The sequence below is a fragment of the Plutella xylostella genome, chromosome 14, assembly GCF_932276165.1.
Source record: "Plutella xylostella chromosome 14, ilPluXylo3.1, whole genome shotgun sequence".
NCBI classification, from domain to species: domain Eukaryota; kingdom Metazoa; phylum Arthropoda; class Insecta; order Lepidoptera; family Plutellidae; genus Plutella; species Plutella xylostella.
In genome coordinates, this window is record NC_063994.1 from 1079348 (window position 1) to 1137225 (window position 57878).

The 57878-nt window shown below is 37.8% G+C and overlaps 3 protein-coding genes across 3 annotated transcripts; 2 read left to right on the forward strand and 1 right to left on the reverse strand.

Annotated features, from left to right (window-relative positions):
• Positions 1–2072: 2072 nt before the first annotated feature.
• Positions 2073–3763, reverse strand: LOC125489476. Its single transcript, XM_048625435.1, has 2 exons — positions 3078–3763; positions 2073–2933 (listed from the first exon to the last, which is right to left on the reverse strand). Exons 1-2 carry the CDS (start codon positions 3511–3513, stop codon positions 2302–2304), a joined length of 1068 nt encoding a protein of 355 aa, XP_048481392.1. The 5' UTR covers positions 3514–3763; the 3' UTR covers positions 2073–2301.
• Positions 3764–20087: 16324 nt separating this feature from the next.
• LOC119693376 lies at positions 20088–25905 on the forward strand. Its single transcript, XM_048625436.1, has 2 exons — positions 20088–21855; positions 24791–25905. Exons 1-2 carry the CDS (start codon positions 20878–20880, stop codon positions 25016–25018), a joined length of 1206 nt encoding a protein of 401 aa, XP_048481393.1. The 5' UTR covers positions 20088–20877; the 3' UTR covers positions 25019–25905.
• Positions 25906–31444: 5539 nt separating this feature from the next.
• LOC119690837 lies at positions 31445–33027 on the forward strand. Its single transcript, XM_038106807.2, has 2 exons — positions 31445–32512; positions 32887–33027. Exons 1-2 carry the CDS (start codon positions 31559–31561, stop codon positions 32890–32892), a joined length of 960 nt encoding a protein of 319 aa, XP_037962735.2. The 5' UTR covers positions 31445–31558; the 3' UTR covers positions 32893–33027.
• The last annotated feature ends 24851 nt before the right edge of the window (positions 33028–57878 follow it).

A 57878-nucleotide genomic window follows, 5' to 3' on the forward strand; every position in this document is an offset into this window, starting at 1 on the left:
AATTTTTTTAGCTTCATTAGTACTCATATCCATCATATTAACATTAAAATCACCTAGTAGGACCACTTGATCATGATTAGAAAAAGAAGTTACTGATTCTGTTAAGGCATCAATAAATACATCTAGATTTATCCACGACGGTCTATAAGCCGTACCTATAGCTATACGGTATCCTTTAACTCGCGTTGAAATCCAGTATTGTTCTACATTAACTGAAGGGTGATTTAGGTAACGCACATTAATATTATTCTTAATATAAAAACCAACACCGCCCCCGCGAGAGCGCCCCATGTGTGCGGGGCGGGGTGCATGGCGTAGCCTGTAGCCCGGCACTGAGGGCGCGCACGCCCCCTGTCCCTGGCCCAGCCACGTCTCATTTATAGCAACTATATCTGCCTGAAAACGATCCATTGCGAAAATAAAGTCATCATGTCCTGTATTTAAAGAACCTGCATTAAATAGACCTAATTTTAAGAATTTGTTATTATTCATGGAAAAGAGATCAGGGTGGCATACCTACCCACTTACTAAAGTGTATGCATAATAAACCAGTGCAAATGACAAATAAATAAAACAGATTTGTTTTCAAACTGAAAATGCCCAGTATATACTATGAAAAGGACAAAACCATCATCACAGCACCTGTGCCACACATATGTGGCTGAAAAAGAATCAGTCTCCTGTTCCACTTCAACACTCAACCTGTCTGAATTTAAATTGAGCAAGCAACATCCTAACTGGTACATAGTACACCTCCAGTATGTATATAACACAAAGACAACCACAAAACAATAGTTACATAGTTTCAACTCATTGCTAAGGTATATCAGAAAATATTGAGGATTATTTAGTCTATGATTATAGGCACCCACAAGTACACAGAGGAATATCACATAATAAAAATAATTATGTAGGTACAATACACAGATGTAAAACAGCCCAATGCTCCTGCATGGAAATAGTGTGGGCATGTTAATTAATTCAAGAACAGCATCACATACGTAGATAGTAGGTACATATCTAGATACAAAAAGGTTCAACAATGCAAGACTAAATATAATATTAATATTTATGTATATTGATATAAGTAGGTGAAATAGCACTAAGCAAACAAAACCTGTAGGTATTATAGTTTATGTTATATAAATACTAGTCTCAGTAACAAATACACAGTCATTACCACACAGACAGACAGAACTAAAAAAAACATTATGCAGGCATGAATATAGGTACAGTAGTACATATTTATGAGCTATCACAATAATATAATGCAAGATACTAGTGTACTTTGAAAACATTAATGTAACAAATAATATTAATTTCCAGCAAATGAATAAGTAGCACTGATTGATTGATGTGAACAATGCCACATATATTTAATACAGAATCATAAAAAAGCAACCGTTGTTTAATTATTCATATTTCCAGTAGACTACTATATAGCATAGCATTAGACATGTAAGATACAAGAAGATATTAGCTGTCGACAATGCTACAGATGTTTAATACAGAAACATAGACAGCAAGGGTTGTTTCATTAATACTATTTTCAAACATCAGACTAGTTACATAACAATAATACCAGTTAGATAACAGTTTAAAGTGTTTTGATATTAACATGAGGTACAACCAAAAGTTAGGAACATTATAATGATAGGATTCTACATGTAAAAACTGGAATGCCACTAAAATATGTAGAATGCACAGGTTAGAAAGGACAAAACTGCAGTTTGAAAGCAGTGTCGGTATGTTATTCAATTCAAAAACAGCTTGATATAAAATAACAGCGCCTATGATCAAGTATGAACACACAAATTCCAATGCAGAATGGACACTAAGTAGGTAAATGACACATTGAAGAAAAAACAAATATATTAGATAGCTCAGGTTGAAGATTTAGGCAAATTGACACCAAAAACACGCTCTAGATCAGCTTCAGAACAGATCAGGAAGGCTAGACTATTTTCAAACATCAGACTAGTTACATAACAATAATAACAGTTAGATAACATTTTAAAGTGTTTTGATATTAACATAAGGTACAACCAAAAGTTAAAAGGAACATCATAATGATAGGATTCTACATGTAAAAACTGGAATGCCACTAAACTATGTAGAATGCACAGGTTAGAAAGGACAAAACTGCAGTTTGAAAGCAGTGTCGGTATGTTATTCAATTCAAAATCAGCTTGATATAAAATAACAGAGCCTATGATCAAGTATGAACACACAAATTCCAATGCAGAATGGACACTAAGTAGGTAAATGACACATTGAATAAAAACAAATATATTAAATAGCTCAGGTAGAAGATTTAGGCAAATTAACACCAAAAATATGCTCTAGATCAGCTTCAGAACGGATCAGGAAGGCTGGGGAGACATCAGTTTGCCTTGCATATATTCTGCCATCCCTCGTCCAAGCATGCTTCCAATTTTTTTGCTGTCGACTCACTCTGACCTTTCCAAATAGAATTCTGTTGAATTTTGTGAGACGCTCGTTCAGGTAAAATGGCTTGGGGTCATGAGCTGCCAAGCCAAGGTCTGTTGTGGTTGCCCCTCGCCGCACCCTAGCACACTTGATCAGCTCATCACGGGTAGCACGCCGAGCCAAACGGATTACCAGGGGGCGGGGCCGCGATGTGGGTCCACTGCTGCTTATGCTGACAATGCGCCTTGGTCCCATGCGCATGGCAGACACAATGTCCCTTTCCTCAAGAATAGTTCCCAGCTTTTTCGCAACAGCCATCACTATATGAAGTGGGGACTCACCATCAAGCTCCGGAATCCCAGAGATCTCAATATCTGTAAGCAGAGCTGATTGTTCCCGCTCATTGAGGTCCGAGCGAAGTTCTGCAATAGATTCCTGCAGCTGTGCAATCGTTCCATCTTGTTCCGAGCCAGGCCCAGCAGCAGCATTGTGGTTTGCATTGGCTGCGGAGAGATCAGATCGTAATTGTTGGTTCTCTAGCTCCACAGTAAGGAGACGTTTGTTGAGGGAAATTATGTCATCGCAGGCCTGCTGCAGGCGGGTGGAGAGGGTGTCACTTATGTTAGTAAGATTAGATTCAAACTTACTTATCATGGCCTCAAGTTTGCCTTCCAGAATGCACTTCAGACTATCTATTTTGGTGCCAAGTTTGTATTCCAGCTTCTTGTCCATCAGTTCAGCAAACTTATCGTACGTGATACTGTCGGAATCTCCAGAGCCTGTGCGATGAGTTGCAGCATTTTCAGTAGCTGGCTCTATTTCCTCACATGACATATCCATATCGGGCGCACCTGCACTGGCTGCATCAGGTAGGCGGCGGATCGGGGTGCTGTCGCCTCGCCGTCTAGTATTTATCTTGCCGTTACATTCAGGACATTGCCATAGACGACGCAGATTTTGTAGGTTAGCCTGATAGTAGGAGACCGAAATATTCACGCATTGGAAGTTGTAGCACTTATTACACGCGGTGCATCGTAATAACTCACGGTCACCTATTGGTTTTTCGCATGCCGGGCAAATCATTTTGTTTTGGTAAAAAGGTAATGATGGCCGACAGCCCACGCGCACCAAATTTGTTTAGAATGCAAAACCAAAATTTTTGAAGTCACTTGGAGTGCTGGACTATTTAATTATAAGAAAGATGTTCACTTTTATGTTTTAGACTATACACAACGTATTGAAAATTGATAATTCAGTCTAAATTTATGAAATTTTGCTCAGGAGTTTCAAAAACCAAACTAGCAGGCACCAGTGTTGCCAGAGGAAAAAAAAAAAAAAAAAAAAAAAAAAAAATTTAACATTTAGTTCATCAGCAACAGTTGATCGGGGAATAACTGGAAGAGTCTGACGAAAATCACCTGACAACAGAATCATGGCCCCACCAAAAATATTTTGGTTGTCACGAAGATGTTTCAACGTTCTGTCCAGTGCCTCCAGTGACCTCTTATGGGCCATTGTGCATTCATCCCAAACAATCAATTTGCATACCCGTAGGATCTTGTCCATTGCGCTATTTTTAGCGATGTTGCAAATTGGTGTTTCGGTGATTTGCATGTTTAGTGGTAATTTCAAGGCAGAATGTGCAGTTCGCCCGCCTTCTAGCAGAGTCGCAGCTATTCCAGATGAAGCCAACACTAGAGCAACATCATTTCGCGATCTGATCCTCGCCAAAAGCAATGAAATAAAAACGTTTTTCCGGTTCCTCCGGGAGCATCAAGGAAGTAAATTCCACCAGATCCACTGTTCACAGCTTCTATCAAAGTGTCGTACGCAATTCTTTGTTGATTTAATTGTGGAACATTTGTACGAACTGTTTCGGCCAATGCTTCAATGTCGTACTGATGTTCTCTTTGCAACTCGTGGTTTAATGCATCGTACATATGACGATTGGGTGCTGTCATTCCCAAACACGACAATACTTAATTTGCCATCAATAAACACATACAGTTTCCCAAAATTGATAATGCGCATAGAAATCTTCGTCATTGTTCGGCAACGGTCGTATATCCGAGCGTTAGAAAACTATATGTATTTAGAGTGGTTAAGTGCATTTTCTTCATGCAATTTTAGTAGAATTATGTATTTGGTGCTAAAAGAGATAATGATTTATCAGTAACGAAATTTGATTCGATAATTCATAATATTGTCATAATATAAAAATTTACTTCGAAAATGGTACAGTACTTTTCAAGTGTCTTACTGAAGCTGATGTAAAGATGGATGAAATAAGGTTTGAATAACACAATGTTTATATTATAAGAAGAAATGGATTTCTCACCCAGGTATACATTAAAAATTTAAAATCTCAATTCAAAAGTATTTACAGCACTGATCATTTCACATTAATATTACAATTTTTTTATTTTATTTTTTATTTTAGTTTATTGCATGGAAAACCAACAGCTTTATACTAATAACAAGTTAATCTTATTTAAACATAAAAAGACGAAAAGCTAATTATAGGTTTTCGCATATGGAGACGATATAACAATAACAACACATACTCACCTAATAATAAATTCTACTTAGATTATACTTATGCTACTTATTTATTTGGTATCTATTACGTACTAAAGTTAGTTATATTTGATACGTTCGAGTCTGTCGATATAAATACAGTCCAACTATAAAGTCGTGAAAACGGAAGTGGATCCTAACTAATTGTTTAAGATCGTATTTAATCGATCTTTCATATTTATTAAAGGACAAATCCGTAAAAAATCCATAATCAATCGGTATTTTATTTTTAAAATGTATGTAAAAGTAACTAAATAACTGATGATCATAAAAAGTCTTAGCAAAATCGCACTCTTTGATGTCAGGACTTTATAGTTTCACTGTATCATACTGGGGATTCCAGATCTGGGAAGCATACTCAAGGTGGCTTCGGACATAGGCGCAGTATAATATTTTAACTGTCTTCATGCATTTGAACGGGCGAGAAGAACGTATTAAGAAACCGAGGGCCTTAGAAGCTTTTGCGATTATGCTATCGATATGTGAATCAAAAAGAAGCTTACTATCATGCACTACACCAAGGTCTCTAATTTCTGATACGCTTGTAAGGCTCTGATTCTGAAGCATGTACGTACTCATATGTTTGTTGCGTTTTCGAGTGAATGAGATGTGAAAACATTTATCTACATTGATGTCGAGTTTATTATTGAGGCAGTACACACTAAGTCGATCTACACTCGCGAGCAACCAAATCGACTCAAGCCTTGACGGCGCAAACATACATTAATACAAGTAAAATTATGAATAGAAATAATAAAAATGATATGTCATTTAAAAGCTTAAGATGTCAGCTTTAATTTGATATCATTATTATTGAAATCCATTCATCATTTTTGAAATAAATGATGTCTGAACGCAATTGTAGGAAAAACGGGAATTTAGGAAAAAAGGGTATGGGTATCGTATTATACAAATTAAACAAAAAATGTTAAGATAAAAATTTATTTATTTAAATCAATACTTTGTATTGCCCCCTCTTGCCCTAATTACAGCCTGCAGCCTGTTTCTCATAGACCTTATCAACTTTTTGACAGTTTCCTGAGGAATGCCGTCCCACTCCTCTAATAAAGCTGTCTTCAGCTCGTCCACGCTTGCAGGGACTGGATTCCTGGCCCGAACTCTTCTTTTGAGCTCGTCCCATAAGTGTTCGATGGGATTCAGGTCAGGACTGAGCGCAGGCCAGTCCATCGTGCGCAATTCCTTCTCTCTCAGAAACTGCCGACTGACTCGTGCCGTGTGGCAGCGGGCATTGTCGTGCATTAGCACGAAGTCTTCACCGACAAATTCTGCATAGGGCACAACATGACCGAGTAGAATGTCGGTGATGTACCGATCAGCTGTTAACCCGCCTCCTCGGCCGCCTCCAGGCACGAAAACAAGTGCGGTTTTTCCCTCTAGAGAAATACCAGCCCACATCATGCAGGAACCGCCGCCATATGCTACTGTTTCAGCGAAACAACATTGGGCAAATCGTTCCCCCGGACGCCGGTAGACCCGGCCTCTCCTGTCACTGCCATGCAGACACACTCTGCACTCATCAGTAAACAGGACCGACCGCCATTGCGCAATGCTCCAATCGAGATGCTCTCGAGCAAACTGAAGACGCGCTTGTCGGTGGCCTGCAGTCAATTTGGGGCCTGATGCAGGTCTTTTTGGTGTCAAGTTGGCTTCCTTCAAGCGTCTTCTCACTGTCCACTCGCTGACAGCCACTTGTCGTACACGTCTCAGTTCTTGCTGCACATCAACGCCCGTAAGGTGTCGATTGCGCAGCGAGGTTGAGACAATGAAGCGGTCGTCTCTCTCTGAAGTGCAGCGGTGGCGGCCCGTTCTTGGTCTTCGATTGAAGGCACCAGTCTCTTGGAACCGTCTGTATACTCGGGATACAGCAGACTGGCTCAAGTGGAGCTGGGCAGCGACTGCTCGCTGACTTAACCCTTGTTGCAGCACGGCAACAACTTGAGCAGCTTCTTCTGGTGTGGTATCCATGGGTTTGCGAAAACAAGGAATACAATGCAACGAGATGTGTACCGGTCAACTTGCAACAAGCGACTGATAAGGTACACCGGATGTGGAAAGGTTTTATAGCGGGATCAGGTAGCGCAAGGCGTGGATTCCTAATGAGGTAATTAACACTGACGGGCAATTAAAATGCGTCATTAAATCTGCGCTTAGTTTTTTTTTATGGTATTGATCTTAATTGAAAGCCTAATTCTTCAGCTTTCGAATGACATATCACTTTTATATTTACCATTTATCGTTTTAGGAAAATCAATGTATATGTGCGCCGTGAAGGCTTGAGTCGATTTGGTTGCTCGCGAGTGTAGATCATCCTGCAGGAGTTCCTCATCAATTGAGTTATTTACAGCTTTGAAAATTTTCATGTCATCAGCAAACATTATATATTCGGAATTACGAAAGCAATCATTGATGTCATTTATAAATATAATAAATAGAAGGGGCCCCAGAAGAGATCCTTGCGGAACACCAGATGCCAGAAGCCATTTAAAACAACTGCTTGAGATCTTCCCGTGACATAAGATTGGAACCAGGAGAGCAATGCACCGGTAACACCTATTCTACTCAACTTTTCCACTAATAAACTATGATCTATACGATCAAATGCTTTACTATAGTCAGTGTAAATAACATCTACCTGACTACCACCATCCATTTTCTCGGTGACAAAGTCATTGAATAACGCAAGATTAGAGACAGTAGATCGCCCTTTTAAGAACCCGTGTTGCATGGGGCTGAAAGAAGATTTAATGCAACTATATAATTGGGTATAGACTAGTCGCTCAAGTACCTTAGCCAGAAGACAGAGCTTAGATATTGGCCTGTAATTGTCAATCTTATGTTTACTGCCCTTTTTATGTATAGGAGATATAAAAGCACGTTTCCAATTTACAGGCATAGTACCTTCAGATAATATCTTCTTGAAAATTAAGGACACAGGAATGGATAGTTCAGCAGCACAGGGCACTATAAACATAGCAGGTAACGTGTCAGGGCCGGCAGATTTATTTTGAAAATCTCAAGTGATTTATCTCTTAAACCAATTCTTTCAAGTTTATTCAGCAGGAGTTTGACAGAGACCGTGTCAAATGCTTTGGCTAAGTCAAGGAAAATTCCTATGCATTTTTCACCACTATCTAATCCCCCGGCAATATAGTTAGTAAGATCTTGTACTGCGTCAGAAGTAGATTTTCCTGTACGGAAACCATATTGGTTTTCAGATATTATTTTATTTTTGTCAAGAAAATCCACAAGTCGCATTTTTAACAGTTTCTCTAGAATCTTTGATAAAGCCGGGAGGATAGAGATGGGTCTGTAATTATCAACACGGTTTCCGTCTCCTCCCTTATGTATAGGATGAACCACTGATAGTTTAAGCGCATCTGGGAAAATGGCGACATCTAGGCATTGGTTGAAAATATATGTAAGCGGAGGAATGATTATGCACTTATTTTGCTTTAAAATTTTGTTTGGAATACAATCCCAGCCCATGGTGCATTCATTCTTTAGACTTATTATAATCTTCTCTATTTCCAACGGATCGGTGTTTAACAAGACAAAAGAATTTAATTTTTGTTCACCTGCTTGAGCAGTGTTTTTATTTTTGTGACGTTCGGTGTTAATAATTCGATCTGCCAGCTTTTTACCAATATTTGAAAAGTGATTATTTACATTTTCAATTGATTTTTGTACAGTTTTCTCGATAGATAGTAGTTCTTCATTTTTATTTTTAGATTTTTTTGTTGATGTTATTTCTTTTATAATTTCCCAAGTTTTTTTATTATTGTTTTTGGCTTCATTAAGTTGTTGTTTCTCATAATCTCTTCTAATTTTTTTAAGTAATTTACTGATATAATTTCGATATCTTATATATGTAATTTTTAAAGTCTCATTTGTAGAATCTTGTTTTGCTTTACGATGAAGGTTATCTCTGTTTCTTAAGCATCTTAGTAAACCCGGAGTAACCCAAGGTTTAATAATATTTTTACGACTTGGTATTTTATAGATCGATGTATTATTTTTTATGGTATTTTGTACTGTGTTTATAAAATTATTGATGGCAATATTTGGATCTGATTCTGTGTATATGTCACTGAAAGTAAGGCTTTTTAAATCATTTGTAATTTTTTCATAATTGATCTTTGTTTGGGTTTTTAACATCTTATTTTTTGTGTCACAACCAGAGTACAAACATAGAAGGACTGCTTTATGATCGGTTATAGTCGATTGTATTACTATTGTTAGGCATTGTTTTCTTGTTTTCATAAGAAAATGATCCAGGCATGCTTCGCTTTTATCTCTCGTAACATAGTTGTGTCCAGGTTGTAGCCCAAGATAAGCAGTTAATTCCAGATAACGTTCAGCATCATGTGATAACTGCTTTTCTGTGTTTATATCGATGTTTATATCGCCTGCTACAATAATATTTTTGTAAGAGGATAATTCATGAATACATTTTTCAAGCGAGGCCAAAAAAGTGTCAATTTTTTTAAAACATGGTGATCTATAAACGGCAATTATAGCAGTTTCTTTACCAAGAGTAAGTAGCAGACAATTTCCACCCTTAAATGGCGGTTCCTCAAATTTAAAATTCAGATCATCTCTTGTATATATTACTAATCCATCGTTTTGATTATACAAGGTTTTACTATAGCTGTGGTTATAGCCATTTATTAAAGGTATTATTTTGTTTACTGAAAGCCAACATTCCGTTAGTATTATGACATCACAATCGACTTTTAGATCTTGCATAAATACAAAGAAATTTTCTATATTGCGCCCTATGCTCCGAATATTTTGCGTTAGTACTTTGAGGCTTTGTTTAGATGGGCTTATACGTTTGTGGCAAAGTTGCGTAGCAGCCTTACAAGATTCATATATGAAATCTTTATCTAGATTATTTGAAATATTAAGTGTATTATCGAATTTTAAGTTTGAGATTATCATGCATTGTAAAGGTCCAGTTTATTATATACATTTTTTTATGAGAACTCATTCTACAAAATATATTGGCTAATCTATTTTTCCTGTAGGAGGTGAAAGAATTTGATGAATTTTTTTTGATTAAGGTATATCTGTTTTTCTGTTGGTTAGGTGTAACAAGTAAAACTAATAGCAAACATAAAGAAATAATACTATTAACTATTATTAAACTAACATGCAATTTTTTTGGGACAGGCAGTCATGCAGCATTCTTCAGCTTATCCAGATCAGCTTCACTTGAAATGCGAGTGCAAGGCTTATTTTCAGTTTTGCGAACGTAAATTTGTCCTCGAGACGTCCAGCAGTAGGTATATTTATGTTCTTTCGCAAATTCTCTGGCAAGATAAAATAGTCTCTGCGACTTTGGCGTTAAGGTTTCCGATACAAATATAGGTTTCTTAGGCCCCTTCATTTTAAGTATATCTGTGTTTAATTTAGCATCCGTCTGTCCTCATCCAACCAACGTCCGTTTCAAACCAGAGGCAGCGACCGAACACATCTTACCTTCCCTTACACCTATACAACATTGCAGCTCGGTTCCAAACCTTACAGATCAGAAGGAAGTGAGTATTTCGATGCGTGCGTCGCGGGAAAAGAGAAAGCATGATGGGGAAGATACAAATAGTGATTTCAGGGATTTTACAAATGCCATACGTGGGATGTTTTCTTCTTTCACTCATGGTATAGAATCACGCCTTAAATCAATGCAAGACGCAATCTTAGCCATCAAGACACAAAATATTGAGATAACAAAAAGCGTAGATTTTATGGCTGAAAAGCAAGATGAGATAATGAAACGAATTGAAAGACTGGAGAAAGAAAAAAAGGAAGATAAGAGATATATAAATATTCTTGAAGATAAGGTCGAAAGCCTCGAGCAAAAAACTCGAGCTTCTTGCCTGGAGATCCGTAACATTCCAAAAATAAAAGATGTAAATAAAAATGAAACGAAGGATGATTTACTAGGTATAATTAAAACCATATCAACTGTTGTAAACATAAAATTGGATGAAAATGAGGTTAAGGATGTTTTCAGAACAGGTAACCACAAAGAGGCAACGACACCAATAATTGTAGAGTTTTGCTCTGTGATGAAAAAGGACAAACTACTACTGGCAATTAAAAAATTCAACAGAGAAAGCTCAAAGGATGCTAAATTAAACACAGATATACTTAAAATGAAGGGGCCTAAGAAACCTATATTTGTATCGGAAACCTTAACGCCAAAGTCGCAGAGACTATTTTATCTTGCCAGAGAATTTGCGAAAGAACATAAATATACCTACTGCTGGACGTCTCGAGGACAAATTTACGTTCGCAAAACTGAAAATAAGCCTTGCACTCGCATTTCAAGTGAAGCTGATCTGGATAAGCTGAAGAATGCTGCATGACTGCCTGTCCCAAAAAAATTGCATGTTAGTTTAATAATAGTTAATAGTATTATTTCTTTATGTTTGCTATTAGTTTTACTTGTTACACCTAACCAACAGAAAAACAGATATACCTTAATCAAAAAAAATTCATCAAATTCTTTCACCTCCTACAGGAAAAATAGATTAGCCAATATATTTTGTAGAATGAGTTCTCATAAAAAAATGTATATAATAAACTGGACCTTTACAATGCATGATAATCTCAAACTTAAAATTCGATAATACACTTAATATTTCAAATAATCTAGATAAAGATTTCATATATGAATCTTGTAAGGCTGCTACGCAACTTTGCCACAAACGTATAAGCCCATCTAAACAAAGCCTCAAAGTACTAACGCAAAATATTCGGAGCATAGGGCGCAATATAGAAAATTTCTTTGTATTTATGCAAGATCTAAAAGTCGATTGTGATGTCATAATACTAACGGAATGTTGGCTTTCAGTAAACAAAATAATACCTTTAATAAATGGCTATAACCACAGCTATAGTAAAACCTTGTATAATCAAAACGATGGATTAGTAATATATACAAGAGATGATCTGAATTTTAAATTTGAGGAACCGCCATTTAAGGGTGGAAATTGTCTGCTACTTACTCTTGGTAAAGAAACTGCTATAATTGCCGTTTATAGATCACCATGTTTTAAAAAAATTGACACTTTTTTGGCCTCGCTTGAAAAATGTATTCATGAATTATCCTCTTACAAAAATATTATTGTAGCAGGCGATATAAACATCGATATAAACACAGAAAAGCAGTTATCACATGATGCTGAACGTTATCTGGAATTAACTGCTTATCTTGGGCTACAACCTGGACACAACTATGTTACGAGAGATAAAAGCGAAGCATGCCTGGATCATTTTCTTATGAAAACAAGAAAACAATGCCTAACAATAGTAATACAATCGACTATAACCGATCATAAAGCAGTCCTTCTATGTTTGTACTCTGGTTGTGACACAAAAAATAAGATGTTAAAAACCCAAACAAAGATCAATTATGAAAAAATTACAAATGATTTAAAAAGCCTTACTTTCAGTGACATATACACAGAATCAGATCCAAATATTGCCATCAATAATTTTATAAACACAGTACAAAATACCATAAAAAATAATACATCGATCTATAAAATACCAAGTCGTAAAAATATTATTAAACCTTGGGTTACTCCGGGTTTACTAAGATGCTTAAGAAACAGAGATAACCTTCATCGTAAAGCAAAACAAGATTCTACAAATGAGACTTTAAAAATTACATATATAAGATATCGAAATTATATCAGTAAATTACTTAAAAAAATTAGAAGAGATTATGAGAAACAACAACTTAATGAAGCCAAAAACAATAATAAAAAAACTTGGGAAATTATAAAAGAAATAACATCAACAAAAAAATCTAAAAATAAAAATGAAGAACTACTATCTATCGAGAAAACTGTACAAAAATCAATTGAAAATGTAAATAATCACTTTTCAAATATTGGTAAAAAGCTGGCAGATCGAATTATTAACACCGAACGTCACAAAAATAAAAACACTGCTCAAGCAGGTGAACAAAAATTAAATTCTTTTGTCTTGTTAAACACCGATCCGTTGGAAATAGAGAAGATTATAATAAGTCTAAAGAATGAATGCACCATGGGCTGGGATTGTATTCCAAACAAAATTTTAAAGCAAAATAAGTGCATAATCATTCCTCCGCTTACATATATTTTCAACCAATGCCTAGATGTCGCCATTTTCCCAGATGCGCTTAAACTATCAGTGGTTCATCCTATACATAAGGGAGGAGACGGAAACCGTGTTGATAATTACAGACCCATCTCTATCCTCCCGGCTTTATCAAAGATTCTAGAGAAACTGTTAAAAATGCGACTTGTGGATTTTCTTGACAAAAATAAAATAATATCTGAAAACCAATATGGTTTCCGTACAGGAAAATCTACTTCTGACGCAGTACAAGATCTTACTAACTATATTGCCGGGGGATTAGATAGTGGTGAAAAATGCATAGGAATTTTCCTTGACTTAGCCAAAGCATTTGACACGGTCTCTGTCAAACTCCTGCTGAATAAACTTGAAAGAATTGGTTTAAGAGATAAATCACTTGAGATTTTCAAAAGTTATCTTGAGGGTAGGAGGCAGTGTGTCAAAATAGGTAACTACACGAGTAAAATTGCATATATTGATTATGGGGTGCCTCAAGGCAGCATTCTTGGTCCTATACTTTTTATAATCTATATGAATGACTTGTGCGGCCTCAACTTACCCCAAGCCAAAATTTTTGCCTACGCCGATAACACTGCTCTTATTTTCAGGAGTAGGGATTGGGATAGAGTGTATGCACTGGCGCAGTCTGGTTTCGATGTGGTAAATGAGTGGCTAACAGACAATATCCTAACTCTAAACTCGGCAAAAACGAAGTATATCACTTTTGCAATACGCAATTCTTCTTTACCCCATGAGAATAATAATAAATTAATTTACCATGAATGCCCAAATACAACACCGACAAACTGTACTTGTACACCTTTAGAAAATGTTACTGAAATTAAATATCTAGGTGTTATCCTTTACAGGAACCTCAATTTTCACAAACACATACAAAACTTAAGCTGTAAAGTACGGAGGTTAATTTTTGTTTTCAAAATTTTAAGACACGTTGCTGATTCAACCCTTTTAAAACAAATTTATCTAGCTCTTTGTGAATCTCTGCTTAGGTATTGTATTTCTAGTTGGGGAGGTGCAAACAAAACGGCATTTTTAACCTTAGAACGAGCACAAAGGGCCGTATTAAAAGTATGCACATTTAAACCATTTTATTATCCTACGTCGAAATTATATAATTATTGCGAGGTGTTAACAGTCAGACAAATATTCATTCTTACCGTAATTCTGTCTCAGCATAGAACACTATTTTATAATAAAGATTTTATTGAAAATAAACGTAGAAATGACAAAGTATGCACGACCGTTTTAACCCGTACTAAATTTATGCAAAACTTTTTTATCTTTTTAGGACCTTATCTATACAATAAATCAAATAAAATTTTAGGAATTTACTCAAAAACTCATCTGGAATGTAAAAAACTATTGAGAAATTGGCTACTGTCGCTAAATTATGAGAAGACTGAAACCCTCTTAACTATTGTTAAATGAACAAAATGAGAACTTTGATAGTTTAATTTAAAAAAATGTATTATTATAACACAGGTATTATTTTTAAAATGTATAAAAATAACCTTAGTCCATAATGAATTATAGTACTTAATTTATTATAGTTTTAAATTCTAAATTTGCATTATATATACTCTAGTATTCTTACACAAATAATCTTATATAACAATGTACATAAATATAAGCGTATTTATATTCGTACAATTTTTTAGGGAAGAGCATCTACTCATCCTAAGCTACAGGTTTTCCACCTATTTAGGGAGTAGAGACTTGACCCTTGTTCTACTATATAATTGTATAACAAGAATGTAAGAATGTGTTTTTTGAAATAAAGATTATGATTTATGATTTATTAAAGACTAAAAGTTTTATTCAGAATTTATAGGTATATTTCTTAACCGTTGCATTTCTGCTAAGGCTCGTTTATCATGGGGTTTACTTAATAATTAAGAGGGTTCCAAATCTGACACAGCTATTCCTTCTAAAGTCTTGACTCTGCTGAGAGCGACGAGAGCGACGTATACTTGACCCTTAGCTAAGTTCTTTTTCCCCAAATCGAACGAAGCCATTAGTGTCTTTCAATCTATCAGCTATTGTCGCATCATCAAACTTTATAAGAACAGCGTCCGGCATTTCACCTTCTTCTTCTCTTAATTATTGTAAATATTTGTACGCCCATAGGGCTGAATTTGATGGATCCAGCTATGTATATAACACCTTTTCATGTACCCAAATTCTGGAACAAATAAATGATTTTACTTTACTTTTACTTCCAATTGATCTCTGCGCAACGCGGGCCATTTAAACCCTTTCACAACGCCCATAGCTCCGTTCACGCGTCCATCCGAAACTGCGATATTTCGCCTTAACATAATGCGAGACTCGACAGCTAATAATATCTTCTGCAAAAGACCACCACAATTATTAACGTCGCTGGGAATAACATTGCCTGGGGGTTTTCTGCCGTAGGTAGGTGCTTCACGTGATTCATCAATCGCTTGTATCCTGTACATCCGGTTTGATACTGCATTGACAGCGGACATTTTATTATTGTACTCGTCAACTTGTTTAACGGTGGGATAGATACGAACCACTGCACCATCAGCAAAGTCCTCTGTTAACGGGATCCTTCGTCGTTCACACAATATCTCTAATTCTGCAGTAGTTAGCCCTCCAAACCGTAAATGATTAAGAAGGTCTATAAAATCCTGGTCATTCCGCTGTCGCATATTTATCGTCAATTCACAGAAAGAAAATTGGTGCCATAAGTTGAGTTCTGCGGAACACCAAGCAGGTTGGATGAAGCACCAATTTCCTTTCAAAGGTGGCAGCTGCATTATATCACCAAATAGCAGTATGTTCAACCCTCCAAATAAGAGATCATTGTTTTTAAACTCTTGTAGTCTTCTGTGTATCAAGCGTAGGTTCTCATACGAGACCATAGAGATTTCGTCGATGATTAACCAATTAATGTGGCGCCACTTTCTTCTTTCTTGTTCGAATTTATGACCAGTCATCCGAGTATGGATGAATGGTCATAAATTCGAATTATATATATAATATTTCAAGGTTTGTCTCAAGATTTTTTTACGAACATACATAATATTTTCATAAATATATTGACATGGAACGGTTAGTATACCTATTTCCTTAAACCGGTCTCTTAATGAAACTCTAGACCCTAATACGTTTATGGCTCGAATCGCACGTTTTTGCAGAATAAATTTTTTATTTATATCAGCCGCTCGTCCCCACAATAGAATTCCGTAAGACATAACACTATGAAAATAACTAAAATACACAAGCCTGGCTGTAGCTACATCTGTTAACTGTCTAATGGTTCTAACCGCATAAGCCGCAGAACTCAATCTGCCGGCTATCCTCTCAATATGGGGTCCCCATTGCAACTTTGAGTCAATTGAAATACCCAGGAATACAGTTTCATTTACTAACTCTAGCTTATTGTTATTTAATAATAATAATAATAATAATAAAAAAACGTTTATTCCGTGCCATCGCACACACACAGAAAAAAAAAAGAAAACATAATTAAAAACAGTAATAAATGAACACAAAGACATTATGACTAAACAAAAGAAATAAATGAGAGGTTATGTGTGCGTTGTCTGGCACCGAAACGGACGGCGGCTCAGCTAAGGCGGTAGAAGATAATATATTACCTACTACCGCGCTGATTTTCAGCCGCTTCCCTTTATGATGCCACTGACGTAGTATTGTATAGTTATGTATAAATAGGTAGTTATGGCAAGTGCACGGCCGGCAGCTGTGAACCAAGGTCACCCGGGGTACTTCACACGCATAAGCGGTTCGTGTTTTCAGCGGCCCCGAGTGCCTCACGCGGCTGTAAAAGGCTTTCAGTGCCTACGCTGCCGCCGTGCTGCGCCCACACTGTGCCATAAACTGTAAATAAATATATGATTGTGATTTGTCAAATTTGTCTCTACTGAAATAGGAATTGATCTATTTAAGTCTGAACAGTATTTATTCCAACTATCTGTTCTCTCTAACTTAATAATTAGTTTTTACAGTTAATAAATACAAAACATAACTAAAACTAACAGGCAAAATAAAAATAACTAAGCTTACATACCTGCTAAGTCAATAAACCGCCCCGAGACATAACCGACGAAAATGTGCCCATGATGCTAGCGGCATTACCTCGCTGCACAGCCAGGGAGATCCTCTGCATCAGGTATGCCCCGGAGCGGTTGTCATAGCCCCGACTCCTCAAGCGACGACCGATCGCCCTAACAAAGTCCCTTCCCTGTTCACCCCAGACCCCCGCCGTCTCCAACGCCAACGGGACAAAGATGTAGGTAGCCATCAACTGCCCATACTTAATGCACTTCTGCCTTGCAGCTGCCTCTGCAGCGGAACCAGCGGTTACTGCAGTTAGGCCTACTCGTGTCTCTACTTGTCTTACATTAGGCAGTGAATTTAATACATTTCGTTTTCTTGGAATTAAGAGCTAAATTATTTACAGTAAACCAATTAGCAACTATGGAAAGAGTACTGTTTGCATTTTCAAAATTATCTTCTTGTCGCTTCAACTTAAATATAAGTGAAGTATCATCAGCAAACAGTACTATCTCGCATAATTTATCTACCAAAAACGGCAAATCGTTAACATATACAAGAAACAAGAATGGTCCTAAAATCGAGCCTTGGGGAACACCCATACTGACAGGACAGCCAGCTGAACGCACTCCATTTATATCGACTAATTGAGTTCTGTTTGTCAAGTATGATTCCAATAATGTAAGAGCTTTGCCATTTAGCCCATAATATTTGAGTTTCATAAGTAGAGTGGCATGATCCACACAATCAAATGCTTTCGATAGATCGCAAAATAACACCTACAGCATCAGAACGCTCCTCCCAAGCACTAAATATGTGCTTGACCAACTCGACACCAGAGTCAGTTGTAGATCGACCTTTGGTGAAACCGAACTGTTGGTTATGAAGAAGGCCGTGAATGCTAAAGTGCGAAAGCATTTGATGCAGCATAATTTTTTCAAATATTTTACTCAATACTGGCAAAACTGATACAGGCCTAAAATTATTGGGATCACACGTCTCTCCAGATTTAAAAAGCGGAATTAGTTTACTAAGTTTCATCAAATCGGGGAATACACCGACCTCAATGCATCTGTTAAAGAGATTAGCCAAGTGGGGCGCTAGGATATCAGTAACATGACTAATAACTTAAACGGACATGCCCCATAAATCTTATGCCATTTTTAAATTTAGTTCTTTATAGTTGTTAATGAGCCGTTTTCCTTGACAGCTGTCAGTTGAGCTTTTGGGTAAGCCGATAGATGGCGTGAAAACGCAGTGTACCAACTGTCAAAAATTACATAGAGAGCAAAGAGTACTAAACTCAGAATAAGAACTCACTAGTTGTGATTAAATGTCGGGTGGTAGCGCGAGCCATCCTTCCGAGGCTCAGACTGCATGTGGCTTGGGATGGTGCTAAGTATTCTGTGAATAGTTCTACCCGCGCCGTCACGTAGTGTTCTTTTCTCTATGCGCGCCGTTTGAACGGGTGCTGCGTGCGAGAACTGATTTTCTATTTTTATTTATTGTATGATCCTAAATAAGATCCCAAAGAAATACTTACAAGACAAGATGAGAATGTGTGCCGTCGCAACTTGTAAAAATAAAGGACATCATAAATTTCCAAATGATGAAAGCCAGGCGCAACAATGGATTAAGGCGACTCGGATAATGATGATGATTCATAGTCCTTAGGCATTATTACAGTATAGCAGTCACTATCACAAGAGTCACTATCTCACAAGAGTCACTATCTCAAAAGAGTCACTATCTCAAGTGCACTAACTCTACAGTATCAAGGGAGGAGGAGCAGATAGCTCAACTACAACTCAATTAATACAGGAGAAACACAAGGAAACTGAGAAAACTTGAAAAGAACGGCTGTACGCACAATCGCACTGAACGCTGAAGCAACAGTGACATCGACATCATAGAGAAAATAATACTACAATTCTACCTACCTACGTCACTTTCACATTTCGTTAGCCTCACAGAATAACATATTGTGATCTGAGTGTGTTCTGAGGGTTTGAAAGTTGGTACAACCCCAGACAACGCCATCTATTTCTCCAAAAAGGAACTTTTTTTTTTTTAACAAACGCCTCATTATGGTCTGTGTATTTATACAATGAAATTGAAAGTTGAGATCGCAAGGCGGTGCATTTCCTCTTAGCAAACGTTCAGCTTTTACAATTAACATCTACTTATTTCTTAGTGAACACGTTTTCAAATTCTTGAGACAAACCTTGAAATATTATATATAAAATATGTTAATTGTAAATTAAGTCTTAATGATTGGGCAACATCGGGAAAAAAGGTCTTAGTTGTTCTACCGTGTCTGGCCTAGGATAGTCTGTAATCGCCTTTACCTTGTCTGGTAAGGGAGTTATGCCATTTTCCGATACTTCGTAGCCTAAAAAATAAATTTTATTCTGACCGAAAACACATTTACTCACATTGATCGTTATACTTAGCTCCTTGAATCTTTTACACAGCATCCTCACGTGTTCTTTATGTTCTAACTCATTTTTCGAGGCAATTAGAATATCATGTATGTAGCAAAATAGTGCTGACTCACCTTTTCCGTCGATGTTTTCAATACGCTCGAGACCTCTTTAAGTACGTGATACGTCATATACCTTTGAAATGTTTGGCTGGCATTCCGAAGTCCGAAGGTCATGCGGGGAAATTCGTATAAGCCAAAAGGAGTACGAATACCTGTTTTCTCGATATCCTCTGGTGAGACAGGGACATTATGATATGCCCGATTTAAATCTAGCCGGGAGTACCACTTCCGGTTTGTTAGCATATATGTAAAATCCTGTAAACGTGAAATCGGGTATGTATCCGGTTTGGTTATCGCGTTGAGTGCTCTATAATTGACGGTCTGTCAACTCGTGAACATGTTGACAGCGCCATCTATGGGATTGTCTCCGTATTGGCTGCAATCATAGATGACTATGATCATGAATATGTTACAAGAATGCATGATCTTGGATCGATTACCGATTGGTTAAGTTCACAGGTCCTCCAATAGAGGGCGTTATAATTAGTTTTATGAAAATGTATCTTATAGTTAGTGGGTAATTAACTAGCGGTAATTCACTTTCCAATTATACGCCATACAAGAAGCACACTGTATTTCTCTGCTCCATCTTACCTGCTCACCTAACCTCAACCTCCGGCCACGAGTTTACATTTGGTGACCCCGAGGTGACCCCTGACTACTGGAGAAGATTACGCAATCCTACGGAGTGCAAGCTGGGCGAAGGCCTAGCGACCGCGGCGGAGAAAAAGCGAGAAAAGGCGAGCGGTGAACATAACGAGGGCTACATTTCACCACGTGGTGGTGAACATACCAGGTTCCAGAACCCAGACCAGAGGAATCAGGTGCTGCAACCGACAAGATTCGATTGGGAAGTCACGCATACCTACGACGGCGGGGCGGCCGAGATCGCCACGAGACCACACGAGGTCAAGGTCCAAGAAGGTCGAGAAGAGAAGAAGGGCTGAAAGCATAGAATATCCTATCATCAAGTAAGTGGCTGGCAACTAGTACCTATCAAGTTAGTTAAAAGTTTGAAATTCCTTAAACTTAATTTACTTGTCTAAAATTATAACCTCTAAACTGTACACGTATACCTACCTTCCTACTATATCCAAATTTAATTTAATATGGCTTCATCTGATAGTGATTCTTCAGTTATTTGTGATATAAAGTTAAAAACTCTAATTAAAAAACGAGGAGTAGTGAAGGGAAAATTAACTTTGTTCAAAAAGTATTTATCGAAACTCACATCTGCATCGCTAACTGCTGATCAGTTAATCGATTTAGAGCTACGTACAACTAGAATAATAAATGTTTTCATGGAATTCGAAATTATTCAAGATAAAATTGAGACTCTGAGCGAGGAGCTCAAGGATCATTTGGAGGAGAGAGAGACGTTTGAGAACACTTATTTTGAATGTGTGTCCTTAAGCAAGGGTTATTTAGCGCAGGTGGCTAGTCCAGGCGCCTCCACATCACCTGAGGGTCAAGTTCGCGAGGTTACCGAGCCACGTGAGCATGATTCCATTAAATATCCTGATATTAAATTGCCGACATATAATGGTCAGGTTACAGACTGGATTGAATTTCGAGACACATTTGACGCACTTGTCAATCAAACCAGTCTAAAACCAATCCAAAAATTTAAATACCTTAAGGGTTGTTTAACTGATAGCGCGCTGGAAGTAGTCAGTTCATTGGAGTTCGCCGAGGAAAGCCACGCCCTAGCATGGCAACTACTTTGCGAAAGGTATAATAATCCCAAGACCCTTGTGTATAGTCATTTGAGAGCTCTGTTTAATATCGATCCTGTTCCAAATACAGCCACCGCCCTTAGATCACTAAATGATAATATTTCTAAACATTTACGCATTCTCAGATCAGTAAAGGTACCTACCAACGATTGGGATCTATTAATAATATTTTTCCTCACTTCCAAACTCGATAGGATATTGCAAACCAAGTGGGAGGAAAAAATGAATTCCCGTGAATTGCCTAACTTACAGGACTTCAAGTCGTTCCTGCGAAGTCAAGCTGATCTGAGGGAGGCCGTGAGTCAAACCGAACCAGCTACCCGCGGACTCCCGGCGGCGCGAGAGGCTATGGTAACTACGTGCCCTCCGTCCCATACCAACAGTAAGGTAATACCTAAACATACCTACCGTAGACAATGTCCGAACTGCTAAGAAACTCATTACATAAACCAATGTCCAAAGTTGTTGGCTCTGAATGCAGCGTCACGCATACGCATAGTAAAAAGGCTAGGTATCTGTCTGAATTGCCTAGCATCTAACCATATTGTACCTAACTGCCGCGCGAGCAACTGCAGAATATGCCAAGGTAAGCACCATACGCTTTTACACATTACCCATACCGACTCCAATGAGTCGAACCAACGACAGTCAACGTTCCACAACTCTTCAGGGCCGACGGCAGCGGCGTCTGTACCACAGGAACCCCATTCGATCAACTTGATTACTAATAATCAACAGTTGAACTCTAATCAAGGTACGCGTGTGGACGGTACACCGCCAATAACACAAAATAAGGGTGTAATTCTGTCCACGGCCCGCGCTATCGGGCTCGTACTCATTGAACTCCACCAACATGCCTCATCAGGTAGTATGTAACTTCGTTCAAATTGCTCAAAATCAAGCACTTCAGACCTTCTGGAACTCAGACAACTGCCATTCCACACCAGCGATAACAGACAAGGAGTATCTACAATGCGAGAAGGTATTTAATCAACACTACAGAACGCCCGATGGTAATTTTGTAGTGTCTATTCCATTCAAGGAAATCAAATTCCCCCAACATTTTGAAAACTGTGAGTAATAGTAATACTGACACACCCACACACACATCCACACCCACCTCACTCGCACACGATACACATAAGGTGTTAGGGCTAGCATGGTGTAGTGGTAGTGACAATTTAATGTACCAATTAAAAATCGAACAAGTATCGAGACCTTTAACCAAACGTAAGATACTATCCCTAGCCTCAGCTATTTTTGACCCCCTAGGGCTATTAAATCCAACCTTAGTAATTGCGAAATTAGTTATAAAAAAATTATGGGACAATAAATTCCAATGGGATCAGTGTTTACCAACCGATATTACAAATGAATGGGAAAACTTTTATCAAAGATTGTTTACGTTGAATTCCCTACGTAGGCCGAGACACACGCTTATCAGTGGTTACGTAACGCTGGAATTGCACGGATTCTCGGATAGCTCATTAACGGCATACGGGTGCGCTATTTATATACGATCAATAAATGTGCACGGGCAAATATTTACGCAATTACTGTGCTCTAAATCAAGGGTGGCGCGGAAAGAAACAATACCTAAACTCGAGCTCAGAGCTATGCTGCTACTCGCACAGCTTTATGAGAGGGTTAACTATGCCTTAAAATTTAACTTTACCAAAATTTATTTATGGTGTGATTCAAATGTAGCTTTGGCCTGGGCAAAATCACAGCAACCAAATAATCTTGATTGTTTTGTAAAAAATCGAGTCATCGCAATCCAAAGTTTAACCAATATCGATAATTGGCACTGGGTTTCGTCGAATGATAACAGTGCCGATCTTTTAACGAGGGGCGTTCAGGCTGACAAGTTGACCGACTGTGCCCTCTGGTGGGAAGGACCTTCGTGGTTAGGAAAACATAATGACGAGTGGCCTTCCGGTTGTACCACCACGCGACTACCAGAAATTGAGATAACCGAAATTAATTGTAACATTGTTACGAATATTCAACCAAATCTATTCATGGACGAATTATTCAACAGATGGTCGGACGTAAACAAACTTACTAATTGCGTCGCAGTAATTTATAGATTCACCAATAATTGTTTAAAGCGAAATAAAAAAAGGTACGGTCCACTCTCAGTGCAGGAATTAGACTTCGCACTAAATAAATTAATTGAAATTTCACAAATTGAAATGTTTCCATCCGAATATAAATTACTTGAAAATAAAAAACCATTATTAAAATCATCAAACTTATTGTCATTAAATCCTTTTATGGAAAACAAGCTGATAAGAGTAGGCGGTCGTTTGGGGTTGTCGGCTTACGACCACGATAAAAAGCACCCTATTATCCTACCACACAAACATGTACTAACCAAACTCATCATGAGCGACCTTCATGTGAGACTGCTGCATGCCGGACCCCAGCTGTTGCTGTCGTCGGCTCGGGAACGTTTTTGGCCGATAAATGGTAAGACCCTAGCTAATAAAATTGTCGAAAAATGTGTAACCTGCTTCAGAGCCAACCCAAGGACACAGGTTCCCATTATGGGTGATCTGCCACCAACGCGGGTTACCCCCGCTCTCCCCTTTGTGTTCACGATGTTGGATTACGGAGGTCCTTACACGGTCAGGGACAGGAGGGGACGTGGGTACAAAACCTATAAATGTTATATAGCCATATTCACTTGTATGACTACGAAGGCGGTCCATATTGAATTAATTTCAGGATTGCAGACAACTGCATTTCTATCGGCATTTCGTAGGTATATTGGCAGACGAGGCAAGCCTAAAGTACTGATAACCGATAATGCAACAACCTTCCATGGTTCCAATAATGAATTAACAGAGCTTTACGATTTTTGAATGCCCATACCAATGACCTGAAAACTTCCTGTGCGCAGGAAAGAATTCAATGGAAATTCCTTCCACCCTATGCTCCCCATATGGGAGGACTCCACGAGTCAGCCATTAGACGATGCAAATTTCATCTAAAGCGAGTACTAGGACAAGCATTGTTAACCTATGAGGAATTTTATACCATTCTTGTACAAGTTGAAGGAATTTTAAACTCTAAACCGTTATGTCCTATTCCGAATTCTAATACTGACGAAATTACTTGCCTCACGCCAGCCCATTTCTTGATTGGTAGGGCGGCTAACTCACTGCCCGACTACGATTACAAGGATGTACCTATAAATCGACTGACCTTGTACCAACAATTACAGCAGCTGCAACAGAACTTCTGGACTTCTTGGTCCAGGGAATACATTGGACTGTTACAGGAACGCACAAGATGGCGAAGTTCCAAGGGCCCAGCTCTTCTCGAAGGAACCGTGGTGCTGGTGCGGGAGGAGCGTCTGCCGCCCTGCCAGTGGAGGCTGGGGCGCATCGTCAGCTGTTGCCAAGGTCGAGACGGCGTCGCGCGAGTAGCCGAGATCCAGACAGCTAGAGGAATCATCAAGCGATCCTTCAATAATATATGCCCGCTACCGATCGAAGCTATAAACTAGATTTAGATTTAGATTAGCTAGTTATTATAATATTCTAGATAAACTATTCCGTAACTATACCTACCTAATTAAGTTAAGCGTGTATCTATATATAATGTTACATTAGTGCCTATTGGTATTAAAAATTACTCCTTGTTGCCTTTTATTGACCTTAACTTTAAAATTTGTAACAAAGTATTTGGTACCTCTACTTACTTCATTTCAATTAACTTAGTTCTTTCTTACTTACTTACCTTTCTTAAATACCTATCTAGTAATTCAATCTATCTTACCCTTACATAAATATTCTAACGAATAAGGTGCCAAATATTTTGCGCTTATGAATATCTCAAAAATGATCTCATAATTTCAACAAAATGTTTGATACTTCATTTCATTTAACTTCATTAGTTCATTTCATTTAACTTCATTCCGAAATACCTAGTAACTAAATCTATCTTGCTCGGATATTTGAAGGAATTAGGTATCAAACATAGCGTTATGTCTCTTTCAATCTAAACATTCTTAATAACCTACCTCCCTAAATTAAAATGATAGCAATGTGATTGAAAGAGGTATAACAGTAATGCACTGTGCCTGACGGGGACAACGCATTCGCAGGTAGCAACTGCGGTGGCGTTGTTTTTGCTTGCCCGGGAGCATGTCAACTCGTGAACATGTTGACAGCGCCATCTATGGGATTGTCTCCGTATTGGCTGCAATCATAGATGACTATGATCATGAATATGTTACAAGAATGCATGATCTTGGATCGATTACCGATTGGTTAAGTTCACAGGTCCTCCAATAGAGGGCGTTATAATTAGTTTTATGAAAATGTATCTTATAGTTAGTGGGTAATTAACTAGCGGTAATTCACTTTCCAATTATACGCCATACAAGAAGCACACTGTATTTCTCTGCTCCATCTTACCTGCTCACCTAACCTCAACCTCCGGCCACGAGTTTACACGGTCGTATCTGTCCGTCTTTTTTTGGAACAACGTGCAGTGGGCTTGCCCATTCGCCTTGCACTGGTCTACAAATACCTAGTTCCTGCATCTTTTAAAATTCATCTTTAACTTTCACGTAACGGTCCGGCGGTAGCGGCCTAGGACGCGCGCTTACCGGTGGTCCGTTTGTGATTATATGGTGGAACACAGAATGTTCCGTCGTTTCCATAAACATCATTGGTTTCGTTATTTCTGAGAACTCTTCTAAAATATCGTGATACGGATTATTATTTTGTATGCTCTTAATAGATGACTCATCGTACGTTATGATGGTCCCATCCGCACGCAAGTTCGTAACACTATCGATAAGTTTTCTATTATATAAATCTATAACTAACTTATAATAACCTATAAAGTCTGCGCCTAGAATTGCTTGCTTCACATGACATATAATAAAGGTCCATTTTAACGATCGCCTTAATCCTAGGTTTAACTCTAGAGTTCTGATTCCATAAGTTTGTATCTCGGTATTGTTGGCGGCAAAAAGTTTTATAATGCTGACTATACTTTCACAACTAAAATGGCTTACCGGTAACACTGAAACATTTGCACCTGTATCTACCAGGAAGCGGGTCCTGGTCCAGCACAGACGGACAAAATTCAACAGGAAAACTAACAAAATTAGCCCAATTTAAAGGTAAAAAGTGTGATTGTTTTCAGTCCTGTTAACTTTAGTATGGAAATCCCTGCTCAGTTTTCTCCGCTTTCTCTGGTTGTTTTGGCCATATCTTGGTGATACCTTAATCGATTTGGTATTGAATCATCTTGTTTGAAAGCTTATTAGTTGACCATGTTTTTAAGCTGAAGTGCACAAAAAAATGTCATATGAAAATCTTTTTTAATTTAATTTATTTGTTTTTGCGTTTTGAATATTTTTTCAAAATGTTTAACCATTTTGAGGCTTTATGTCTAATTTAAGTCGAATAATGCACATTTGATTATTTTAATTAGTTTATTAAGGTGTTACGTCTTATGCAAAACAACCAAAAAAAAATATTGAAATGTGGCTAGTTTTTTTTATTTTCGGTTTTAAGCATAAAATTTTGGCAAAAAATTAAAAAAACCTTAAATATTAAATATCTTAGAAATGGTTAAGTTTAGGATAATGTATTATTGGGTTCAATCGACTGGAAATGCCTTCCTCTATCACCTCCTGAAAGGATCCGGTCTACTCACCAATAACCCTGTATTTAAGTATAGCAGGAATTTCATGTTAATGCAGTTAAGAAGACGTTCTACTCATCTTTTTTTTTTAAAGCCTATTTGATTTCCCACTGCTGGGCAAAGGCCTCCCGTTTTTCCTTCCACACCCTTCGGTCTTGTGCAACCTATCATCTAGTAGTTGTAATTTTATAATTTATTTTTCTCCGTTCTTCTTCTCTTTTAATTATTATGAATAAACTCATATATTTATTTAGGTTCTAAATAAGGAAAATGTAGAACGGTGAGGTGTTAAAAGTGGTCAATCAGGATCTTGTAACTTGTTTGATGTAAGAAAGATGTGTACTGATAAAATATTAAGGAAATGTTCAAACAAACAAAGGAATTTTATTAAAATTTATATACTCACGAGAGATTTGCAAATGAAGTCCTATTTTCTTCCATGCTGCCTGGGATATATCACTAGGTTTTTCTGCTAATATAGGAAATGTCGGTATGGTTGTTATTACTTAAGTTATAATATATTCTTCAGATAGAGATCTTTTCTTGGAAATTAAAAACGAAGGAACTTATTTATGACCTAAATCTTTCTATAAATAGTACTACTTCTATAATCAAATTGATACAAGACGGTTTTCTTTAAAGGGAGAGTGGCTTGTATTTTGCAAGGCGGTTCCGTTGGTAGAAGATGGTAGTGAAATACTTTACTAGGTATACTAAATAATGTTTATGAATGTAATTAACCACCACTGCGCCATATACTTCTAGCTTCAGCTCCAATGATAGCTCATCAGCTTACTAGCGTTATTCACGCCATTTGTAAGGTAATGAGGAGGTGACTTCACACTTTACAGGTTTAAAAAGTATATTACTATTTTGTCTATAATATTTGTTGCTGCACCAGAGTCGATAATAAATTTACTCTGCAGCTTTTCAACCACTAACAAATTACACCTAAGCATTATTATTATTTACGTCCACTTAGAAAATATTATTTATAATTTTACTGTCATAGTCACTGTGATAGTCCTCGCTTGAGTAACTTTCCGTGTGGATCCTTCTGTAATAACATGTCGCTTCTTCTTCTTTCTGGCCACTATCCTAACTTTATATGTTAGTACGGCAAAGTTTTATCTATATTAAAATGTTTTAATTTTTGAATCATGTTAATAATAAAAGTATTGTCTCTTTCTATTATTAATATTTTAAAATCACTAATTGTGTAGTGTACACTCCAAAGTACTTTTTTTTTTCTTCCAGTACACATAATTTCACCTTGTACGTGGTAAAAGTAATCATGGTCTTTATGGAGTTTTAATGGTTCACTTTCTTTACATAGATTAATGTTCGGCACAGTTTCCGGTGAGATCATTAGGTTCCTTGCTGTTTAAGGACACTTTACTTCAAGCACACAGTCCTCTCCAACTAGCCTGTCCGGTGTAGTCGCCAGGAATTGATGTTCTCTGTTAATTATTATCCCAAATTTTTTAGTTTTTTGGTCTGTTTGTTTTTCAAATTGCCTTACTGCCATATCTTCATGTTTTAATGTTTAATCGGTACACATAATAAATCAATTTGACTTACATACTAATTACTTTATTTTTTCATTGCCCATTTTCTTCCATAGTTGAAATTAACTATTTAATTTCATAAGACGTTCCCTTTTCCATATTTTCTTATCTTTTCTTGTAGTTTCTGCTATAGCAGACAGGTCTTCTTTTGTGGGATTTAATAAATTACCGATAAATTCTTGCTCTACTCTCTTTTTTATAAATAGTTATGGTCATTATAAATGGCTTCCTTATTAGCAGATTTGCATAACTGGCCCATAGGCATAGGCATGGTGGAAGTATCATTTTTGTTCAACCCACTGAAGTTGAAGTTCACGATTGCTGATTTGAAATCAGTAGTATACAGTCGCTAAAATCCATGGAAGTAATAGATACTTCGTACAACAGTACTTATTACTTCCATGCTAAAATCAGATGTTTTTTTTCTTTGACTATCACGTTGTATGTAATATTTTTATTTTTCCTCATACCAGTAATAGACAGCATTAAAAAGAGCTACTTTGCATGACATTAAAAAGTATTCATACATATTTAGCAATTTAGTGAGGTCTTTAGATTTTCCCTGTCTGAGAGCAGAGATTATGCATTGACATAATTACTCCAGGGACATTAAAATTACCACAAATCAACTGAACCGGAGACGTATCTTTATCGAGGCTGAGCTGTATCATCCGTCCACATTTTGATAACGGTGTGGTTCGCATTAAGCCCTCTTCTACCTTTGGTTTCGTCCCAATACGACATCTTGAGCCCTTAAATCGCTGATAGTTAAATTAAGGCAGTTGATCCTGCATTTATTAAGGAACAGAGATACTTGTCCCTTCCGAATCTGCAACACGGCTTGTAAGTCATAAACTGCTGTGATGGTACCATCGTTCTTATCCTTGTCCTTTGCTTTTTCATCTCTTGCCAAAGTTTTTTCCATCAGATACTGTTCATATTTTTGACTTAACTTGCGCTTATCTTCGTCGTGTGAGTTCTCGTATCTGGCGCAAAGATCGCATTGATCTTTTTTCGGTACAAAGAAAGAAAAGTTGAATTCGGTGTTGAATATTCTGTTGAATGTGGAAGATGTAGCAATGGGTAATTTATCCCTTTCACATTGTTTTACACAATCTCTGTAGATATTATTTATAGACACTTTATTGCATACCAAAAACATACACAGACAAAAATACAAATTAAGAAAAATTTAGTACACAAAGGCGGGCTTATTGCCAAAAAGCAATTTCTTCCAGCCAACCCTTGGTTGGTGGAGAACTACTGTAAACTGATGAAACTCTTTTATACAATAATAAAACATGTAATGCAGACATATTACTATACTAACGGCCAGTGATTTATCACTCGGAATAAATTCTCTTGTTGTTTGAGCTCACAAATAGTGAGATTCATTATTGGAATACAGTTTATAAAATCCATAACGCTCTGTTTAACTTGTGGGTCGATTGTTGGCTGATTGTTGTGTCTTCCTCTCTGATCGGGTTTACAGAATTTCTTACTACCCTCTGCCTCCCAGCCCACGCCGTAAAGAGGACGCGCGGCGTACGGGAGCTCACCGAGACTTATTTTCAACGATGACCAGTCCTACTTTGTCCTCGTCCAGCTCTAAGCCTTTTATCCGTTCGCAATTATTTACTATCCCTATTATTTCTATTATTATTAGTTCCGTTTTGTTCATGTCACTCATCGATCATGTATATGATCGAAGATGTGACTAGTAAAATAATATCCGACTGGCTGTTAGCTGTATATTTCTTTTTTATTCCTTTCACCATAAAAACCAATGCATGACAAGCAAACTCTTTTAATTGATCACTAGCGGCATGATAATGCACTTGTGGTGATAAAGACATTTCGTCAAAGATAAGAGTGCGTAATTTATACTCACGAGGCAAATCTTTGACGATATTTTTCAGTTTGGTATATATTATTTTATTGGTGCCAGAATTCAATTTAATATCTGACAAAAGTCTCTTTAGGCATTTTGCTGATGGCAATGCAATATATTTTCTTATCAAGGCGTAACATTTTGGACAACTCTTAAATAGTGACAAAGATAGAACTTTCTCTTCTAGGCGAAAACGTCGTTGCAACTGCATGGAAGTAAACAATTTTGCTTGTGGTGTCATTTTTTTGATCAATTTTTGATAGCTGCTTTTTCTATCCATCTTTTCGGCTTTTGCAAGCTGAGCCTTGAACCGTGTAAGTTTCCTTAAGAAACGTTTTTGGATATATTCAATACGCTCAATGTGGATTTTGTAATAAGGGCTCCATATAACTGATCCATATTCTAGTGTACTACGAACAAGGGAGTTGAATAGATTTATTAAATTACTGGGACGTTTAAAATGTTTACATGTACGTAGTAAGAAGCCAAGTAATTTATTAGATTTCGCTACGATATGCTGTATATGGTCAAAGGACAGACCAGAATCAAATATTATAAATACCTAAGTCTCTAACATTTTCTTTTTGAGTTTGTGGTTTGTCAGAAATTATATAGTATGTTACGATCCAGAGAAATAACAGTTCCTATAAAGTGTTTCACGCTTTTCTTTGTTGCGAACTTAACAATTATTGTTCATCCACAGCCAAAAACTCTTTTTTTAGGGATTAATAATAATCAATTCCTGATGACCTCAATAATCAGTCGAATTTTTTGTAGTTTATCATGATTCAGGTAGCTAATTATTATGTCAGTGTAGTGTAGGGTAGCTTCATAAAGTACATGAGTTAGTCTTGCAAATAAACTGGTTGAGTGAACAGCGTATTTTATTTACTACAGTGGCGAACGAGGATTAAAAATATCAAAAATGGCCGGCAAGTTAAACGAGTTTGATATTAGTTCGGGAAATTGGCGAAATTACTGCGAAAGAATTGAAATGTACTTTGTAGTTAATGACGTGAAGGAGGTTTTAAAAGTGCCGACATTAATCGCGTGTGTGGGTGAAGCGACTTACGAGCTAATGGTGAACTTGTGCAGCCCGAATAAACCGAAAGATAAGAGTTTTAGTGAATTAATTAAACTCGTCGGTGATCACCTGCAACCTAAACCTTCAATTTTAGCCGAACGATTTAGGTTTAGGCAGTGTCGGCAGGCGTGTGACGTAACAGTGTCATCGTATGTGGCGGTTTTAAAGAAAATGGCGATGAATTGTGATTTCGGTACCACTTTAGACGATAATCTACGGGATCAATTCGTGTGCGGGATAAATAGTGACACTATACGGCAACGGTTATTTGCGGAAGACGGTATAAGTTTTTCGAAAGCAGTGCAGCTAGCGAACACAATAGAGGCGGCCAACAGAGATGCGCACGCGGTCGAGGCGGCGCAACGGCCATCGGCTGACGTGCACCGGGTGCAGGCGGCGGGGTGTGCAGCCTGCGGAGACACGCGCCATCGCTGGGCCGAGTGTCGGTTCCGCTTGTTCGAGTGCAGCAAGTGTCGGAGGACCGGCCACCTGAGGAGAATGTGTCCCGACGAGGCAGCCGCGGGCGCGAGCATGGCGCGGGGCGGCAGCGCAAGACAGCCGGAGCCGGCACAGCCACCGGCGGCAGGCGGCAGCAGGGGCGGGTGGCGCGGCCGCGGCTCCTGGCGAGGCCCGCGGGGCGGCGGCGGCGCGGGGCGGCGGCGCGGGGGGCGCTGGCACCAGCCCACCCACCACCTGCGGGACGAGGACCCGGCGGCGGCGGAGGACCGCGCCCAGGACGGGGAGCAAGAGGACGACGAACCCGTGTATCAAATGTCACTGAGGAACTATCAGCCGGTCAGTTTAAACATTTTAGTAAATAATGTTGTGTTGAAAATGGAGATAGATACAGGTTCTGCTTTATCTTGTATTAGCAAACAAACCTATGAGGCATGTTTCCCCTCAGTACCCCTAAGAGAATGTGTACTTAGTTTGACCTTTTATGATGGCTCCAAAATTAGGCCATTAGGTTACCTGGAAGTTCAATGCACATATAAAGGCTTATCTAAAACGCTAGATTTATATGTTATAGATAAGGGAACGACATCTTTGTTAGGACGACAGTGGCTCACAGAATTGATGGTTGATATACCTAAATTTAATTTAAATAACTTGTCCGCTTCTCCAACTGTACCAAACATAAATAAACATGTGAATGATATCCATTCCAGATATAATGAATTATTCGAAGGGGGACTAGGGCGTTTCACGGGCGGGGCGGCGCACTTGGTGGTGAAGGCGGGCGCGACGCCGGTGTTCTGCCGCGCGCGGCCGCTGCCGTACGCGCTGCGGGCGCGCGTGGACGCCGAGCTCGACGCCATGCTGGCCAGCGGGGTCATCGAACCCGTCGAGTCGTCGGACTGGGCCACCCCGCTGGTGATAGCCAACAAGCCGGATGGCTCCTTGAGAATATGTGCGGATTACAAGGTGACCCTTAACCCTTACTTAGCTGTCGATAAATATCCTGTGCCAAAAATAGAAGATCTATTCACGAATCTAAATGGCAGTAGTCTGTACAGCCGGATTGATTTATCACAAGCATATAACCAAGTTGAATTAAACGATCCGCAAAAATACACAGTTATTAATACACATCGTGGGTTATTTAAGTACAATCGTTTGGTCTATGGTCTGGCATCTAGTCCCGGAATATTTCAACGATTAATGATAAATTTATTTAAGGATATACCTAATGTAGTGATATTCTTGGACGACATATTAATAGCAAGTTCGACATTAGAATCTCACATCGAAACATTGTATAAAGTTTTAGATCGCATTAGAGATTACGGTTTGAAGATAAAAAAACAAAAGTGCGTATTCTTTACGAATGAAATTAAGTTCCTGGGATATATAATCGATAAAAATGGTATTCGAGTGGACCCGGAGAAGGTTAGGTCGATCCTGGAAATGAGGGCCCCAAAGGATTTGTATGAACTTAGGTCATTTTTGGGAATGGTCAATTTCTACGGGAAATTTATTAAGAATTTAAGTTTTATCTTAGCTCCTCTATATGAGTTACTTAAGAAAAATAATTCTTGGATATGGGGCAGGAAACAAACGGAAGCGTTCGTAACAATCAAAAACCTTCTGTCTAGTACAGGTGTGTTAGCGCACTACGACCCCTCGCAGGAGGCGGTGGTGACGTGCGACGCGAGTGCGCACGGGCTGGGGGTCGTGCTGGCGCAGCGCGACGCGGCCGGCGCCGAGCGAGCCGTCATCTATGTGTCGCGCGCACTCACGCCCGCTGAAATCAATTATAGCCAAATACACAAGGAAGCGTTAGCTATTGTGTTTGCAGTTACGAAATTACATCAATATTTATATGGGCGTCATTTCACATTGAGAACTGATCATAAGCCTCTTGTGAGCATTTTCGGCCCCGGGAAGGGTATTCCAAGTATGACTGCCAGTAGGTTACAAAGATGGGCATTAACGTTATCAGCGTACGATTTTAACATAGAATATGTCAGTACAGATAAAAATACGGCGGATTGTTTATCGAGAATGATCTCGGCACACAAAAGTGATAGCGTCAAGTTAGGTGAACAACCGGAGCAGACCTATTTACACTTTGCGTCCGATGCGCTATTATTAGATTATAATGACCTTAAAAAAATTACTCAACGGGACCCATTGTTAAGTCGGGTAATTAGTTATGTAAAAGACGGTTGGCCAAAAGAAACGGAAATAAAAGAATTAAAACCATTTTTCAATCGGAAAAACGAGATTTATATAGAATTAGGATGTCTGATGTGGGGTCACAGAGTCATAATTCCATCAGAATGCCGTTCTAAAGTATTGAAAGAATTACATGACTCACACATGGGGGTAACAAAAACAAAAGCAATTAGTCGAAGTTATGTCTGGTGGCCGGGGATAGACGAAGCGATAGCAGAAACGTGTGCGCGATGTGCGGTGTGCGCCGCCGTGGCCGACGCGCCGCCGGCCCACGCGCCGCGCGCCTGGCCGTGGCCGGACAGGCCCTGGACCCGCCTGCATCTAGACATTCAAATTCAAATTCAAATTCATACCATTTATTCACACTAATTCACAAACATACACAATACAATACAAAACATAAACATTAAATTTGTACTGGACTAACTACCTACATACATGACATGAACACAGTTAATAAATAGGAACATTATCAAAATAGAAGTACACATAATTATTTTTCACAATTGTGTGGGTAGTTGTATAATAAATTACTGAATTACTGTTACAGGCGGTTTACAGTAGTTGTGGTTAGTGTGAATGGGCCGGGCGACTCAGCGTTGTTGTCACGGAACAGAACTGCCCCATGACGCTGTTATTCTGTCGCTAGCCCGAACCGGAAAACTTATGTACATTTACATTGTGTATGTGCTATTACTATTCTCACCCATATATTAAACATGTACTAATAAAGTTGTTGAAATAGTGTAGCAGTAAATCGAACAAAAGTGCTAAAGTGGGAACACAGAAAAGAACTTACATAACAAGCATTTGGGACATAAACTAAAGGTAAGCAAGAAAAACCATTACTATTTTTATCTTTACAGTGCAAAATTTGTGATAAGGCAAAGTTGTTTGTTTTAATAATCCATGCTGTCATATGCACTTATGAGGAATACAAAAATACAAAAATTCAGGTACCAAATTAAATTGATAATTATAAGTATCAATGTAACTTTGTATTCAGAAAAAAATACAGTAAGTAATTGAAATACAATTCCATTCCTCCAATATAATAGGTACAATATAATATAATAAGAATATATTATGTATAAACTGGAATCCGATTGTAATAATTAATAATTATAAAAAAATATATATTATATTCAACTAGGGAAAACGTTGTGTTGTTGTGTGCTTTTTGCAATGCTTTCCTGATTAGCTACATACTTACAGACTAGAGTCTCTTTTGCAAATCAAGTAAATAACTTTGGTACCTTCTCTTAAATGTTGGTTTTGATTTAAGGTCTCGCAGGGGTGGGGGAAGGTCATTCCAGCACTTTGAAGACAAGTAGCGGAAACTGCCCCTAAAAGCTGCAGTGCGATGTTCGGGAACAGACAGGAGATAAGATGAGCCACGTGGGATGAAACCTGTCCTAGCGCGCCAGGTGAGTTTCTCATATAGATATTCCGGTAGTTTAGATTTAATAACTTCAAATAACATCAGCGCAAGATACAGTTTTTGTCTGCCATTCATATTGAGCATGTTTGCTTTGTTTAAGTACGGCGTGACGTGTGATCTTGGCGGAATGGAAAAACAGAACCGAGCACAAGCATTCTGAACTCTTTGGACAAGAAGTTGGGACCTTTGTAGGAGACAAGGACCATAAACTGTTATGCAGTAGTTAAGTTTAGATAGAATAAGGGTCTCGCAAAGTTGTATACGCAGGTTTAGGTTAATAAATTCTCGAATCCTATACAAAACCTTTAGTCTAAAGAAACAGTTCTGTACAAGTTTTGTAACGTGTCCCTCGAACCGCAACGCACCATCCATCAGTAAACCTAAATTTCGTGCCTCGTACACTCTGTCAATAGCCTCACCCTGTATCCTTACACCGGGGTTGAAGTCAGATATTGATTTTATCTGATTTTTAGAACCTTAAACCATAAATTTAGATTTATTAGGGTTTAATACTAAACTGTTTCTTGATGACCATCTTGCAATGCTGTCCAAATCCATATTCAGATCCTCAACTGATCTATTGGGGTCCCGGGAATCAATAGGTAAATAAAGTTGTATGTCATCTGCGTAAATATGATACTTGCAGTGAGATATGAATTTAGTTATATCCGAACTATATAGAATGAATAAGAGCGGTCCAAGCACGGATCCCTGTGGGACTCCTCGCTCAACAGGACGGCAGTGCGATAGTATGTATCCCCCGTTTTTTCCGCGCAAGGCAACTTGCTGATGACGGCCAGATAGGTAGCTCTTGAACCATGCTATTGTATTTTGATTAAAACCGTAATATGCAAGTTTGGAAAGAAGAAGAGCCGAATTTAAACAATCAAAGGCGCGAGAAAAATCCAAGAGTACCAGTATTGTTCCACTACCTCTATCCTGAGCAGTAAGGATTTTCGAAAGCCAGATTGATGAATAGGTAAGATGCCGTTCCGCTCAGCATAGAAAGCGACCTGATCGTATACCACTTTCTCGAGTATTTTTGACAAATATGGTAGTAAGCTTATGGCTCTTAGTTCTGATACACTACCGGGATTACTGTTCTTAGGGATCGGTCGCACCGTGGCTAATTTCCATAAAGACGGAAAAATATTAGATGTTATGGACCTATTTACTATGGCCGTAATAACTTTAAGCGTGGAGGGCAGCGTAAGGATGATCATGTCCATGGTGAGTCTGTCAGCACCTTGAGCATTTGACTTAATAGATAATATAATCTTGGCTATATCATTTTCGTTTACAGGCTGGATTTCCAGAGTAGATGCCCCATGTCTGTTATGGTGAAAGAAATCGATTACTGATGAACTCACCATGCCATCACCTGGTATTTTAAGAAAGAACTCATTTATTATATTAGGGTCGTTGAAACAATCGGGTATGTCGTGGCTATTTTTAAAATCCGGTATTACGTTTTGTTTTAAGTTTTTCCAAAGAATTTTTGAATTGTTTAAATTACAATTTATGTGTTGTTCAAAAAATGCTCGTTTCTCAAAATAGATACTTTGTTTCACAAGTTTTTTCAAAGACATATATTGTTCTTTATCTGAACTACTTTTAGACTTCTTATACTTTTTATGAGCTTCATTTCGCAGTGCCATCATGTACCGCACGTTTTCAGTGAGCCAGGGAGGCAATCTTTCCCTAAGAGTTATTGTTTTTTCAGGCGCGTGCCTATCAAACAGATTAGTTATGTATTCCGTGAACACGTACACCATTTCATCGACGCTTTCCATCTCGCAGATTGAGTCCCAGTTGATCAGGTGTATGTCAGCATTCAGACTGTCTTGGTCAATTTTGACGAGCGACCTGCATTTTACCCGTTTCAAAGGTGGTTTCATAAGTTTAATTTTTAGGTCAGCCATAATCATTGCATGACCCCCAAGCTCAACTATGTGATTTACCTGAATATTCACTACTGTTGCATCAGTACAAAATAAATCTATAAGAGTTTCACTATGTTCAGTAAAGTGTGTTGGAACGGTTACATAATTAGTCAGGTTACAGTATTGTAGAAACTGGTGGAGTTTGATTGTTTTACTATCACGAACGTCAAGTAAATTAATGTTAAAATCCCCTAACAATACAACGCGATCGAATTTAGAAAATGTTAAAATGGATGTTGTGAGGGCATCTATGAAGTCATCCACACTAACCCAATCTGGTCTATAGGCGGTACCTACTATGACACTGGTTGCATTCAACTTAACTGATAGCCACATTTGCTCGATAGGTGACGGTGGGTGTGGACGAGTACGTGCATAGAGACCTTTTCTAATATAATACGCTACTCCCCCTCCTCGATCACGCTCCCCAGGTCGCGTGGCGCGCGCGCGCGGGACGTGCCGCAGCCGGTAGCCGGGCACGGCGGGCGCGCGCTGCTCCTCGCCCTGTCTCAACCACGTCTCATTTATGGCAATAATATCAGGAGATTCATTTGTTACCGCAACCACAAATTCCTCATGCTTTGACTTCATGGGACCCATTGCAGGGCACACCTATCTAGTCTTAGTTGACTCTTGTACAAAATGGATAGAAGTAATTAAAATGGTTTCGACGTCAGCAAAACAAGTTATAATTAAATTAAGAGAAATTTTTGCTACTTTTGGCCTGCCAAAACAGGTGGTAAGCGACAACGGCCCGCCCTTCACCAGCATGGAATTCAAAGATTTTTTGTCAAGTAACGGAATTACGCAAACCTTTTCGGCTCCTTATCACCCGGCATCAAACGGATTAGCCGAAAATGCCGTACGTACTTGTAAAAAAGTTATAAAGAAAGCTTTATTAGAAAAAGTTGACCCTGAAATTGCCTTATGTAGATTTTTATTGTTATATCGGAATACAGAACACTGTACCACTGGGGAAAGTCCCGCTCAGCTGTTGCAAGGTCGTACATTGCGGACCAGGCTTGACAAGCTAAAGCCAGATAGGGAGCAGCACGTACAAGCGGCACAACAGCGCCAGCTGGCGGCGGCGGGCGGCGGGCAGCGAGCCGTGGCGCCGGGCCAGGCCGTGTGGTGCCGCGACTACCGTGCCACGCAGGGCACGCGCTGGAGCCCCGGGGTTGTCGTCGATAGGCTTGGTACTACGGACTACAATGTCAGACTGGTAGATGGAACGGTAATACATAGACATATAGACCAATTAAAAATTCGGCCAGTAGGAGAGGAAGAACCCTCAGACAATACAGCATCACCTTACTTAGCCAATACAGTGGTATCTCCGCTCATATTCCCAAGTGAGTCACCGGGGGTAAGCGCAGACTCGGGTCCGCCGGGGGGGTCGCGGCGCGCGAGCGGGGGCGAGGGGCGGGGGTCGCCGGCCGCGCCTGCACCACAGCAAAGCCAAGCTCCCGCGCCCGTGGAACGTCGTTACCCATTAAGAGACCGTAGGCCTCCTGTTCGTCTCGGTATAGATATAGACGATTTATTTTGTATAGCATAGTTAAATGTAAGCAGCTCTGTTATTAATTATTAAGGTCTAATCACTGTCTGTCTCGATATAGATATTATATAAGTAAACTATTTATTTTGTATAGCATACTTTATCAATGTAAACAGCTCTAAATGAGTCATCACCTGTGCCCTTGTCGAGAAAGAAGTAGTTAGGTACCTACCTACCGAATGCAAGTTTGTAATCTTCCAACAAGTTATTATGAAAAGTAGGATATAAGTTATATGTTTAGTTAGTAGTGTACCTGGTTACAATTTATATGTATAAGTAATATAAGTTTGTTAGTATTCAGACTATGTTAGTATTTAAGGGTGGAGGTGTAGTGTAGGGTAGCTTCATAAAGTACATGAGTTAGTCTTGCAAATAAACTGGTTGAGTGAACAGCGTATTTTATTTACTACAGTCAGGTATAAGCGGAAATAGCGATATCAGATCATTTTTTTTCTTTGGATATAGGTATAGGTTTGTTAGATATCATTGGTACAACATCGGGCACTGCTGAAGGTTTCTCTTCAGATACATTTCGGTCTAAGGTATTCTTGAACGAAAAAAATAATATTAAAGTGTTTTTCATACCTTAGCCATCTTTTCTCCAGCCATTTGGACTGGTCTCCCATAGTATCTTTGTATTTAAGTACTAAAGATCTTTTTAATCATAAAGAAAAATCCAAAAAATCGTTGCGATTCATTTGTATCACATGAAACTTTTTTCCACTGGACTTTATAAATTGTATCTTTACTAACTTTATAATTGTACGAGTGATAGATTTCAATATCAGTCTTTTTCTTCTTCTTTTATATGATACCGTGGTTCGTATCTACTTCTAAATGTGTCCTATGATATTACAATGACTAACTACTCAGTCGTGGTTTATCATTTATCATAGAAGTATTCTTCAAGACTCTTCTTTACGGCTCTTCCTTGCTAACATTTCACTCAATCTTTCCGCGTAATTCCATCAACAGGAAAATTCGGCATAAATTCTAAATAATGAAATTCTCACGCTGAAATTTCTATAGAAAAGCATTTCTGGACGGATGTTTCTTTGTGAGAAGATTTTAGATTTGAGTAGAAGGATCGTTCTGCAGAGCAGTTACTAATTATTATGCTGCAAAAGATTCTAAACGCCTTTTCTATATTTGGGAAAACGCACTTTATTACTTTATCTTTAATAATCATTGCATATAGATCGGAATGGGTGATCTTAGTTTCTGAAGATTGTCGTACCTATTAAAAGATGAGATGAGACTATCATTAAAGAAATTTGTACTTAACTAATCTAAGTAGGGTTACAGTCTGTTTAATTTGGGTAAGTAATACGAGGTATAAAAACGAATGGTATAACATTCACAAGGTATACACTCATATGATATAAATTTATTAAGTATAACGATCACTGTGCATTACAAACGAAAGGCATAATTACTAAATACATAATTTCGTAAAGAATAACGTTCAAAAAGTATAATTTCAATTGATATAACGATTAAAATGCATAACGTTTATAATATATAACGTTTATAACATATATTCAACAACGGATATAATTATCATAATGTATAATGCACAAAAAGTATAAAGATTGTCGTATCGTATTTTCATTATTATTGATGTTATGTGGGGGGAACGCTCCGCTCCGCTTCGCTGCGCTCCGCTTTGGTTTCGACGAACATGTGCACCTAACACGCTCCTCCTCGCTTTGCTCGTCGTCGCACCTATCTTTAGGTTTTGGTGCTAAGGGGTTTGACGGTGTTGGGTAATTAAACACAGATTATGTTATAGTATGTTACTATGTTTTATGAATTTTATACTAAATGATAGTATATATTTTAAACGATATACGTAATGTATGTTATACGAATTGATATTAGTCCTCGTAAGTATTATATATTTTGATATTATATAAAATGTACGTTATACCAATTGAATCTTATACCTTATGAAAATATAGATTTTGTTGTTATACGTAACGTTCATTATATGTTGTGAACGTTATTAATGTGAAATTATACATTTCGTTTTTATACGTCGCAATACGCACCCGTTTAATTTGACTTATTGGGAAAGCATAATGCTGGGGTTGACTATTGCTAATGAAATGAATGAAAGAGAAAATAGAAATGGAAAAGGAAGAATATTAGGGTTTTGAAAGTTTTAAGTAAGTCATTTCGAACAGGTGCTAGAAAAACTTATAACTAGGTAAATTAAATATTAACTAACTTACTAAATTATTAAACTAAGTTGGTATAAATATAAACGCTATGCAGTTTTGAAAGTACTTTTGATTCAGTTGATATAATGAGGTTGAAAATTTCAGCTTTTAATCTATTTTGGACTGGTAACGGATAACTTTCAAATATTGTCTGAAGGTACGTAAAGAACGGAAACGGAGGTATCATACATTCTAGTTTGGGAAGTAGTTGGAAGAGTAGCAGAAGTAGTTGCAGTAGGATAATTGTGGTGTGGAGTTGAAAGATGAGAAGTATGTAAGGCAGATTTGTATGTGTTTCATGAGTGGGTTGTGTGCTATTCGGTATAAAAGTTTCGCTATCAGCCGGAGCAGGGACGGGGTATTCGGGAAAATTAGCAATATTATCAAGGATAAATTTAAATTTTGAGGAGAATTTTGTGAAGAGTAGGATTATTGGTTATTGGGTGAACTGTGGTTTGGATAGGAGAAGTGCAAGGAGGGATGGAAGGAGAAGGGGGTAAAGAATGTGGCCGTTCAGGAAGGGTTGCATTAAGTTCTAGGTGAGGTTTGAGAAATTTTAAATGATTAGCATATTTGTAGGTTGTTGTGGAAGCGGAGAATTTTTTCTGTTTCAGATAGCGGGTAAAATCAGTTTTCAATTGCAGCCAGGTTTGATAAGCTGTTCTGTCTGAAAAAAGAAAGAACCACAAATGAATATTTAAGTATAGCAGGAATTTCATATTAATGCATATTTAAGTATAGCAGGAATTTCATATTAATGCAGTTAAGAAGACGTTCTACTCATCTTTTTTTTTAAGCCTATTTGATTTCCCACTGCTGGGCAAAGGCTTTCCATTTTTCCTTTCACACCTTTCGGTCTTGTGCAACCTATCATCTAGTAGTTGTAATTTTATAATTTAGGTTCTAAACAAGGAAAATGTAGAACGGTGAGGTGTTAAAGGTGGTCAATCAGAACCTTGTTTGATGTAAGAAAGATGTGTACTGATAAAATATTAAGGAAATGTTCAAACAAACAAAGGAATTTTATTAAAATTTATATACTCACGAGAGATTTGCAATTGAAGTCCTATTTTCTTCCATGCTGATTTAAGTCTTTTCTTTTCCATGCTGCCTGGGATATATCACTAGGTTTTTCTGATAATATAGGAAATGTCTGTATGGTTGTTATTACTTAAGTTATAATATCTTCTTCAGATAGAGACCTTTTCTTGGAAATCAAAAACGAAGGAACTTATTCATGACCTCAATCTTTCTATAAATAGTACTACTTCTATAATAAAATTGATACAAGACGGTTTTCTTTAGAGGGAGAGTGGCTTGTATTTTGCAAGGCGGTTCCGTTGGTAGAAAATGGTAGTGAAATACTTTACTAGGTATACTAAATAATGTTTATGAATGTAATTAACCACCACTGCGCCATATACTTCTAGTTTCAGCTCCAATTATAGCTCATCAGCTTACTAGCGTTATTCACGCCATGGTAATGAGGAGGTGACTTCACACTTTACACCTGGTTTAAAAAGTATGTTACTATTTTGTCTATAATAGTTGTTGCTGCACCAGAGTCGATAATAAATTTACACTGCAGCTTTTCAACCACTAACAAATTAAAAAAAAAAAAAAAAAAAAAAACACGCACTCACGCCTTGTACTAATGTACTCCCTTGCGGGGTAGGCAGAGGTGCATTGCTGCACCCACTTTTCGCCAGAGTGTATGTTAGTCCCAATGTAATAGGGGGCGGGCCTATTGCCATTTTACGAGCACATCCAAGACCCGAGAACAAATATCTATGTTTAAACAAATATCTGCCCCGGCCGGGAATCGAACCCGGGACCATCGGCTCAGTAGTCAGGGTCACTAACCACTACGCCATTCGGTCGTCACTAACAAATTACACCTAAGTATTATTATTATTTACGTCCACTTTGAAAATACTGTTTATAATTTTACTGTCATAGTCACTGTGATAGTCCTCGCTTGCGTAACTTTCCGTGTGGATCCTTCTGTAATAACATGTCGCTTCTTCTTCTTGTGGCCACTATCCTAACTTTATATGTTAGTACGGCAAAGTTTTATCTGTATTAAAATGTTTTAATTTTTGAATCATGTTAATAATAAAAGTATTGTCTCTTTCTATTATTGTGGGATGAAAATAAAAGCCGCCGATGCACTTAAACAACCTTTATTTAATTAATTTACACCCAAGAAACAGAGAACAATCTTTCATGCTAGACGCCATATTTACAAGAGAGCCATTCATAAAAGGAAACAGCATAGACAATACCTCTACTATGCAATACTCCTTGTCCCTACATCCTACAACCCGGCCATCCTGCAGATAGACTGCCCTCAGACTATGAAAAATTATACAACATAAATATTTACTGACTACCTTTAAACATCATTTAGAAAACACAAAGAAAAAACTAAACCTGAACCTTTCAGTGTCTTTTAACACAGTAAAACTACAATATAAACTTATTATAACAAACAAATATACACAACCAACTTAACTCCTATTGAAAAAACCGGCCAAGTGCGAGTCGGGCTCGCGCACAAAGGGTTCCGTAGCAGCAATTAAATCAACCTATCTCAAAAACTATAAGAGATACTTTGATCAAACCAAAAATCGTTGAAAGAGTTAATTAGCATGCATCACCTCAATTTTTTTTAGAATTTTATACCCCGTAGTTATAAAAATAGAGGGGGGGGACATACTTTTTACGACTTTGAGAGCTGATATCTCAAAAACCGTTCACTTTAAGAAAAATGTTTTTTAGAAAACTTTATATCATTTTAAAAGACCTTTCCATTGATACCCCACACGGGTATGTACATCGAAAAAAAAAATTTCATCCCTCAGTTACATGTATGGGGGGCCCCACCCCCAATTTTTTTTTTTACTATTTAGTGTCATATTTTTGTAGCGGTTCATACAACACATATTCCCATCAAATTTCATCACTGTAGTACTTATAGTTTCCGAGTAAATCGGCTGTGACAGACGGACAGACGGACAGACGGACATGACGAAACTATAAGGGTTCCGTTTTTGCCATTTTGGCTACGGAACCCTAATAAAAATGCCACCGTAATTAAAACACACCCATTCTTCGTCACACATTCATCATCATTATCACACAAATAAAAACTTATAAAATTACCTAGACCTTCCTCAGAGTCTAATAGATCTAGGCAATCGCTTCACCTATTAGCGTAGTACGTGATAATCTTTACTCATTGCATCTTTCATAATTCTTGCAGAGAAGTTACAATTCATGCCCACTCTCCTTGCTCTTTCTATCTCCATAGCTGTTGTCACCATGACTTTCTTCTCGATTGGCTGTCTTACTATACCGTTTATTTCAGTATAAACCTTCTTATCCATTATCCTATTATCGGTATATCTCCTTATCGAGCCATCTTTCTCCGTCACCAAACTAGGAAACTCGCCTGAAAAATGCTCTTTTTTAACCACCTTTTCAACTTGTACTTCCACAATCTTTCTCTCACATACCCCTTCAACTTTATGCTCAACAATCTTTTCCTCCTTAATACTCTCGATTGGTACCTCTTTGCTACTTTTCTCCTTTTTATTCTGTAAAACTTTTTTATTATTTACAACTTCCGTCTGACGTTGACATTTCTCGTATTCGTTCCTTATCGCTGTCACTTCTGTTTCCTTAAAATAATCATTACTCCGTTTGTTGGCCTCGTCCATCCTGACTTCGAACCATAGACCTACTACCTCTAGACTGGCAATCGCCGTGTGCACTATTCTCTTTCTCACTCAAACCATAGATGTTGCCGACAAAAAAATTAAACCTAAATATGGGGAAATTTAACTTATCATAATAACAAAAACAAAACTTGAGTATATCGTCGGTTGATAGGAAAAAGACACTAAAGGCTAATTTTTCAATAGCCAGATAAAAGTTTTGCTGGGAAATAATTTTGATGCTGTTGCGTCTCAATGTTTCTCAATGTTTGTATTACCCAGATAACATTTATCTGAATATTGAAAAATCAGCCTTAGTGAGTTTTTCCTGTCAACCGACGATATAAGAAAAAAAACTTTACTCATACTTATTTGATTTCAATATAATTATTTAATATACACAAACTGGGTGGATTGTATGATTCATTGTCTTCGTCCAATCGAAACAATCCTCTTCAAAATGTGCCGAACACAATTTTTGTATGTTTCTTTGGTTCCCAATTTGTGCGACCGCTAATGTCTAGATCCATTTTCTTGATATTTTTTTTTCTGTCGGAAACCTATGAAGCAGAGATAAATGGATGAGCATGAGCATTATAATCGTGGGCCAAATATGTGATGGGGTTTTTTTTAAAGGAAACACGCATTTCGTATCAATACAATAAACTTTATATTATACAGAAGAAATCACACATAGAAGAAAAAAACGAAACGAACGTTTCCTCACAATGAGAGGCACCTCATTTGAAAGAGGAGAATGACTTCTACAAAATACAATCTTCACAAAAACCGAATTCGTGCGCCCCATTTGTAAACCCAACCCGAGTCCGTTACAATTTCTAGTATTTTCTTTGCATAATATAATATTTGTGGGTAAAATAAATTATTATATATATAATATTTGTGGGTAAAATAAATTTTCAATAACTTGCAACACCATGTGATTTGTTATGATATGGTACCTCGTAATTTTTACTTAAAACTGATACTAAAAGACCTTACAGCAATGATTTCAAAAGGAAGGATAGGCCCTTCAGAACATTTTACTCAAACCTTCTTCATACAAGCAAAATAACTGTTATCTGTCATAATTTGTTTGAACTATGTCAGTGCCTAGCAACTATCTTGACGACGTAACCTTGTACGTGCGTTAATAATTTACCATCCCGGACATTGTTTTATTATTTGCAGGCGCCATATCAATAATTTAAGACAAATCCAACTACTAAAATTAAAACTGTTTTGGGCTGTAGACCTGTAGAGCGTCCCGTACAAATGGACTAAAAATCACGCTCCAAAACGTAAGTGTGTGCAACAAGAAAATGTTCTCGGAGGATAGTCAACAAAAAATGACGTCCGCACAAGGTTACAGCGCGCGGCCATTGTAGACTTTGGTAGTAAAATAATTATCACTTTATAATGTGTTTATTACTTAATTTAATGGTAATTACCGATGATACGATATTCGATGTTTCTTTTTGACCTTCGTATAATGGTTTTTGCAGCCTTTCACAACACACCTACATATTTATCACAAGATTCACAAGACCATCTCTCGGCCACAGACAACTGTCGACTGAGGAGCGTTGGCCCTAAAATTACGATTTTAGGGCCAACGCGCGGGTGCCATTTTTTTGAGTGGGAGGCCCTGTCCTTACGCTAGTAATATATATGTCAATGCCTTACAGTATTAACTGTACTGTCCAAAGCGTATACAGCTCATACCTATTCGATCGAGAACCATTTAAGGTCGAATCCCCGCGCTTTTTGGAAACACATGTCAGAGCTAAGGTCCAAAGGAGGTTTTGAGACTACTGTGTCCTATAAGGGTATTGAGTGCACTGGCAAAGGCTCTGCAGACGCATTTGCAGACTTTTTTGCTAGTGTATTTTTAGAAAGCACCCCCTCACTTGACGCTGATACTGTAAATCGCTCATGCACAGATAAGACTGCCAGCTTAATACATGTAGGTCAAATATCGAAAGAGGATATTGCAAGAGCATTACACCAGTTAAAGCCTCGTAGTGCAATAGGGCCAGACAATCTTCCTCCGTACATTTTAAAAGCTTGCAGTAGTTCATTCATTGAGCCACTTTATTATATTTTCAATCTGTCTCTACATACTGGCAGTTACCCCAAACGATGGAAACTCTCCAGAGTCTCTCCAATCCCCAAAACCAATGACACGTCAAGTGTGGATCAGTACAGACCGATCGCTATCCTTTGTGCGACCGCAAAAATATTTGAGTCTATACTGCACAAGCGTATCTATCGGCAGGTTGCACCATTTCTGTCTGACGCCCAGCATGGTTTCCGTCAAAAGAGATCCGTAGAGACTAACTTGCTTACGTTGGTGGATATCGTGTCGCGGGACATGGAGGGAGGTGGACAAGTGGATGTCGCCTACCTTGATTTTAAAAAAGCATTCGACCGAGTCGATAACGATATACTTCTTGGGAAGTTATGTGCGATAGGTTTCTCTCCTAAACTTCTCAGACTCTGCTCGGACTATCTTCGCGACCGGCAACAGTTTGTGCGCCATGGATGCTATGTCTCTGAGCCCTATCATACTCGCTCCGGCGTCAGCCAAGGTTCAATTCTGGGACCACTTTTCTTCATTCTAATGATAAATGACTTAGAATCACAACTGCACAACTCAACGTGCCTACTCTACGCCGATGATCTGAAGCTCTCCATGCGTGTGCGTGGGGAGGCTGATAGTGCTCTGTTGCAACAGGACCTTGATGCAGTTCACCAGTGGTCGCTGGACAACAAACTACTCTTTAACACCAGCAAGTGCGCAGTTATGTCCTACACCCGAGCGAAGAACCCGTTCGAGGCGGATTATAGGCTTGGTATGGATGTTATTCTTCGCGTGTACACCATTACAGATCTTGGAGTTACATTTGACACAAAGCTGACATTTCATGACCACTTTAAAGCTCTTACAGCCAACTGTTTTAGAAGACTGGGTTTTGTTATAAGGAATGCGAAAGATTTTAGTCAAACATGCGTCATCCAGCTTCTATACAGTGCTCTGGTGCGAAGCAAAGTTGAGTCCAGCTCTGTTGTTTGGTCTCCTCACGAGTCCACATATACCCTCATGCTAGAAAAGGTCCAAAAAGCATTCCTTCGCTTTCTATATAAGAAAAAATATGGATACTATCCTTACCTCTATCCAACTAGCTTCTTGCTGGGAATGCTGGGGTTCAACTCGTTGGAAGTTCGACGGGATCTAAACCTAGCGATAATGGCATGTAGGACCCTGCGAGGAGAGACGGAATGTCCTCATATGGTTGGTGAGGTTTGCTGCCTGTTTGCCCCTAACAAGTATCTGCGAGCCAGATCTCACAGGCTGCTGGCGGTGGGTGCAGCGCGCTCGGTGGCGCGGCAACAATCGCCTCTAATTCGGGCCACTACGATGGTGAATGCCATAATAGATTCGGCACCACAAGTTGATGTGTTTGCGGATGGTTGGCCAAAGTTAAAAAAGGCATGTCTGAAATTTTGTGAGTCTGAATAGTCTGATGGATAAATTATTATTATTCAAAATTCAAAATTCAAAATTCAAAAATAGTTTATTTACACACCATGTAAGCATAGACAAATATTATACAGTGAGAAACATTACATAAAAGATGGTAGGTACAAGTCGTCCATACTAAATGATGACATTAGGTATTTCGCATGGAATTTCAGTGAAGTCCACACTAGGCTAAGCCTGTGTCGTGGACTTCGGTAGGCAGATATATCCAAAGTAATTTGTTATGCGCTAGGTGGTACACTGTTGTGTAAAAATAAAATAAAAGTAACAAAATTCTTTAAATTCTAGGTAAGTAACTAATTATAGAAAAATATTTTTATTTAAAAAAGAAAACAATAATTTTATTCTATCCTTGTGAGGATGTAATCAACTTATTAGGTAAAATAAATGAGATCTCTATTTGACTTTAGGTAATTATTTAAACTTTGAAAACTTAAATTATTTTAATCTAAAAACTGTGAAATTTAATTAAACATTGGAGATAAGTTACAAATAATAATAATATTATCACATATATAGGTAAATATATTATTATATAACTAAATAAGTATTATTATTATTGTGCCTCTATGTAGCGCTAAGGTTTTTCTTTATAACTGTAATGCTATGTAGTGTGATGATGAATAAATAAATAAATAAATAAATAAAATTAAAATTAGTATCGTTTTATATTAAAATCGAGCCAATAGATAGTACTATGATGAATGTAAGCTTGTTAAACTTGATAGTATCTACTTACATGTGAAAATATATCTCATCCATCATTCCATCGTGTTTTCGTTCAATATGCTCTATACAACCGAACAAAATCCACCCACCCATGTCACACACTCGTTAAGTGATGATAATAGTCTAATAAACTTAATAAACACCCACAAATCACTAGCAAATCAAAAATAAATAGCATTTAGAAAATTTTGTTGTAACTGTCAGCCTTTGTTTGGCAAAGATTTTTCATTTGTTTCATTGTTTGGCAAAGAGAACTGACGTAAACAGGCGCCACAGCAAAAAGGACAAAAAACATTTACAGCTTAACGCAAGGACTTTGTATATATAACGTTTCTTTCTTACGCTTAATGTAGCTAAGCGTCTCTTTTTCGCAATGTCAGAACTGTCACGATTATACCCCTGTGCTTCGAACATACTCGAGTGCTGTTTTACCGACACCACCGACTTGTCTCCGCATTCGCTGCTCTGTTGCAGTTCAGGGTCCTGCTTTACTGACACGTCGTCTATCGGTCGTTCGCCTCCTGTGCAGCTGTAACACCATCTAGCCGGGCTTTCTCTTCTCGTTCGTGCACTCATCTCCATCTTTCTTTTCATATATTCGTAAATTTTCAGCTTTTCCTTCAGGTCCGGATATGTGGTGACACCATACAGCATGACTTTGTGTATCACACAGTCTTCAATTCCATCGACTATATATTGTATTGCTACATAGTCCTCGAATCCATCGCGCTTCCCCAGCTCCTTCATCACCAGCATGTACTCATAACAGCTCTCATCACGCTTCTTCTTGCGGTTAGTCATGAGCTCATGGATCACCTTCGGGTTGGCATCGTAGGGAAACTCCTCCAGCAGAGCCCGCTGCAGCTCTTCGAAGCTCTTGAATGTATTCTCCGTACGGAGCCACAGACCAGCCACACCAGTCAGTGCCCGTCGCGCCATCAGCAGCTTTTGTGAAGGTGACCAGCCGAACACCTCCGCGTTGTCGCTGATCTCCTCCACCTTGCCGCCGGATATGTCGGGTCTGCTCCCGAGAACCGTGGGATTGTCGCTGGCGCCATCATCATGTCGTCTTAGTAATAAATTTTTCACCCTTTTCTTTTCACCTTCACCGTATTTACATCATTATCACCTTCTATTTTTCACCTTAATTTAATTCACCATTATTAATTTTTAATTTTCACCATAATTTCGCTTTAATGCGCGCCGCCATCTTTTCCGTGTGTGAACTCCTTCACGAACACGACCCCTTATTTACAACTATTTACACCTTTATAATATACATCTTCAGCACCTTTGGCCTATTTCCATCCCGGACGAGCCCCCAAAAGTTGTGGGATGAAAATAAAAGCCGCCGATGCACTTAAACAATCTTTATTTAATTAATTTACACCCAAGAAACAGAGAACAATCTTTCATGCTAGACGCCATATTTACAAGAGAGCCATTCATAAAAGGAAACAGCATAGACAATACCTCTACTATGCAATACTCCTTGTCCCTACATCCTACATTATTAATATTTTAAAATCACTAATTGTGTAGTGTACACTCCAAAGTACTCTTATTTTCTTCCAGTACACATAATTTCACCTTGTACGTGGTAAAAGTAATCATGGTCTTTATGGAGTTTTAATAATTCACTTTCTTTACACAGATTAATGTACGGCACAGTTTCCGGTGAGATCATTAGGTTCCTTGCTGTTTAAGGACACTTTACTTCAAACACACAGTCCTCTCCAACTAGCCTGTCCGGTGTAGTCGCCAGGAATTGATGTTCTCTGTTAATTATTATCCCAAATTTTTTAGTTTTTAGGTCTGTTTGTTTTTCAAATTGCTTTACTGCCATATCTTCATGTTTTAATGTTTAATCGGTACACATAATAAATCAATTTGACTTACATACTAATTAGAGGAATGACTAGTGGTCGTACAAACTGTAACAAGTTTCAGTATCACTAGGTTAAGCGAAAAATATATTGTAAACTTTTGAAATTAAATAAATAAATAAAAAAAAAAAAAAAAATACTTTATTTTTTCATTGCCCATTTTCTTCCATAGTTGATATGTAATTTCATAAGACGTTCCCTTTTCCATATTTTCTTATCTTTTCTTGTAGTGTCTGCTATAGCAGACAGGTCTTCTTTTGTGAGATTTAAAAAATTACCGATAAATTCTTGCTCTACTCTCTTTTATAAATAGTTATGGTCATTATGAATGGCTTCCTTATTAGCAGGTTTGCATAACTGGCCCATAGGCATGGTGGAAGTATCATTTTTGTTCAACCCACTGAAGTTGAAGTTCACGATTGCTGATTTGAAATCAGTAGTATACAGTCGCTAAAATCCATGGAAGTAATAGATACTTCGTACAAAAGTACTTATTACTTCCATGCTAAAATCAGATGTTTTTTTTCTTTGACTATCACGTTGTATGTAATATTTTTATTTTTCCTCATACCAGTAATAGACAGCATTAAAAAGAGCTACTTTGCATGACATTAAAAAGTATTCATACATATTTAGCAATTTAGTGAGGTCTTTAGATTTTCCCTGTCTGAGAGCAGAGATTATGCATTGACATATAGAATTACTCCAGGGACATTAAAATTATCACAAATCAACTGAACCGGAGACGTATCTTTATCGAGGCTGAGCTGTATCATCTGTCGACATTTTGGTAACGGTGTGGTTCGCATTAAGCCCTCTTCTACCTTCGGTTTCGTCCCAAAAGTACCATACGACATCTTGTGCCCTTAAATCGCTGATAGTTAAATTAAGGCAGTTGATCCTGCATTTATTAAGGAACTGACTGTCCCTTCCGAATCTGCAACACGGCTTGTAAGTCATAAACTGCTGTGATGGTACCATCGTTCCTATCCTTGTCCTTCGCTTTTTCATCTCTTGCCAAAGTTTTTTCCATCAGATGCTGTTCATATTTTTGACTTAACTTGCGCTTATCTCCGTCGTGTGAGTTCTCGTATCTGGCGCAAAGATCGCATTGATCTTTTTTCGGTACAAAGAAAGAAATGTTGAATTCGGTGTTGAATATTCTGTTGAATGTGGAAGATGTAGCAATAGGTAATTTATCCCTTTCACATTGTTTTACACAATGTCTGTAGATATTATTTATAGACACTTTATTGCATACCAAAAACATACACAGACAAAAATACAAATTAAGAAAAATTTAGTACACAAAGGCGGGCTTATTGCCAAAAAGCAATTTCTTCCAGCCAACCCTTGGTTGGTGGAGAACTACTGTAAACTGATGAAACTCTTTTATACAATAATAAAACATGTAATGCAGACATATTACTATACTAACGGCCAGTGATTTATCACTCGGAATAAATTCTCTTGTTGTTTGAGCTCACAAATAGTGAGATTCAATTCTTGGAATACAGTTTATAAAATCCATAACGCTGTTTAACTTGTGGGTCGATAGTTGGCTGATTGTTGTGTCTTCATCTCTGATCGGGTTTACAGAATTTCTTAATACCCTCTGCCTCCTAGCACACGCCGTAAAGAGGACGCGCGACGTACGGGAGCTCACTGAGACTTATTTTCAACGATGACCAGTCCTACTTTGTCCTCGTCCAGCTCTAAGCCTTTTATCCGTTCGCAATTCTTTACTATCCCTATTATTTCTATTATTATTAGTTCCGTTTTGTTCATGTCACTCATCGATCATGTATAAAATATGATCGAAAATGTCACTATTAGTAAAATAATATGCGACTGTCTGTTAGCTGTATATTTCTTTTTTATTCCTTTCACCATAAAAACCAATGCATGACAAGCAAACTCTTTTAATTGATCACTAGCGGCATGATAATGCACTTGTGGTGATAAAGACATTTCGTCAAAGATAAGAGTGCGTAATTTATCCTCACGAGGCAAATCTTTGACGATATTTTTCAGTTTGGTATATATTATTTTATTGGTGCCAGAATTCAATTTCATATCTGACAAAAGTCTCTTTAGGCATTTTGCTGATGGCAATGCAATATATTTTCTTATCAAGGCGTAACATTTTGCACAACTCTTAACTCTTAAATAGTGACAGAGATAGAACTTTCTCTTCTAGGCGAAAACGTCTTTGCAACTGCATGGAAGTAAACAATTTTGCTTGTGGTGTAGTTTTTTTGATAAATTTTTGATAGCTGCTTTTTCTATCCATCTTTTCGGCTTTTGCAAGCCGAGCCTTGAACCATGTATTGACGGCGACTGAATAAGGAAGAAAGGTGAAAGTATTTTAGTCTGGATTCATATGTCGTTAGCGTGTATTTCAGGCACGTTTTTGGATAGATTCAATACGCTCAATGTGGATTTTGTAATAAGGGCTCCATATAACTGATCCATATTCTAGTGTACTACGAACAAGGGAGTTGAATAGATTTATTAAATTACTGGGACGTTTAAAATGTTGACATGTACGTAGTAAGAAGCCAAGTAATTTATTAGATTTCGCTACGATATGTTGTTTATTTATTTATTTAAATCCAACAGCGTTACAAGTTCTTATAAATATAATTAGGTATAGCTAGTTATAATAAGGCCACTAATAGGATTTACATTTTAAACTATAGTATACATTTAGGTCAGATACAGCTGTTTCTTTTAACACAAGATTTTAAAAATACAAACAAAAATAATAAAAATAAAAAATAAGTGCAGATTCAAGCACCAGCAGCTTGGCACTGTCACAATGCAACTTATGTCATAAACAGGAGCTGATTACTAGAAATTAGTAGGTAAATAGTCCACGTTGTAACAAGGTAACACGCCGCACCATAAGCTATTGCCAACGACCGCACCTAACTATTCAAAATGAAAGTGAAAGTCAAATTAAGATTAAGATGGGCCAAGTAATCGAAAAGATTTATTATGCAAAGGACAGTAGATAATTATACATAACTGTATGTAAGAATCCTAGAATAACAAGTACATTAGTAATTAATAAGCAATCAAGATCAATGATACATATTTAACATAGGTAATTAATAGCTTTGTTATATAAGTAGGTAATAACTATTGAGATAAGAATGATAAGCGATTGTTTGGCGTAATTTAAAAAAAAAAGAATTTAATGTGGGTTATACATTTATAGGTACATAAGTATATCTATAAAATACTTATAAATAAGTTCATAATTTAGAATACAAATATAAATACTGATATATTCATACATATATACACAATAATTATTATAATAGGACATCTCAGCTCCGACAAATTTCTCACACATACTCATCTTCCTCAGCGAGCATTTTAATGATTAGACTTCATTAGACTTTTGAATTTTTTGTTGTATATGGTCTTTAAAGGACAGACCAGAATCAAATATTATAAATACCTAAGTCTCTAACATTTTCTTTTTGAGTTTGTGGTTTGTCAGAAATTATATAGTATGTTACGATCCAGAGAAATTACAGTTCCTATAAAGTGTTTCACGCTTTTCTTTGTTGCGAACTTAACAATTATTGTTCATCCACAGCCAAAAACTCTTTTTTTTAGGGATTAATAATAATCAATTCCTGAAGACCTCAATAATCGGTCGAATTTTTTGTAGTTTATCATGATTCAGGTAGCTAATTATTATGTCAGGTATAAGCGGAAATAGCGATATCAGATCATTTTTTTTTTCTTTGGATATAGGTATAGGTTTGTTAGATACCATATAACATCAGGCACTGCTGTAGGGCTTCTCTTCAACCACATTTCGGTCTAAGGTATTCTTGAACCAACAAATTAATACCAAAGTGTTTTTCATACCTTCTCCATCTTTTCTCCAGCCATTTGAACTGGTCTCCCGTAGTATCTTTGTATTTAAGTACTAAAGATCTTTTTAATAATATAGAAAAATCCAAAAATCGTTGCCATTCATTTGTATCACATGAAACTTTTTTCCACTGGACTTTATAAATTGAAATTGTATCCTGTCATACGAGTGATAGATTTCGATATCAGTCTTTTTCTTCTTCTTTTCTATGATTCCGTGGTTTGTATCTACTTCTAAATGTGTCCTATGATATTACAATGACTAACTAATTAGTCGTGGTTTATCATTTATCATAGAAGTCTTCTTCAAGACTCTCTTCCCTACGGCTCTTCCTTGCTAACATTTCACTCAATCTTTCCGCGTAATTATGGAATTACGCGGAATCGATGGCGACAGGAAAATTCGGCATAAATTCTAATGCTGAAAATTCTAAATAGAAAAGCATGTCTGGACGTAAGTCTTTAGATGTGAGTAGGAGAAGGATCGTTCAGCAGAGCAATGATTAAGCTGTGAAAGATTCTATACGCCATTTCTGTATTTGGGAACACGCACTTTAGTTTATCTTTAATAATCATTGCATGTAGATCGGAATGGGTGACTTTTGTTTCTGATGATTCATATTTTATTCGAACATATTTGTGAAAACGATTATTAATAATAATAACAATTTAATTCACCGAGGAAGTTTTCATTGAAGTCTTCTGGGTAAGATTCTGAGCAACTGGATATTATTCATATTTTGACAGAGATATGTCAACCACTTTGAACATGACTTATTTAGATCTGCAAGAAATGAAAACTTTTGAGTGGTATATACATCTACATCTACATCATTTATTTGCATTTGAGCAAAGTGCGTCAATTATTATTATTATGTGTATTGAAAGTCTCAATGCGGAATTTGTTTCTAGGATTCAAAGCAAGTTCCTCTGTATTTCCATAATTTACTTTTCTCTTCCTAATTCGTATTCGTGTTTCCTTATATTCCCCATTATGGGGGGTTTATACGGGTCGATTTTCGCCGTACGGCGAGTCGCTTCACTTCGCCGCCGCCTGCTCACGCCTGTTTATACTATGAGGTGGGTCTTCACTATCCGATCTTGGAGTGGTAAACGACGTCTACAATTTTATGCTTCTTCTCTCTTCATAGTTTTGGCTACAAAACTATGAAGATTCCGCTGATCTCTAGGAGTAATATGCTGAGCTATCTTAATAACTCCCTTTTCTTTCTTTTCATATTTTTCCCTTTCCTTGATTTTTTGTTGAGCGTACTTCTTCTTCTTCTTCTTCTTCTTGGCGTCCTATGACCCCCCCGTGGGGCAAAGGGCAGACACAACGGTTCTCCATCTCTGTCTGTCGACGGCAGCGAGCTTCACCTCGGACCACGTCATCTCCGCGTCCTGCATCTCCGCATCGATTGAACGGCGCCATGTTTGTTTAGGGCGGCCTCGCTTACGCTTGCCCTGCGGATTCCAGTCAAGAGCCTGTCTTGGAATGTGATTTTGGTCTCTACGCAGGGTATGGCCGATCCAACTCCATTTGCGCCGTTTTATTTGCAAACCAACAGGATCTTCGTGGCATCGCTTCCAGAGGTCTACATTCGATATCGTGTTGGGCCAGAAGATCTTCAGGATCTGTCGGAGGCAGCGGTTGATGAATACTTGAAGCTTCTGTGTTAGGGTCTTCGTAGTCTTCCAGGTTTCGCATCCGTATAGCAGTACAGATTTCACGTTGGTGTTGAATATTTTGAGTTTCACTCTACGAGAGAGGTGTTTTGACTGCCATACGGAGCGCAGACACGCAAATGCGCCTTTAGCCTTGTCGATACGGGAGCTGACATCTAAATCAGTGCCACCATCGCCTGCCACAACGCTACCTAGGTAAGTGAACCGTGATACCATCTCCACTTCTTCGGTTCCTACTGAGCGTACTTATCTTTGTTTTTTTTTTTATTCTTTGGTGTCGTAATCGTTTTGCAATCCTTATTTTTCGACCCACTCTTCGCGCGTCATATTTTTTCTAGGTGCCATTTTTTTCTGTAAAAAGTCATATTAAATTGTAAAGGTAATAAGTAGTTAAAGGGGTAATAAAATATACAATTTAGTCTTAATCTTTCTTAAATACTTCATATCGTTTGGTATTTTACTTTATTTTATGTATTTGTTACAATACAGCGAGTAACTACACTCACGGGCAATGAAAATATCCCCATCACCAAGATATAATCTAGTCACCAACTTGTGGACGTCTTCGGCAGAAATCTGGTTCATATTCATCGTCATTGGTATTATGGTTCTTCTCACTTAATAGCATGATGCTACTACTTTCATTGTGCTTTCCAATAAACAGATCAAAATCTTAATTTAATTCATTAAAAAAAAAAAAAAAAAAGCTATAGCCAGTGGCTCCACACAAGACGAAAATTAGATATCCATTTGTGGGTTTTTTCGAATTTTACTGGTGCATACCAGAAGTAGTTATTAGGAATCATTTGTTCATTCACTGCCAAAAACTCTTTTTTTAGGGATTAATATACGGTCGAATT

What these genes read in the sequence shown, in the direction of transcription:
- LOC119693376 (XM_048625436.1), top strand. Translation starts at nt 20,878, where the DNA reads ATGGCTTCATCTGATAGTGATTCTTCAGTTATTTGTGATATAAAGTTA. An exon ending in CGGCGGCGCGAGAGGCTATG is followed by an intron (nt 21,856 to 24,790) that starts GTAACTACGTGC and finishes GGACTGTTACAG; the next exon opens with GAACGCACAAGATGGCGAAG.
- LOC119690837 (XM_038106807.2), top strand. Translation starts at nt 31,559, where the DNA reads ATGGCCGGCAAGTTAAACGAGTTTGATATTAGTTCGGGAAATTGGCGA.
- LOC125489476 (XM_048625435.1), bottom strand. Translation starts at nt 3,513, where the DNA reads ATGATTTGCCCGGCATGCGAAAAACCAATAGGTGACCGTGAGTTATTA. An exon ending in CAAACTTGAGGCCATGATAA is followed by an intron (nt 2,934 to 3,077) that starts GTAAGTTTGAAT and finishes ATCTCTCCGCAG; the next exon opens with CCAATGCAAACCACAATGCT.